Below are 72089 nucleotides of genomic sequence, written 5' to 3' on the forward strand. Positions count from 1 at the left end.
TGTCGAAAAAAAGAAGGAAAAAGGCTAATTGGAAATAAAGTTGTGACAGTATCAATGGTCGAACGGGATCAAGCGCACTTGTATGTTCTGCACAATGAGATTGAGGTTGAGCCGTATGTTGAAATGCACAAGGTTGTTCTCCGAGATTTAAATCCAAATAGAAATGAGAACTGGATAGTACGAGAGCACAATCGAAGTTTCATACCGTGGTTTAGGGATCATATTTATTCAAAGTATCGTTCAGATCCTGCTTCAGTAACAGAAAGGTTGAGATGTTTAGCCTATGGTCCAAGTGTAATTGTACTTTCTTATAGCGCATACACAATTAATGGATACACATTTTATACCCAAGAACAGGATGATAAAAGTACTATGCAAAATAGTGGTGTTACCTTGGTAGCTGAAGCAATGCACATATCAAGTGCGAATGACTTAAATCCAAAATTTGCAAATTTGTCATATTTTGGGGTTATCGAGCGCATTTTGGTGTTTGATTACGCGAAGTTTCAGATTCCTGTATTTGGTTGCAAGTGGGTTGAAAATAATAGTGGCATACGAATGGATAAGTCAGGATTTTTGCAAGTGGATCTCAATAGGGTAGGGTACAAAGATGAGCCTTTCATTCTAGCCTCTCAAGCTAAACAAGTGTTCTATGTCAATGATCCGACAAGTACGAAATGGTCTATAGTGCTTTTATCTAACAAAATAGTTGATGAAAACATTGAAGATCAAGGTGATATTGGTGTTGGCATTGAATCTTGTACAAGAAACGATCAAAATGAGAATGAATCTTGTACTAGAAATGATCATAATGAGGGTATTTGGATCAATCCAACCGTCCGCGTTGTTAAGAGACGCGTAGAACACAATCCTACCAAGAAAAGAAAGAGACGTTAGTGATAAAGATAATAGTATACATATTCCGACTAATTTGCTTTATTCAATTTGTACCGATTGTTTTATTCAATAGTATAGTACTTATTCAATTTTGGTGCATATTCTCGTTTTGTACATAACTTTTGAACCATGTATCCGTTTGTTGACTTCTTTACATGTAACTATACTATTTTGACGATTCCGGAGTTGCTCATGCACTTATATTTACATTTTGGGACTGTTTTTTATCGGTTTTGCTTCTGCCCGTAATCAAAAGTCGGGCTTAGGGTCTGAATTTCGGAAAACCGACTTTGTTTTTGAGTCCGTGGGGACGTTTTACCATAGCCATGTAAATTTCGTTCAATTCCGACAACTTTCTTTTTTGACGCTTGTACCGATTTCGTTTCCGATTTACTTGTACATGCATGGTTTGACTTCCATTTGACTTGTATAGATTGTTAGCTTATTAATAGTGTACTAATGTGCTTTAGTTTGTTTGATACAGGTTCAATGGCTCCGGATAGAGATGCTCCACCTGAAAACTCACAAGAAAACTCACAAGAAAGAGATGCTCAAGAAAGAGATGCTCCGGATACAAATGCTCCACCTGATAGTGAAGCAAAAGAAGTTGCACGAGGCATCACCATTATGAAGGGAATCATTCGACATAGAGACCAAGGATTAGTATACCATTTGGATTGGAATTCTGAAAACCAAGCAATTGGTCCTAATTCTGCAAAGTTGACAAGTTATATTGGTACACTTGTTCGTATGCATATTCCGGTCTCCGTAGCTAAATGGAATCTGAAAAGCGAAGAGTTGGATGCGAAAAAAAAAGCAATTTGGGACGAGCTTCAGGTATATATCATATATGGTTAATTGTTGTTATTATCTTGACGATAAATTGTTTAAATTACTTATACTAACACACTATGCGTATGTTTTTTTGCAGAGGACTTTTGAGATACCAGATGATCGTAGACGCTACATACTTAGTTTGGCCGGCAAAAGATATAGAGGGTGGAAAGCTTTTTTGACAAACACCTATCTTAAGGATAAAGATGGAAACTTTCTTGAAGAGGCACCGGGACGGCCAAAAAAGTATGAGATCTTCATTGATGAAAAAGATTGGGCTGAGTTTGTAAAGCAAAGAGATGAAGATTTTCGGAAAAGAAGTGCCACGAATAGTGCGAGAGCATCCAAACCCGCGTATCCATACAAAGAAGGGCGTTTGGGATATGCACGCTTAGAGGATAAAATTGTAAGTAAATAGAAATACGTTTTAATTAATTGTCTAAATGTGCATGTTTTATTTGACGATTTTATCATTTGTGTCAATGCATAGTTAGAGGAGACTAAAAGTGAGGAAACTTCACTTCCTGTACATGTGTTGTGGAAGGAAGCTCGTGTGGGCAAGAATCAAGCTGTCGACCCCGATGTTCAGAGAGTTTATACTGAATGTGTAAGTATAATACTGTGTCTTTAATTAAATCAAATGTTTTTTAATATATAAATGATTTTTTATCTCCACTTATAATTATTGAAATGTAAATGAATTACAGGAGACCTTGTCGCAATCGGTATCCACCGGTGAGGGGAGCGTACTTAGTAGAGCACTAGATGCTCCTGAGTATCCCGGTCGGGTGAGGGGTAAGGGTCATGGTGTGACTCCAACCTCTTTTTACAAGATTCCTAGGAGAAGATCAAATCTTACCAATGAAGAAGTGTTGCAAAAGTTGCAGGAATTGCAAGCACAAGTCTCTGAATTGCAAAGAGATAAAGATATGTATATGAGAGAAAAGTGCAACACTTTATCGGTGAAAGAAACTAGTGATAAGGCTAGTATCAAATGTCAAAGGAAATTTCGTGAGGTAATTATAAATTTTTTTCCTTACAAATTGTTCTATTTTATTAATGATAATGACTTTATATTTACTATTGGTTTAGGGCATTTCATCTTGCCAACTATACTTATCGTCACCGAATTATCGACTAGTTGGCAAGGGAAAAGTGCACAACACTTTGGGAGATTTACTTCACCATAGACCGCTCCCGAATGGACACCTGAAAGTATCGGTGGATGTTGTATTAGATCATGATGCGATTCTACCGGTACCTGACATGGTCTCAGAGACGACATTGCTGCGAGATGCAATAGGATCATTTGTTGCATGGCCCTCGGAGCTCATTACCATTAGTGATGAGGTATATTGAAAGAGATTATGAATCATTTAGTTTTCGAATGTCAATTCTAAACTGTTTATTAATTATTTTTTACATTTTAATTTTAGACTGCTCCTATAAAACCCGCAATTAAGGGTAAAGGGATTTTATAGGAGGAGGAGTCTGTTGCATCACTAAAAGAGGTACATTTAAAGTGTTAATATGTAATCTGAATCTAAATCTGCATGATTTTATATTTTACCTAACTTATATGATTTTTAGGCATCCGTTCGGGAGTCACAACAAGTGACGCAGCAAGTTCGTAGCGTACCACCCACTGGTCCTCCGAAGATAGCGGCAAAAAAAGGCGGTGCTTTTGTGCCTCGATACCGGACGACGCTCGCAACAATGGTTGATATGTCCGATTTGAAGGATGGTGCTTTACGTGAAATCAATATGGATGAAAGTGTCTTCGGTATTGAATTCAAGTCACATATTGCAATTGATGACTTGGAAGAGATTTTTACGCATGAACAACTAGGCGTCGGTAATATGCACTCATACATCCGGTAATATTCACTCATCCGATATATTATTTAATTAGTCCCACAATATAATTTATTTACACATTTCAATAAAAATAATCTAATGTTTATTATGTTTTTATTTAAGGTTGTTGTATGACAGAGTGTTGCGCGGGACTGTATTGTCTAACAGATTCCGTTTCGTGTCTTCCGCCCATTGCAGCGGAATGGCAATTGCTTCGGAACCGGAATCAGTTAGACAGCTCTTAGTCGATAGATTCATGTCCACCGGCAATTCAGAAAGTCTGCATCTTTGGGCGTATAATACCCGACCAGTAGGGTTAGTTTCTCATTCTTGGTTCATCTAATCTCTGTTTCTTTTGTGTATAGAAAAATTTTCATATAACCTATTGTTTTAATTTATAGAGCACACTGGTTGTTGCTTGCTATCAACCCTATAAGAGAAGTTGTGTATTATCTGAATTCGGTAAATGGTGACTGGACCAATTATCCGGCTATGAAGGAAATCGTTGATTTGTAAGTGGGATCGTTCTAAATATTCGTGTATATTTATATATTTACTTATTTGTGGGATTGATCTAAACATATGCTTTTATATATTTGTTAATTAGATCAATACAAGTGTTCCGAAGTCAACGGGACGCACAGGTATCCCAGACTAAATCAAACAACATTACTTGGATCAAAGTGCAGGTACATTTGATAAGTGCCAAAATGTACTTATTTTGTGTATGTAAATAGTGGCACTTATCGATACTTTTGTTAATACCGTTTGAATAATTACCCATTTTGTGTATAAATACGTATACTTTGTGAATAGTTGTATTTTCATATACTTTTATACCATTTGATAGTTTTTCCTTTGTTTTTATAGGTATTCATGCTTATTGGAGCCTTGAGGAATAAAGTGTCAAAGGCACGTCTTCGATTTCGCAGTTTTGGTGCAAGCCCGCTTAGCCACCATCAAGCGGACTTCCAAAGACTCAAAATAAGGATGATCAAAATCTTCAATTTGGTTTCCATTCATTCATTATTGGATAGAGCATTGAATAAGCTTTCCAACGCTTCGAACCGGGCGCAATTCGGAGTTACGGTTCTCGAGTTATGGCGAAAACAAAATCTGATTTTTAGCAGACTCCGCTAAGCGGAGGTGGTCCGCTGAGCGGAGCTCCAGCGGAGAAAATCAGCGTCTAGATGCAATTTTGAGTCCGCTGAGCGGAGGGGGTCTGCTAAGCGGACCTGCTAAGACAGCAGCTCGTTAAAAGGGGCCAAAACACAATTTTTAGGTCATGGGTTGGGTATTTTTGAGTCCCAACACCATCAACTTCATTCTTAGAGTAGAATTGGCTTAGAAAACAACTTCGGAGGTTGCATACGGATGATCGGGGGTGGATTGAGCGTCGAACGGAGCTGACAAACCGGGAGACTTTTGGTTCATTTCTCTTCTTCTTTGTGTATTTCTCTTTAGTTGAGTTTTGTTTGTATATTTACTTGAATCTTATGTATATTTACCGATTATAATGTTATGTTTAACTTGCTTTACAAATCTGTGTTGATATTGTTCTGGATTTTTGCTCTATGCTGGGGATTTGAGTTGCTTTAGAGATAAACTTCTTGAATCCTTATCTAGGATGATAATCTGTTGGTTCTGAACTCTAGAGATAGATTTAGAGCTAGCATTCACTGTTTGTATCTGTACGTAATGCTTTCGTGTTTGAGCGGCGCGCGAGAGATCGCCGACGCGAGAACACGGATGTTCTCGTGACTTTGCGTTAGAGATAACCTTAGTTGTGAGATGATCTCGTTTGTGCTCCAGAGATGGACGCTTATGTGAGAGATACGTGATAACATAGATGAGTATCGTAGGTTGAGTATAACGGGTTGGTAAGTGTATGTTTGTGAAGAGTGAATATATTTACATTCCTGATAGGTTATTTCTCTTCTAAGAATGTGTTTATTCTTTTCCTGTCTATATCTTTGTTTACTTTTTGCTCATTCGATCCCGAGCTCGAAACCGTAGAAACTGTTGAATGGCATCTCTCCATCTCTGAGGACGATAAATCCCGGATCAATATTTCCAAATCTTTTTTCGTTGCTTGCCCTATACTGCATTCAACAACATTATTTTTCACAATTTTGCTTATAATATTTATGCTACTTGATAAAACAAGACAACTATAAAATCTTATTTGTTTTTCTATGTAGTGTCCGCAACAGCGAAACAGTTCAGATTGCAGATACTTTGTTTTGAGGTTTATGAAAGAAATCCTTCAGGCGAATCAATTAGAGATTCCGCTCACGGTATGAATTTATAACTTAAGATAATTTCATATAATTTATTACATTTAACTAAATATATCATTCATATTATGTTTTTGTTTTGTAGTACCTTGACGAATTCCGTGCTGCTGGGTACCCGAGACTTAAGTTGGAAGAAATCAAAGAGGATTTGTGTCACTTTTATATTAAGCAATTTTTCATGTAGGATTTGTGTCGATTTGAACTATAATATTATTGATGTTGTAATGATGTATATATATAATTTTGGATATTATAATGATATTATATTAGTATATATATTGTCTTACTGATGGCTGAAATTATATCGTCGAAAATATATTACAGGTCGAAAATATTACAGGTTGAAAACATATTACAGGTCGAAAATATTACAGGTTGACTGGGAGGATTAAATTACAGGCTGCACATTAAAATACCTCATTTAGCAACGACAGCGCTTTTAAAAAGCGCTCTTAAAGGTCCACCTAGAAAAGCGCTTCTTAGTAAAAGCGCTGCTAAAGATTAATAAAAAAGCATAAAAAATAAAAAAAACGCAACATACGAAAGCGCTTTTGGAAAAGCGCTCTTATAGGGGGTGCTACCAGAGCGCTTTTTCCAGGAAAGCGCTCTTATAGGGGGGCCTACTAGAGCGCTTTTTCCAGAAAAGCGCTCTTATAGGGGGGGCCTACCAGAGCGCTTTCTGAAGCGCTTTTGTTACCTATGCCAGCGCTGGCTTTCACAGCGCTTTTAAGCGCTTTTAAAGCCCATAAAAAGCACTTTTAAAGCCCCAGCGTGTTGTAGTGAAACAATGATTAAAAATAAAATGACACATATTTATACGGAGAAAAACCACACCTAAGATGTATAATAATTAACAAATTGTTCTAGATAAGGTTACACTACTACAGAAAAGTCATACCATAACGGTTGAAAAGAGATATCACAATGGATGATTAACCATTGTGAGGTAAGGGGTGGTTGTATGTATGATGCTTTCAACCACGGGCGTGCGACCGTGATTATATGTCTGGCAGCACGTTAGGTAAGAATTCTTCAGCTCCTTATCTGCATTTTGCTCTTTAATTGTTAGAGCTTGTTGTAATTCTCTTAGTTCTTCAACCCCTTCCTTCAGCCCTAGTTCATTTTGCAACATATTATTTATATTGCAAACTAAATTAGAGGTGAAGGAAGGGGAGGTTGTAAAATAAGAAGCATTAAACTAAGTTCTCACTATTAAAGAGCAAAATGCATATAATAGACTAAAGAATTATTGTCTAGAATTGAACTTGTAACTTTTTTTCAAATATAACCTTATCTATTATATTATAATTTTCTAATGCAATTCGAAAAGTTATATATTCGGTAAGATGTTATAAAAATAAGCAAACCACATAAGATATAATAAACTCATCTAAAACAAATATTAACAGCAACATTTATCAACAACAAACCCTTAAACAACATGGAACATACATGTCCCATAATGGAATCTAAAATGAAAGGAAAGGAGGATGAAGCTGAAGTGAGAGAAGCAAACATGTGTTTGCAACACTCACACAAGTTTGTTGGGCTCACTTTAGCTTCATCCTCGTTAATTTTTTCATCCATCCAACCATACCTACATGTAAAAACAAGCAGAAAGATAAACAGAAAATGAACAAGTCGGACCATTAAATCTTAGGGCTTTAAACAAAAATAATACCTAAGATTTAAACATCATATGTTAGGGTTTGAAACATAAACAATAAGTAGAAATAGAAACATAAACGAAATCAGAGCATAAGTTTAATGAACGAACCTGGAGGTAGTCATTGGTTTAAAGAAGACGATATAGGTGTATTAGTTTGGTGTAGACGAATTTGAATGTTGTTGTAGGTGAGATTACATAGAAGTTAGGGTTATATTTTGAGAAAAAAGAGTGAAATATGTTAGAGTTTTCTTTTGAGAGAAACAGTTGTTATGTATTGAGCGAGAGATAATTTCGCTTATATATAAATAAATATCACCTTTCACCACAGCTGATAAGTCAAACCATGGTGAAAGGATTGAACATTACACCACAATTGACTAAAAGAACCATTGTGAAATACAAGGACAATCCCATTTTTTGACGTTAAGTGGAAAATTGAAGGAGTTGTGATTCGAATCATGTAACTCCTAGTACATTTCACTACGGGTTTTAACAATGACCGGAGTGAAAATGTCTTTTAGTAAATACAAATAAAAGTCAAAAAACAAGATGTTACTACGGTTAACAAGGAGGTTGTGTTAATATTATTTTACAAAAGGTATTTTCCATAGTAGTTTTATGTCATATCCGTCTGGGAGTAGACGACATGAGTCTCGGTAAAAGGAGTAAACTAAAGGAACATGCACATCTTAGAGATGTAGAAGATCTGAACTGACCGACCTCCTAAATGACATGTTAGATGGAGAGAGTTGTAGAATTTTATGACATTATCCTATGAGACAATTCTATTAGAGAAATTTCTTGTGACTATAAACACTAAATAAAATCTTAATAGACGATTGAAACTCAAGTATATACTATTATAAAATCCTAATCCTTTCAGTCACGACCTCTACTAATTTGATGGCCATGATGTTTGCATGTACACTACTCATTGATAGATTAAACAAGTAACAATAGTCTTAATCAGGGAGTTCATACGTCACCACCATCACAACCACTTAAAGATAAAGATCTTTTCAGATCATTTGGTGGGGACTGGAGAAAGTGCTCTCAACATTTCCACTTTTCTTCATATATATCCGTCCCTTGACAAACATAAGGAGTGAACTCTCTTTACAACCGTTATCATGATTTCCTTATTAAATGATTATGAATTATATGAAAAATATATTTTGGCATGTTGTATGTATAATTATAGTTAATATTTTAAAACTTTCATTGTTGATTGATGTTACCACTAGAAATAATATGTACCCCCACTTGGTTTTAAACGCCGTACTTGTTAAAAAAAATTCAACCATTAGTGGCAAATATGCAACGACTACTCTAGTAACAATAGATCGGCTTGGATTTGAACACTTTTATAGTTAGATACCCAAGGACCTTAAGATTATACGTAAACGACCTTCATGACCAGAATTGAAATTTTTTGTTATAAGGTTATGTCTTTCAAACTCAAGAACGCCAATATGAGGTATCAAACGAGATGTCAAAAGATAAAATTGAAGAAATGCTTGAAGTATGCACGGACGATATGATGATTAATTCTAAAAATGAGACGTTCACTCTTCCCACTTAGAGGTTATGTGTTAAGAGGTTTGAAGATATAACATGCGAATGAACCCTTAAAAATGTATGTCTGGCGTATGAACTTGGAAGTCTTTTAGGTATATTACCTCATCTAAAGAAGAATTAAGGTCTACCCTGGAAAATATAAAGTTATTATAAACATGGTGACTCTTAGAACGAAACGACAAATGCAATGGTTTAATGGGATATTGATTTCTCTTTCGAGGTTTATTGTAAAGTCATCCCATCATGCGTTACCATTCTATATTGAATTAGGAATCACTCAAAAATATGTGAAGGACCATTATAATAGTCAAAGTGCAATTCATTTGATTTACCATCAAGTGTATCTTAAGAAGATAAAAACATAGAAACATATGTTTACACTTTATTAGAGGCATGATTGACTCGAAGGAGGTTGTGAAAGTTGCTTCAGAAGGCAATATGGTGAATATGTTCACCATGTCATCACCTTAGGTCAAGATTCAAGTATTGCTTAGGTTTGGTCAATTTTATTGAAGAGTAATTCAGATTTGGAAAGTAGCAAGGTGGTTGATGATTAAATTGACATTGACATCGATTTGAAGGCAATATGGAGATTTGTAGAGTTTTGCCTTAAAATCATCACAAGAGTTGAAGTTTTTGGTTTAGCCAAAAACACTAAACATTTCTGACAAATTGTCTTAAAATCTATGTCATTTTAAAGCTTTTTTTTCAAAGGAAATTGGCTTTCTAGTGAGAGGGATTTAGAGAAAGATAGAAAAAAATCTTAACGATTTGAAATCATAATAATCAGAAGTGTAAGCAAATCAACATACATAAATTGTTAATACAAATCCCATTTTTATTCATTTTTTTTTTAATTTAATACGTTAAAATGTCTATTTGACATATAATAAAAATGGATTTATATAGTACTAATATTTTAATGAAATAAGGGAGTAAGTCACACCTATTCCAAAGATAGTTGTATGACCCAACCTCATTAATTAAAGTCTCTTATTTTATTCCCTAGTCAAACTAACTTCACTCTCACTTCAACACATACACATAATACAAAGATAACAACCACACAAACCACCTATCAAACCCCTTCACACCAATTCCAAACCTTTCTTCAAAACTCTCCCACCCTTTTCCTCATTCTCCACAATGCAATCCCAATCCAACTCACCCATCACACCAAAACCAATGACCTCCCTCACTCAAATCTTCCAAAACATTTTCTCAGATAACAGCAACATCATGCTTGCTGCCATCATTTCTTTACTACTAGTCATCCTCTTTGTCCTCCTTCTCCATCTCTATGCCAAATGGTTCCTTGCTCAAGCACATTCTCAAGCTCAAGCTCGCCGCCGCCGTCGCCGGAGAACAACTGTAACTGTCTCTGATGTCCTTGGCCCTGCCAGGTTCCATCACTTCCATACCTTCAACATTGAAGACTCACCTCTTTCCAGTTCACACACTAAAGGTCTTGACTCTTCCATCATTGCTTCTATTCCTTTGTTTGTTTACACACAAAAGAATGAAAGTGAACAAGAGGAGAAACTCGAGTGTGTGATTTGTTTGAGTGGCTTTGAGAACGGTGAAATGGGAAGGTGTTTGCAGAAATGTGGACATGGTTTTCATGTGGAGTGTATTGATATGTGGTTGAGTTCGCATTCTAATTGTCCTATTTGTAGAGGTTCAATTGTTGTTTTGGAGAAGGATGATTCTTCAGGTGTTGTTGATGATTCTTGTTCTGTTGAAATTGTGATTGAGGGAAGTTCCACCTCTGAGATTAGAGAGAGTGAACAAGGGAATGATAATATTGATAATGGAATTGGAAGGGTAAGTGATTCTGTTTCAGATCAAACTTCTTCTTCGTTGTTTGGTTGTTCTTTGAAGACAGTTTTCAACAAAGTTTTCACATCTTCCAATGTTAATGTTGTTGAATCACAATCTTGAGATATCACATACATGATCTTGTCACTATTCAACATCTATAAATTTTGTGTATATTACTAAGAATATTCCAATGTTATTTGTTTTACTAAGTCTAAATTCAACTATGAAGTACACATAATTAAAAGTTACTTACTTATTTTTGAGCATTTAGTTAGTAAATTGTTTTTTATTTATTTTGATTTCCGACTCAAAATCGACTAATTTAAAAGAATCATTCTTACTGTTTACTAGTAGGCCACTATTGAAATTTAAAATTTGAACATAAAATTAAGGATGACAAATGAGCCGCTTTGTCTGTACTTTTAGCATCCTGGATTAAGATTTTAGACTCGCATCCTTTAAGGTGTTGGCTCTGCCTATTCCAATTTTTTTTAGAGATTTAAACTTTGAACATAAAATTAACGGTGGCAAAATGAGTTGTTTTATCCGTATTTTTTCACAAAGCATAGATTTTAGACCTGTAGTCTTTAAGATATTGCCTCCGTCCTACCCTTTTTTAGTCGGTTCAAACATTAATCTGAGCTTCGTAATTTTTAGGTTGAACATGTGCATTGTCCGATAAGCCATCCCGTCCCGCCTTCATATTTTTTTTAGATCAGGACAAGATTTTTAGACCAAACTCTCAACTATATATGTCTAACCTTATTCTATTTTTTTTTTTTGCGAGACAAATTTAAATATGTCTTGCCTATTCTCATGACTAAAGCCTTCAAATGTTTGTGTTGGGAAAAGGAGTGGGTTGGGAAGGGTGGTACCTGCTCACGCATGATGCAGCAGCTGATTTAACTGTTGAGAAAAAATCTTTTCACAAAAACAGAATCTATAACACAAGTTTCCGAGCAGCAGCACTAGTATAAACCTGATTTGTAATAATTATGATAAGAGCTAGAAAGTGGAAACTGTTACTGTATGAGAAAAGACAAAAGAGAGAGTACTTACTTATTTTGTAGCAGTTGATGTATTGGTCACTGGAATGACATGATACGCTTTTAACGGCAATTGATTGATAGTTTCTGAGATCTGAAACTTCTGAGACGTGTTGTTTTCTGTCATCATCATCAAGATTAGATCGCTATAAACATGTGTTGTCACTGTTCCTGAAATTCAAGGGATTCATCACACATCATTCAACACTAAATAAAATACTAATAAATTGATTAAATTCTATTGTTATTGATTTGATACTACTTTTAAGGTGTTTTAGAATTTTCTTTACCACAACAATAGCCCGTTTTCTAATTCAATCCTGAAATCATCTCACATTTTAATATATAAATTAAATTGAGAACTGCGCAATGTACGACAAGATGAAGATGATTAAAAAAAAAAGTAATTGTATAATAGAAATGCAAATAAAATAACGTTTTAATTTCAAAATGTGAAATAAGTGTAAAATGCTTCTAAAACAATTTTTATAAATTTTTGAGTGACCCATTTTAGTCCCTCACAAAAATCACACAACCCAAATTAGTGCCTCACAAAAAAAGAACTCGATTTAATCCCTTACAAAATTTAACCGGACCATATTAATCCTTCTGTTAATATTTTTATTAATTCGGTTTTTTTATATTTTTAAATCGTGACTGGACTGCCACGTTGACTTTTATTTTTTATTTTCATTTTTTAAATACTAAATTAATTTTTAATTATAATTTCATTTTTAAAACAATTCTGATTTAATAATATCAAAAAGACAAAATTGTTTCTTTATAAGGAATCGAACCCAATAGTATTTAACAATATCTTAAGTCTTTGCTACTAGGCCAATATGCATTCATGAAAAATAATTTCCAATATTTTTAATAATATTAAATAATTATGAATTTAAAACAAAAACTATAAAATTTATATCAATGGGGATTCGAACCTCTTTGATTTACTAATTTCAAATAATACACCAATTTAAAAATAAAATTTATTGAATGTAAAACCTCAATATATTTAATCAATTAGAAATAAATTAAATTATATGTAATTGAAATTAAATAACACGCAAATAAATATTTACTTATTTCAAATTAATCCAAATTAAATAATAAGTAATTAATTTAATAGTAATTCAACTAATTATTAAAATATTTTACAAATTTAAATTAAATAATCAATTAATTTTTAAAATTATTTGGTTAATAAAAACTAAACAGTAATCAATTAATTTAATAGTAATTCAATTAAATATTAATTTATTTACTTTTTATTTGATTAATTTTATTTAAGATTTATATTTTATTAATTTTGTTTTTAAATTTTTTATTATTTAAAATTAGTAAATATTTATTTTTTTGTTATTTGAAATAAGTAAATATTTATTCTGAATTATTAACTTAAGTATTCATTATTGATAATATTATCAATATAAATTGACTTGTCTAGTTGTAAAGTGACTATCATTTAACTTGAACGGATTTGAATTTGAGACCCCGTTGGTACAAATTTTAAATTTTTTTGTTTTAAATTCTATATTATTTAATATTTTTAAAATTTAGAAGAATTAATTGTCATGAATATACATTGGACTAGTGGTAAGGACTTAAGATATTGGTTAAAGGTCATAGATTCAATTCCATTTAAAAAACAATTTTGCCTTTTTTGATATTATTAATTCAGAATTGTTTAAAATGAAATTATAATAAAAAATTAATTTAGTATTTAAAAAATGAAAAAAAAAATAAAAGCCAACGTGGCAGTCCAGTCACAGTTTAAAAGTATGAAAAAAATCGATTTGGTAAAAATATTAACATAAGGACTAATATGGTCAGGTTAAATTTTGTAAGGGATTAAATCGAGTCCTTTTTTTTTATGAGGGACTAATTTGGGTTGTATGATTTTTGTGAGGGACCAAAATGGGTCTTCACTCTAAATTTTTTTCAACTTTTCAAAATATATTGTTCTTCCTTAGGGTGTTTGATTCAAATGAGGGAGAGGGGACGGGAGAAATTTCAATAGGGGAAGGGGAGGGGAAGGAAGAAGATGGATTTTTTAATGAGACAAGTGTTTGGTTCAAAATAAGAGAGGGAGGGTAATACAGGGGTTTTAATTAAAAATATGTTTGGTTCAGGAGAGAAATTATATTTTTATCTTTACAATCTTATAAAAGTCATATGATATTCAAATATGAAAAAAATTCATACATAATATTTTGGTAATAAAAATTTTAATATTGAGGGACTAAAACATTATAATCTACCATAACGTTAATAAATTAAATATACTTATTCAGATTATAATTCTCCGACACAAATGAAACTATATACTAATAACAATTTTTAAATCGTGATGAATCATCTAACCAAACAAATACATAAAATAAGTTATTATTAAAATTAATAATTTAAATTTTTTAATAAACTGAATAAACAAAAAATAAAATAAAGTGAATGATTTAAAATTTGACGTAAAAGATAATATAATAGGATAAATAACAAAAGAAAGCATGAACATAAATAAATATTTAAAAAAATAAAAATAATGAAATGATTATGATTTATATATATTAAGTAAAAAAATTGAAAATAATTTGAAGATAGATAATAGTTATAATAAGTTGATGAAAATAATCGAGAAAAATCGCAAAAAAGAAAAATAGAAACATGAAAGAAAATAATAATTTTAAGATAATAAAATAAAACGGGGATATTTTAGTAAATATTATTAATTTATTAAATATCAAAGTCACTTTTCCTCCCCTTCCCTCCGAATCCCTTGATTCGGAGGACGCAAAAAGTGTGATTTGAAGGGATTTTGCTCATCTCCTCTCCTAAAAATTGAACCAAATACATTTTATTATAAATATTACCTCCTCTCTCTCCTCCCATCCATCTCGAACCAAACACACTCTTACTGTGTGGAGATGGATGACGTTTTATATTAAAACGACTCACATATGTAATTATTATAATAGTTAACACTAAAATCTTAGAAAAAACACTCGGTGAGTCTTTATGAGCAATGTCATCTTAAATGATTTGGACACTTGTTTCAATTTCAAAAATAACCCTTTTAACACATAAAATTTTGGAAAAATTATTTTTAAAATGAGTTTTAAGAATTTAATTTAATTACAATTTTACTCTCTATTTTAATTTATTCATGGAACTAATAATTTAACTTTAATGATGTGTCACTTATTGCGTGCATTTAATGATGTATCACTTAATTTTTAGATGAGTCATTTTAACAACAAACTAGTGTGTATACCCGTGCGAGGCACGGGACAACAGGGGTAAGGGGCGCTCAAATTCTTAAAAATTTGATTATTATTTTATTTTATTTTTTTAAAAGAAAACAAAAGATCAAATTCAAAACTATTATAGTTTATTTATTAATCAATAATTAAAATTAATTAATAAACTTAAATTAAATGAATAACAAATAAATACAATAAAATAAAAACTATCCTGCAAAAGGGAAAGAAACGCTTCATTCCTTCAAAAGAAAGACAGAACGACCTCGCGGCCAATTCTCCATGCCCACTAATTATTTTCTGTTCATTTATTGCCATTATTTATCATTTCTTTTATCAAAATTCAATACAATAAAAGCAAAACACTTTTTCTCTCATACACCGATTCATCTCTCAATCTCTGTTTATTCTCAGAGAAAACCTCTACTCTCTCTTAAACGCTCACGAGACTTTACGCCTCTTTCTCTCTCAAAATCAACATCAAATTACATAAACCAACATAAATAAACGCTCCTCCCCATGAACTCCAAACACATATTTCATTATTGTTAGGGACGATTACACGTTACAAGGGAACTCAAATCAAATAGAAACACAAATCAAAAGTAGCAAAAAGTTGCAACAAAAAAATGAATATGGTACTTTCTCTTCTTCTGTGTTTTGCTTTTGTTCTTGGGCTCTGAATCTTCTTCTCTTATTATTTGTTATTAATGTCGTGAGTGTGGAGTTGTTGCAGTTGTGGTTTTGAATGTGAATATTGAGGGTGAGAATAGGCTACGGTTTTCAGGAGGTTGTGAGTGAGTTATGTAGCAAGGTTGAGGGCTGCAGATTTAAAGGTTTTGAGAAAGAAATTTGGCAGAGTTTTAATGGTATTTTGATGGTGATTTTCGGTGTTTGTAATGAAGAGAAAATGGAGATTGTTATATAGTGTGTTTGAAGGAGAAAGATAAAGGGAATTTAAATATTTTAAGCTTCCCCAAAGAACTATTGGATTCCCAATTGATACAAATAATTTTACTTCTCTCTTCTCCCAAAGAACTATTGGATATCAATAATTTTCCTTCTGTCAATGTGATTTTGAAATATTTTACGCTTCTCCCAAAGAATTAATTTAGAGTCATCATAATATATTATTTTTCCAATGGCTCAACCAAACATGATTTCACGTATCCCATAACAAACAAATTTTGTACATTTATATTTATTTAATTTTTAAAAATAGAATAATAATAATTAAAACTTTCCTCTTATAGAAACATGTAAATATGATAGAAAGGTTGAGAAATTGCGAAGTGTCAAACTTGCCAAAATACTAATCTTGCTTTATTATATTGTATGATGCAAATTTTTATTATCAATACATAAAAGGAGACGATAAATTCATACTGTGAATAGAAAAATCATTAAATTTGTGATTTTCCATAACTAAAATAATGTTTTCATAAAAGAATGGAAACACTGATAGAATTGGAAAAAAAATTAAAACAAGAAGTGAGAGGAAGAAGAAATGTTGAATTTGGGGATTCATATAACTTGTAGACTTATCAATAAATATGAGAATCTTTAAATGAAGAACAATGAGAAGGTACTAGATTATATCTCTAGAGTGATTGTGGTCACCAATGAGATGAAAGCTTGTGGAGAAACACTTTATGAACAAGTTATTATTGAGAACGTACTCAGTTTAATTACATTATTGTAGCAATCAAACATTCTAAGAACCTGAGCACCATGAGAATTAAAGAGCTGCAAAGTAGTCTAGTGGCACAAGAGTTGTGTCTAATTGAGAGAAACTCTGAAAGAGAGGTAGAGCAGGCTCTAAAGCGTATTCTAATAAGAAGAATCAGAAGCAATATTGGCTAGAAACCAAGAAGAGGCATGGTGGTTCTCAGAAGTCAGAAGCGTCCAACTCTGATGAGAAGAAACATCAGAAGAGAAATGATGAGCTTGACAAGAGAAAGGTTCAGTGTTATAATTGTGATAGGCCTGGTCATTTTGCTAGGGACTGTTGGTCAAACAAAGAAAGGAAGTCAGAAGAAGCAAACATAGCCAAAGGATATTCTGATGATGAACATGTGTTATTAATAGCTTCTAAATCTGATGATGGATATTTTTTAGACTGGTGGTATATGGACGCTGCTCAAATCAGTTAACTAGAAACAAACAATAGCTGATTGATTTTGACTTTAGAAAGAGAAAAAAGATCAGTTGTGCTGATGATAAGCGCCTTAATGCTGGAGAATGGAAAAACTGTTCTAATCAAGGATGTTTGATATGTTCCTAGTATGAAGAGAATTTTATGAGTGTAGGTTAGCTAATTGAGAACGTTTTCTCAATAACTATGAAGAAAAATATCTTGAAGTTGTATGATCCTGACCAGAAGTTGATTATGAAATTTGAGCAAGGAAGCAACAGAGACTTCAAGGTGAATGTGGAGACATCTGAAACTAAATACCTTAGTGCAGAAAATGCTTAAGGTAACTATGAGTTGTGGCACAAGAGATTGGGACATCTAAACTTCAGAAGCTTAGGGCATTTGAGTTCTAAGAAGCTAGTATATGGTATTCCTAAGATTATAAAGCCCGAGAAGACTTGTGAGATATGTGTATCGCGCGGCGGCGACACCCCTCTTCTTATACAGAGAGAAGTTATTAGCACCCTAAGTATCCGTAATATTCCACGGGATGCCTTTTTCTTGCTTATTGCTTATGCTATTGGGCTGTGTTACTTGTTGTTTATTGGGAAAATTTCTCCTTTGTGTAAGGTAGAGAGTGAAGATTGTTTGAGAAGACAGGGTACCTAAATAGGTTTTTGGTTTCGTTTGCTCGCAAAGATTCTTGGTGAACTAATGGGCAATAATTGAATTTTTGGTGTCTTGTTCAAAGCTCATAATTGAAGCTAAAATTGATTTCTGGTAAGAGAAAGAGACAAATTGTCATCTTAACGGAGATATATCTCGCCTATTTCGCCACAAAAATTTTTGAAAGTAGCAGAACGAATTCTTTTCATAATAAAAAAGGGACATTACTTGGGTGTTCAAGTATGCCAGTTACGTCATCTTATATGAAAAGAAATTTTCAGCCATAAAGGAGGGACTACAGCCTGGATTTTGAATCAACAGAGTGTGCCGCTTACATCACATAAACGGGAAATGTTTGATAATATTTGTATTTTTCTATTGTGGTGTAATAGAAGAAATATTTCTTCCATATAGATGACTCATGTCTCACCTCTGGGGAAGAAATGGAATTTTTTAGTGTCTTGTACAAGGCCCAAGATTGAGACTTTAAAGAGAGTTGAAATCTAACTCTATTGAGGATTACTCCACTGGAATTTATTTGACTGGGGAGTTTTAAATGTTCTGTACTAAGCCCAGAATTTTTTTATGATGGAAAAACTTGCGATGATGCGATTCGTGTCTTTATGAAGGCTCCCCTTGAATATGTGCATCCCAAACTTCGTCTTGCAGTGCTTCTCCCCATTCGACAACATCAAAAAGATACAAAGCAATCCATGAGAAGTATCATATATCACATATAAGCCAATATATCACACAAAGGCGTTTGCAAAGAAAGAACGTGCACTCATCTACGTGAAATAACGTAAAATTGAAATGCTTAAACATAAATAAGAAGGCAATTCAAACAACATTGAAATATTGTTTCCACAAATCACCCCAATAACAAATACAAAAGCATGAAAGATGATAAATACAATGCAATCACAAAGTATTGAGTTGCTTCAAAAACATCACGTTTATGCAACTCTTCATAAAGATGCTCTCAATGTTGCATACGCATGTGCCTAGCTTGGTGAAAATGGAAGATACCAATCACCACTAAAACCAAAACAAAGATGTTTTCATAAAATGTGACATGACTTTATCAAGAATTCTATGTACACTATAACATGCTCAATCTCATTCATGCAAGAATTGATAGATAGCAAACTTACATATATCATGCAAGGAATAATGATAAATATCATGCTCAATAATTAATGACATCAAAAATACTTCAAATGTGAATAATTTATGCGATGATGAAATGCAAATAATTAAAACATGAAGTCACTATAAGCATATGGATTGAAAACACAGCTCATAGGTTAATCAACAATTTTTTTGGAAGTGAACATTCATGGTATTGCATCATACCTAAATTTTATCAAGCATTTGGAACATAAATAACATGCAATAGTAAAAAGACTTACTTACAAAGAGAAAATGGAACGATAATACCTCATAAAAGGATTGGTGAAGGATGTACTCCATAAGAAGGTACTTTCAAAGAAAGTTTGGAGCAAGTATATATGTATATAGAGTGCATGCAAGCAAAATTATGTTTAGGCGAGATTTGAGATATCAAGTATCCCCAATTCCTTTGAAATATTGAAAAATGGTTCGGTTGCAGGAGGTTCTGTGAAAATATCATAAAGTTGATTTTTGCTATCAACATGCTCAAATACAACATCTTCTTTTTCAACATGGTCACGTAGGAAGGCGTATCTCAATGTGTTTAGTGCGAGAATGTATCACCAAACTTTTGGTTAGATTAATCGCACTAGTGTTGCCGCACAAAATAGGAATACAAGAAAGTTTACTATCGAAATCAAGTAATTGTTGTTTAAGCCACAAAATTTGAGCATAACAACTACCGGCTGTGACATATTCCACCTCGACAGTTGACAAAATAACGAAAATTTGTTTCTTATTATACCAACTAACTAAGAAATTTGAAAACATGTGACAAGTTCTATTAATACTTCTCCTATTCAATTTGCAACAACAAAATTGAAATTAGAATAACAAACCAAATTACAATCGCTTCTTTTAAAAACCAAAGCCTATACTTAGATGTACCCTGTAGGTTTCTAAGGATGAATCCTTATTATACTTATGATTCATAATAAGATATTTAGCAAGCCAATAAGTAAGAAGACACATAAGCCAATTCAATTGATATATGTCAATTCCACTACTCAACGAGTCTAGTTAGAACAGGTCAAAGTTCAAACAAATTCCTACATATGAGGCTATTAACAATGATGTATTCTTCACAGTATTTATTGCAAACCTTAGCCTGACCCATAGAAACTTTGATGTGTCCATGCTGAATGCAGAAAACTGTATATAAATTGACCATTGAATTTTAATGCCCATACTCCATTAGACAATAATTGGGTCCTTCTTTAAATAGTATAATGATACGAATCTTGACCTTTATACTCATTACTCACGGGCCATATTTAGTAGATGCTCGTTTTAATTATGCAACCATTGCTTTTGTTTTTTTTGGTATTTCTATAATCAATTGAAGAATCTAATTACACGAAATAACTACTATTATTTATTTTAGAGGTTATTGCATCTATCAATCTATATTATTTATACACACCGATCATGACTTATCATATACTACAAATACTTCAAAGAATGAGACACTAGTATCATACCATGTGAACCTTTTTTTGGTGTGCTCCAAACCACATCACGTGAACTTAATTGTATATTGTTAACTCTAAATTATTTATTTCTCTTTTATTATTAAATAGAAATAAAAATACAATTTTTTTTATGTAATTTAGTGGCTAAAATTCGACCTTTAAATATTAAAAACTCGAATGTCGTAGGTTTGAATTTAACAGGACAATAAAATACAACTTTCACTACGCCAAAAAGAGTTTTAGACAGCACAATTTAGACAGCGCTTTTATACAAAAGCGCTGCTATAAGTAAAATAAAAAATAAAACACGGAAACTGTATACAAAAAAGAAGAAAAGCGCTGCTAAAAGGCCTACCTGAGACAGCGCTTCTGAAAAACGCTGCTAAAAGTGTTGCCTTAGAAAGCGCTTTTTATAAAGCGCTGGTATATGACTATATCAGAAAGCGCTTTCTGAAAAGCGCTGCCTTAGGCGGATTAAAATTAAAATTAAAAAATAGATTCTCACAAACTAAAAACCCTATCGTCGTTCTTTCTATTCTCCCAAACAGAAAACCCACTCGTTCTTCTTCTTTTCCCAAACCAAAAATCTACTGAATCCACGAACAAACTCTCTCAATCCACGAAGAAACCTTCTGAATTCGAAGAATCCTAATTGAACCCACAATTACGAATTTCATTTTTCTTCTCTCACGAAAATCCCTTCAGCAAATTCGAAAAGCCCTAATTTAAGCCAAATTTGCGATTTTCTTCTTCTGTAAAACAAAATCGCTTTCATCTGGGTTTATATCATTCTTCTTCGGCATTAGAGGTATGAATTTACTCTGGCATTGTTTATAGAATTTCAATACGAAAATCCCTTCAAACGCTTTCTCTGAATTTGTGTTGAAGTGTTAAATGAACCATGTTTTTGATGTTGGTTCTGTACAGGGCTGTATGTTAAAACTTGTTAGGGGTGTTGAATTGTTTTGATTCTATTTCTTTTTCTGTTGTTTGTATGCGACAGCTTCTGAACAAAATTCCTGTAACAGCACACCGTGTCTCGTATGATGAATGAATGTCATTGTTTTGGATATGGTATGGTTCTACTAAGTTTGCTTTAAGTGTTTAATGTGAATGAGCAAATTTGTCGCAGGTTTGTATCTTGAATTTGGCCTGGTACCTGGCTTAACTGCTAGTGTTTCAAAACTGTTAGTATCTTAGTTAGTTGGAGTTGTTTAAGAGTTAGTTAGGACTAAAAAATTCTGTTTTTGAAATTTGTTAGCAGTTAATCATTGTTAGACATTAAGTTGGAGGTTAAGTTTGAAAACAATTTGGTTACAAAACTGTTAATGAGACTTGGTTTCATGTCAACTTCGCTTCGAATGGCTTTTGAATTGATTTTGAATGAAATATGAATGTATGTATTGTATGGTTTTTATATATGATTTAGGTATTCTATTTGTATGAGTATGTTTTATAAATGGTTTTATAAGTTCGGTTGTCTCATGAGTGGGGACTGTGTACTAATATGTTCATATTCTGGATTGGTCGAAAGCAATTGTAACAAGGGCGCACAGTGCCTTTGTGCACCTATTGAACCTCTTGTACATGGTTTAATGAATGTATCAAGCTATATCTTAGGAAAAGTGGATGTTTAATATGAGCTAATGTCACTGAAATAGTGGTCACCACTCAGCATTATGCTGCATAGAGTTGATTACTTTAAATTTGAAGCTTCATATAAGGGATTAATGGGCCTTTTCATTTAGTTCTATTTGGTTTTCTACCCTTAGGGCGTGGATCACACCTTTTCATACGTATCTCTAATAAGGGAAACATCTTTTCCACCCTTAGGGCGTGGATCACACCACGAAAAATCTAAAATTACTATCAGGTATGCTTAGAGATGCATCTTCGGATGCACTTTAAATCACTACATTCTTCGTAAATCAAACAGTTACTCCATTTTTAGCAAAAATTGGTTTAGAGATGCATCTCCGTAATTTTTTGGAGTGTTTTTGGAGATGCATCTCTAAAAACACCACTGAACCCATTTACTACGTGTTATTCAATGACATGGCGCTTTACGGATGTTCATATCCGTAAACGCCCTTTTTTCGTAAAAAAATAGGGTGTATCCGGATATGTATATCTGAAAAGCTCCATGATGACAGGATAAGGATTCTAAGGCCCAAAGTGATCTAAAAAGTTGTATAAATAGGATGTCTCTCATCCCATTTTTTCTACAAAACACACCACAATCAGAGAATGAATACATATCCCAACTTGCAGTTTTGTATTTAAATGGTAAGGAACCGCCACTTCAACTTAGGGTCACCGAGGATACACCTCCCACCAGTCTGATATCCAAACCGAATACTTGCCTGCGACATCCATAAAATCGAAGAGTTGTTAAGCTCGAGCAACGTTCACCCCCTCGTTTGACAGGGAATGGAAGACATAATTTACCAAATTTGAACTTAAGGAGGGTGAATATTTAGAAGTTATGTGGAGTACGTTTCGCTGTTAAGCATCAAATGGTCCGATTGAAGTGGATGTGAAGATTGCAAGATCAGTAAAAGATATTATCAATATGTTGCAACATCCTAAACTGCCCGTCTACAACGATATGCAAAATTAAATTTATGTTTGCAACTATCTATTTAATGTTGAGTATTTTAATTTAATGTCAAGTTGTTGTGATTTCTAGATCTTGCTCACATTGTCTCTGTTTCTGTTTTGAAGTATCAACGCCAATTTCAGATATACATCTCCAAAATATACCTAATACTCTTTCAGAGATGCAACTCTTGAATAAAATTAAGTATAATAGGGGTTGTTGACTCGTTCATATTCAATTTTATGAGAAATGGGTGCGTATGGAGATGCATCTCCAAACTCTAGGAACATTGTTGGGTTTTCACCAAGGGTTTGTGAGAAGGTATATAGGTGGGAAAAGAAATTCCTCTCTAATAAACGAAACTAGGCCCGACCCAAGGGCAAGGCAAACAAGATTGTTGCCTTCAACCTCAATATTTTGGGATATAAATTAGGCCTCTAAATAAGTTAATGGGAAATGCTCTTTTCACTCTTACATGAGCATACCATGCCGTTGAAAATCCAAAATTGTCCTTGATACATCCGGAGATGCATTTCTGGATGCACCTAGAATCATGCTAGTATTCTTTTTTCTGAGTTTCACCTCAGTTTTAAAAAATTATGGTCCGAATATGCATCTCCATATGCTATTTATGTGAGATGCATCTCTAAAATAACCCTTGCATTTTTTATCGGATTTTATTATTCACGCAACTGATTTAAATAATAACTCAGTGATATTTTTAGAGATGCATCTTCGGGAATGCCCAGCGAGAAAGTTGATAAAACACCACCTTACACGGTCTTCTTTTTCATGCTAAAAGAAGAAACCATTGGAAAACCCTTGAAAAAAACTCTCTCATTCTCAATCAACTTTTTAATATCAAAACATCAGTCTTGTATTTCTTCACTTCAAAGGGAGCAAAACAAGAATGAGTTACAGGTAAAAATCATTCATTCCATCCATCATTCTTTGCATTAATAATAGTTTTAGCTGAAAAATAAACGTTGAGTCTGCAGATGCATCTTCAGACAGAGTTTAGTATGGTCCAAATGTGCATCTATGAAGTGTCCTGATAGTTTGAATTTTTACATTGTTTTTCTGTTATTGGCGGTAATAGATATGGCGCACCCAGATAAGTTTCTCAAAGCTATTGTGAATGTGGATGTTAAAATGGTCAAAGTGAAGCATGATGTAAAACTGGATGAAGTCATTAATGTTGTTCAACCGGATGAAGTGAATGATGATGTTAAATCGGGTGCTCGACCGACCATTGTAGAGGTAGATGTTCGTGCTTATTTTACAAATAAAGAAGTGTTTTTTGTTCGTGAACATATGCTATAGTGAGTCCGTAGAGAGGCCTGGAAATTGGGGTTTGGCGTTATAATTGGAATGTCCGACAATGATTTGGATAGAAGACAAACATTTGTAACAATGGTATGCAAAAGAAGTGGCACATACCAACCAAAGATTAGGAGGTTGAAACGAGATGACACGAGATCAAGTAAATGTGAGTGTTCATTTAAATTGTGTGGATATCGTATGGCGGATGAGACTTGGAAATTTAATGTGATTTCCTGTATGCATAATCATGCCTTGATTGACAAGCTAGTCGGTCATCCCATTGTATGTCGCCTTGTTCTGGGGGAGAGAGAACTTGTTTCAAACATGACATTAAACATGGTGGCGCCGAAAAATATACTCACGTCTTTGAAACGGAAAATAAATCTAAATATTATAAATATCAATCAAATATAAAAGGGTTAAATATACAAAATTCCCCTGTAATGTTAGTGAGATTCAGTTTACCCCCTATAATATTTTTTTGGATTCCACCCTTGTAATGTTAAGATTCCATGTCTTTAGCCGATCAGTTTACCAACTGGCATGAAATCTTCAATTTTGCTTACGTGGCATGTCCATGTGGATTTTCTTTTAAATTTTATTTACTTATTAAAATCCACGTGGAATCTTGTATTTTTTTAAAAACAAATTCTAAAAGAATTTCTAAAATAATTTTATTTTATTTTTTATTATGAGGGGAGTAAATCAAAATTCACTAACATTGCAGGGGTAAAATGCATTTTTTTTTGTTTTGGATATAAAACAAATTATCAAAAAAATAAATCATGTCTATGAGAGAATAATCATCCTATGCTTACAATGAAAGTAATCTCATCCTTAGATTTAATTGAATATTGTCTGGATTGAAATCATCCCACTTCTGATCATTTGTCCATGAGAAAAGCATATGCTTTCAAATCTATCAACTTTCAATCTCACACTTGGAGCAAACACTTTCGAAATTTAATCATTCCTCTCTCTAAGACCTTTCTTGTTTGGAGACTTTGTCATAATAAAATACCTAATGATGATAACCTAAGATTGAGAGGCTTCAATATTTCTTCTATGTGCAGTTTGTGCATGTTCCATCAGAAAACCACAAAACACTTGTTAAGGGTGCATAATGCTTATAAGATCTTCGACATATTAAATCTATGTAACATGAATTAGAGCCCTCAATGTAAGGTGCTTATTGAAGCTGCAATTGTCTTCATTACCAACATTATCTGGTACTATCGTAATCAAGCCAAATTAAATAAGCACTTGTTTCATTGGAAGAAAACTTTAAATTTGGTTTATGTTAAGATCTTAGCGTCCTAATTCTCTCTAAATTATACTGATTTTTTGGGAACCTCCTTCACATGTTTGGCTTAAATACAATATTGACGACTCTTTCTCCTCACAGTTGGCTTCTTCTATGGATTAATCATAGAATTCAAAGGATATTTTTTCTATGGTTTAGCTGAGTTAGTGGACTACAATTCCTCTTTTCTATCCTTATTGTTTGAGAAACTCTCTTTTCTTTTCTTTCCCTTTTACTCATTTTCAACAAGCTAGGAATGTCAAGCTTTATATTTGTTAACCATTGAGAGGGTCACGTTGGATTCTGTCGTTTCTTTTGTTATTCTCTTTCTTGAATTATAAGGTTCTTGGCTTAAAAAATGACAATTAGTTACATTGTAACTTAATTACAGACTACTCCCTCTGTCATAAAATAAATGTCACATTTATAAAAATTATTTGTCTCAAAATAAGTGTCACTTTTAGTTCCCAATACAATTTTAGTTTGAAAATTTCTTTATCCACCTCCCTATGAGGCTGACCCTCAGCGAAAACCGCAATTTGCCCCTGCTTTGGAGATGTATCTCTGAAGTATTTTATTTTTGATTTTTTCAGACTTCGTAAATGCATCTCCGAAAACACCAAAAAATTGGTGTTTTCGGAGATGCATCTTCGAAATGCATGAAAATTCAAAAAATACGTTGTTTTTTACATTTAGGTATTATTTCGGAAGTTCATTTCCGAAATAAAGTGTTCATATACCATTTTCCATCCTTCACTATTTCATCATTTTTCTCCAAAACAAACCCAAACCCTCTCCAAAAATTCCATCAAAATCAAACCATTTTCCGTCTCAAAATCAAGTTTCAAACCGTTGATCACGTTAGAGGGAGCATAGAAAGCTACAATTTGAGGTAAACATCACTCATTTCATTCCCTATTTCACTACATTGATTGATGAAATATGTTGTTATGTATTATTCTTTTAACCTATTAATAACAATATGACAATCACTACAAATTGGAGGGTATCCAATTGATTATTCATATTCATCTTTCTTTCTACAATATGAATATAACATGCATCATGCTAGGAGTATTTTTATTTTTCAAATGAAAATAAACTGCGTGCAACTTAGGGCAGATAAACAATTTGATTTAGAAATATTTGATAATTTAATGACATTGCTACATTCTTCCTTATTTACGTATAGAATACACCTTCCATCTATGACTTGAGCTCTATAGGTTCCATCACAAGCAATTAAACACCGTTGGAAAAAGATCTATACAAAAAAAACTCACATTCACCGGTATTAGAAACAAAACATTAAATGATGAATTATGTAACAATGCACCAAACAAAATGTACAATAATAATCTAGGAAACTCCATGAGAAGTTTATGCTACTGTCATGAAAATAATCATAACTAAAAAGAACTACACACACAATTTCTAATACACGATATTATGTTAACATGAATCTATGTATTTACTTGTATCCAGAAAAAGAATCCTCGCAAGAGAAACAACATACGATTTTCCTTGGACTCCATGGCAATAGCTTTGGCTACATCTGCACAATTAAGAAACAAATATTTGATAGAGGCCTGAAATCAGATTCAGCATAGAAAGAGTTGAGGATTTGTTTATAATCATAACAGAATCATACATAAAATCACCATCAACAATCCTCCCAGAAATAAGGATTTGTTTATAATCTTCATCAACAACACGTTGCATTTTAGGGGTATCAAATTCTTGATTAGAAAGTAATTTTCAACATCAGGATCATATGTAGCTAAAAACGATATGTATTCCGCATCTGTTTCATCATTGCCAATATTTGAACCACCACTTTGATTACCAACACTGTCATTTTCAACATCAGGATCATATGTAGTTAAAAGGATCTTTAATCTGAATCTGTTTCATCACTGTCTTTGTAGCACTGCTACTCATACAGTATCCTACAAGATATTTTACAACATGTTTAAATGATAACAGCTATGTTAACAAAAGGGCAACAATTTCTACAACCCTTGGAAAAAACATTGGATGAATAATCGAAACAAACCCTAAATTAGGTGTATTTTTCCATTAGGGTTTCATGATCATGAGAGTAATGTGAGTGGAATGTAAGAACAGAAAAACAGTAAAAGTAAAGAAAGTGTAATTACCGGGAATATAAAAAGGAGGAGGTAGGTGAACAAGGGTTGGGTTTGGTTCAGTGATGTTGAGTTCACCCCGTTCGAGGTCAAGAACGACGAAGATTTAGCGGTTTTGTGGACAACTTTCGACCGATTTTCTTCGAAGGGTCCGATCGAGTTGGATGCAAAACTTCAAAGATCGGGGGCCGACATTATCAAAATGTTGACTCATCCTAACCTACCCGTGTTTAACAATATGTAACTTTAATCTTATGTAATGTGATCTATGTAATCTTTATCATTTAAATAAATCGAATCATTGTTGTTTGTTATTTTTCTTCTGTCCCAGACCTTATTTCGGAAGTTCATTTCCGAATTCTTCAAAGGAGGGTGAATTCGGAGATGCACTTCTGAATTCACCTATTTTCTGGAAAAAACAATATTTCAGATGTACATTTCCGAAGTCAGTGTTTTTCATAATAAAAAACATGTTTTCGGAAGTACATTTCCGAAACCACCTTTTTTTTCATAAAATAAATGACTTCGGAAATGCATTTCCGAAACATGGGGCATTTTAGGGATTTCGCCAGGGGTGACCAAGAAAGTAAGGAGGTGGGTAAAGAAATTTCCTTTTAGTTTTTATCTTCCAATTGTACTCTCTAATTAATACTCATAATTTTGTATTTCTCTCACATTGCATTAATGATAATATGAATACACCAATAATAAATAATGATAATTTGGTAAAGTTGTCATTCTCTCTTTTTCATTTATTACATTTTCTTAATGTTTATGAAAGTGTCAACTATGACACTTATTTTGGAATGGAAGGAGTAATAAGTAAGAAATGACTTAAACTCATTTTTATTATTTTTTTAATTGCATATTTATTTTTTGATTATTTATATTAATATTCATTGTTTATTATCAGACTTCTCATGTTCCTATTATCTATTAAATGTTATTATACACGATATTAACATTTGAGTTGTTATATTTGTCTGTTAATTATTAAATTAATTATTTTTAAGTTACAATATTCATATGTAAAAGAAATATAATTAAAATAGAAATCGTAAAAAGTTATAATTATATAAAGGGAAGCACTATTAGCATGACACTTCAGTTAAATGGAAGCATCCTTTTTAATGTTCAAATTATAAATGATGTTATTATTTATTTAACATTAAAATTTTCAAATAGATAAATGAGATTATATTAAGAAAATTAGTAAAAAAAAACTCATTTATAACGCTTTTACATAATCAACCCAAACAACCTTCAACAACACTTAGAGCTTTTACATAAGATCATCCTACGAACCTTCTAACAACAAATAGAGGTTTTACATATGCTTAGCTCAAGAACCTTCACCAAGGATGTTTGCAGGTTTAGCTTGCAATCTTGAAATCTATATCACAATAAATCCACACTCTTGAGTAAAACAAATTATGCGCACACCATTACAACAAACTTTCAAAAGGAATTTCCATTCTTTTGGCACTACGACAACTCTGATGAAAAAAATAGAAAGAAAGTAGAAAGCAGTAGCGAGGTTTCTTATTTTGAAATATGGTGTATAATGAAATGAGGAGAAGTCTCCTTTATATAGGAAAATATTTGGCTCTAAAGAAAACAATCTATAAGCCTAACTAGTTAAGTTAATCGATTAAAACATGCTTTAATTGATTAAGTCACCTTAAAAATGGAAACCCTAATCCATATATGGAAACCCCGAAACAACTTTATACTTTAATATATTAACGGTCTTTCCAATCGATTAGAAGGAATTTCTCTTTGCTTTAATATATTTGACCAAAGCCTTATTCGATTAGATAGTCAGTTAGCTTTCTTAAGTGATAAGAAATACTTCTTAATCGATTCCATACATGTCTAGATTGATTTTAATAAGCTTCACAAAATTAGAAGATTTTTGAAAAAAAAAATTGTGTGTGTGTGTGTGATTGTATTAGTACCTTAAGGCTTTGTTTGCGAGTTTAAAGGGGAAGGGAGGGGGGGACTTTGAAAAATATGAAGGATTGTGTGAAAATAATAGAAAGATTTTGAATAGAAGGGTTTTGGAGGATTTGATTTTATTTATAACACCAAAAACCCCATAAAATGGGGGAACTCAAAAATTGTATTGAAGGAGGGTTTTGAAGGGCTTACATAAATTTTCAAAATATCTTTTAGGTTGTTATAGTATTTTGAAAATTAAAAATTTAGTAATGATAATGACTTTTTTTTATCATTCTAAACAAAATCATTTTTTAAAAAAATGTCAAATATTTTTCTATATTTTTCTAAATTTTCGTTTTCGGAAGCCTTCCCCTCTCCTCCCCTCCAAACTTGCAAACAAAGCCTGAGACTTACTATTGTTCTCTTTTACAATATACTAAAGCACTAAGTGTAGAACCAGAAGAACTTTCACACTTTATCACTTTCTTAACTTTAAGACTTCAAGATCCTCTTCTTGATTCAACATTTGATTATCACTTCATTTAAAACATGAATCATCTGACTAATGAGACTTGAGATATCTTCTTCTTAATTAAATTCTATCATTAGAAACTATTGGATAATGGAAAGAAAAACCCCCCTTTTTCATTTTTCACAAAGAACTCTTGAAGAGACATTACTAGAAAATTCGTTTTTAGTGACCGAATTAGAGACCGAAAAAGCTTTAAAATCAGTCACTAAAACGTTTTGCGACAGATTTAGAGACCATTAAAGAACTCTTGAAGAGACACTACTAGAAAATTCATTTTTAGTGACCAAATTAGAGACCGAAAAAAATTAAAAATCGGTCACTAAAATGTTTTGTGACCGATTATCCATTAAATTTTCTTTTTCGTAAAATAAAATTAAAAGTTGAGGTACCTAGAAATCAAACTCGTGACCTCTACATATTTTAATTAGATATTGCCACTAGACCACTTAACATCTACTATTATATTTTATATCTAAACATGTATATACATATATTTTTTTATAAATATATTATTTGTTAACACAATAAAAAAATGAAATTTTTAGTAAAAATGAGAATTGAAATCTTTAAAAGAAGGAAATAGTAACATAATAAAAAGGATTAAAAAAATAAAAAATAAAATAAAAAATATGAGTGACCGAAAGTTCGGTCTCTAATTTTCATTTATAAATTAAATTGTATAAAAAAATAAATTTTCATGACCGAATATGCGATCACAAAATTTTAGTCTCTAAATCAGTGGTTGATTTATTTTAGTGACCGATTTAGTCACATCTTAAAATTAGCTCATGAATATCAAATTTTGGTGGCTAATTCAGTTACTACCGAAATTTTTCAGTTACTAAAAGCGAATTTTTTAGTAGTGAGAGTATCAACACCTAAAAACTGTTTTACTTAGAGTTGTCATCTTTTAACTAACTTGAAATTTTTCAGTTGTCATCGTCAAAACCAACTTACGGTTATACCTATACAACACATAGATTGATAGGTAATTCTATGTGCTTCACAAGTACAACATGATTTGATGATGATAAATGAATCAAAGAAAAATATCATAAGCATTATCAAATGAAGAAAAAAGTTTGGAACAAATCGAAAATATAATTTCCATTGAATTGGAATTCATACTCACATAAAGCATAAATATTTTCCACAAAAAATAATTTATTAATCTTATTACAGTACATGTTCACAATGAACACATAGTTAAGGTTGATCAAAATAATAATTTCCAGTGAATTGGAAACTTCAGTAATCTAGAATGGAAATTTAAGTAATCGATTAATGCTAATATCTTAGTGAATGAACCTTTAGTGTTAACCTAACCCCTAATGCTTGTAGTGAATTGAGAATAAGACTAATTTTGTTGATTAAGATAAATATATCAACTTTAAGGTTCCACCCCTATGTTTAGGAGACGGAGGAATAAAATAAAAATCTCACAATATTCAAAAGATGAACTTTTTCTGTAAGGAAAGTGTCACGGCCCATTAGAGAAAGGAGGGAGTCCATTTTACTAAAAGACTTGTATTATTAACTAAGGGTGTATTTAGCTTTTATTTTACAATTTAGTATTGTTGTTTTCAATTAAGAGGCTTTAAGCCCATTTAGTAATAGCTAAACCCTAGCTATAAATATTGTAAGAGTTAATTGTAATGAATATGAAGAAAAGTTGTCTTACCATTTATTTCTTATGCAACATTAGATCTATGTTATCTTAGTGTAGTCTATCATTGATGCTTTCATTCTTCACCCTAAACCCTTCCATGACTATTCTTCTAAAGAAATGGTAGAAGAAGCTGTCCACTTAGCTCAACTCCTTCTAAATAATGATATGCAAGAAACTCAAATGCAAATAGATGACAGATTTCACATGGTTGCTGATGATCTTGCAAATCAGATTGGGGAGATTCACACCAGATTTGATAGTGAGAAACAAATTGCTGACACTAGGCATGAGTCTATCATGGCATATCTCTACAAACTGCTTACTCATAAGGAACCATAACACCATGTACTGTTCACGATGATACTGTTCACAGCGGTACTATTCACGTCAGTACTGTTCACGGTGGCACTGTTCATGCCGGTACTATTCCCAGCGCTACTATTCACTATGCAGTTTCTTCAGGTATAACTCAAAACCCTAACTCTATTCCTATGGTCATAGTTCCTATAACCCATATTTTACCACCAACACACACCCTATTAGAAACTCAGCAACTTTCTCAAACAACCAACCTCAAGCGGCCCACCACCCAAATTCCTCCCCGACATACTGCAGCTTAACCCCCTCCACCATTTTCCCTACCTTTCTTCCTCCATTCCTCCCCATCCATCACAAGCCCATCATACCTCATTTATGCATCAAATTCCCTACCATACACTTCCTAACATTCCCCATTACCCCCATTTTGAACCCCGAAACTTGAGCTTGCTATGTTTGATGGTTCAAACTCTTTGAAATGGCTATTCCAAGCTGAACAACTTTTTAGTTTTTTTATAATTTACCACCTGAAAACAGATTATCATTAGTATCATTTTACATGAAAGGAGATGCTTTATCTTGGTTTAAGTGGATGCATCAAAATCAATTGTTTACCGATTGGTTTTCTTTTACACACACTTTGGAATTGCGTTTTAGTCCCTCGACTAATGAAAACCATCAGGCTGATTTATTCAAATTAAGACAAGATGGTTCAGTTGTGGATTATCAAACTAAGTTTGAGAAATTAGGAAACCGGGTTTTTGGTTTACCTCAAGATGCAATTTTAAATTGTTTTATTTCTGGTTTGTCAATTGAAATTCGAAATGAAATGGCAATTCATCGTCATACATCAATTTCACAAGCCATAGGACTTGCTAAACTAATCGAATCCAAACTCAAGGATAGCAAGCTCAAATTTTCCAAACCCTTCCAAAGCCAATATTAAAAACCAAACAACACACCTTCCAACCCACAAATCCTCAAACAGTAATTACCAGCCCCAACTCATGGGTCACTTTTACCCAAAGCCCAAACTCCTTCCACATATAAACTACCCATTAGACGCCTTTCCCAAGCCCAATTACAAGAAAGAAGAGCTCAGGGTTTATGTTTCTATTGTGATGAAAATTTTGTGACGAGACACAAATGTTTGACTAGCATATTTTTAATTCTTTTGGCTGAGGATGAAATCGTTGAGGATCCTAAAGAGGTCATTGATACCGTGGAATAGGAAACTTAACCAACTATTGAAGATACTTATTTTCAACTTTCCACACAAGCTTTGACGGGTCAATTTTCTCCTTAAACCCTTAAATTTAAAGGAATCATTGGTGGACTAACAAATATGGTGTTAGTGGATACCGGCTACACACATAATATTATGCAACCACGCATAGCACATCACCTAAATCTAAAAGCTACCCCTACAACTCAGTTTTCTGTTATGGTTGGAAATGGTTCACATTTACAATGTGAAGGGATTTTCCAAAATGTTCAACTTGTCCTCCAAAACAAACCTTTCACATTCCCCTTTTACTTACTACCAATAGAAGATGCTGATGTGGTTCTTGGCATGCAGTGGTTATGCACCTTAGGACCTATCCACGCTGATTTCTCAATCCCCTCCATCACCTTTAACCACCAAGATGTTTCTATCACCTTGAAAGGTGATTCCTCATCCCCCTCTTTAGAGTTCTTTTCACCAGCTTCGCCACTTAATCCATACTGATTCCATTTCCACCTTACACTTAATGATAATGCAACCAGTAGACAATTTGCCCATTTCCAACAAGCATATTGTTTCTCCACTCCATACCTTACCTTCTAGCATTCATACTGAAATTTCTAACCTCCTTACCACCTACCAAACCATTTTCCAAAAGCCAACTGGCCTCCCCCTCCAATACATCATGACCATCACATTTCTCGTCTACCTAATACCTCACCCATCAATGTTAAGCCTTACAGATACCCCCACTATCAAAAAGAAGTTATGACCTCCATCATCAAGGAAATGTTGCAGGGTGGCACTATCATTCCTAGCAATAGCCCTTTCTCAACCCCAGTGTTATTAGTAAAAAAGAAAGATGGAACATGGCGTTTTTGTGTCAATTATAGGGCACTAAACGCATTTACAATAAAAAAACCGATTCCCCATACCTACCATAGACGAATTACTTGCTGAGCTATGCTCCGCAACCATTTTCACTAAGATAAACTTGTGCTCTGGATACCACCAGATCCGTGTTGCATCGGAAGATACGCATAAGACTGCTTTTTGCACTTTTGACGCACATAATATGTTCCTAGTTATGCCTTTCGCCTTAACAAATGCACCTTCTACATTTCAATCTGCTATAAACGATTTATTGCGCCCTTATTTACGCAGATTTGTGTTGGTATTTTTTGATGACATTTTAATTTACAACACTAATGTTAATGACCACATAATTCATTTGCAAGTTGTGTTTGAGTTATTAAAGTCCAATTCTTTCTTTTCCAAACTGTCTAAGTGCGTGTTTACAATGGACAAAACCGATTATTTGGGACATGTAATTTCTGGGGGTTGTGTTGCACCCGATCCCGAAAAAGTAAAATCCATTTTGGAATAGACATCACCTCAATCTCTCACGACTCTCCACGGGTTTTTAGGACTCACCAGATTTTATAGACACTTTGTGTGTTGTTACGCCACACTCGCCGCTCCCTTCACCGATTTGTTGCATTCTACTCAATTTCAATGGAGTACAGAGGCTGAGATTGCCTTTATAGAGCTAAAGAAAAAATGATCGACATGCTAGTCCTGGCTGTACCAGATTTTACAAAGCAATTTATCATCAAAACAGATGCTTCAGGTGTCGCGATTGGGGCAGTCTTGTCTCAGGAGGGACATCCGATTTGTTTCTTAAACAAAAATATGTGTCCAAGGATGCATGCCGCTTTTGTCTATGTGCGCAAGATGTTTGCCATCATGGAAGCTGTAAAGAAATGACATCAGTATCTCATCGGTAAAAAATTCCATATTTACATAGATCAGAAGAGTCTCAGAAATTTACTAATGCAGAAGATACATACTCTAGAACAAAAAAAATGGGCTTCAAAGTTGCAAGGTTTTAATTTTGAAATTTCTTACAAACCTGGAAAATCAAATATGGTTGCTAATGCACTCAGTTGAAAATTTTCTCCTGATGAGCCCTGCTACTATCCTTGTCTTCTCCCGTCCCAGATCTTTTAACAACACTCCACCAGTTTTATGCTACTGACAAAGTAGGATAACACTTAGTAAAACAAACAACACAAGGACCAGGAAACAAAGGGTTATACAGATTTTCAAATGGATTGCTGTATTACAAAGAAAAATTCTATATATCTGACATTCCCCAACTATGTCATAACATTCTCCATAAGTACCATCACACTCCAACAGTTGTACACTCTAGTGTGAAAGCCACTCTAGCTCGGCTGTCTTCTTCCTTCAGTTGGCCAGGGGTTCACCTCGCAGTCAAAGAAATGGTTCAACACTGTGATATTTTCTAGCATAACAAGTACATTACTCATAAAATGAAATGACTATTACAACCTCTCCCTATTCCTAACAAAGTTTGGGATGAACTTACCATGGACTTTATCACTCACTTGCCAAGCTCCTTCAGACATACAGTTATTTGGGTCATCTGTGATCGTTTAACCAAGTTTTCACATTTCATTGCTTTATCAACCAAATTTTCTCCTAAAGATCTTGCATCCCGCTTTGCTGTTGAAGTTTTCCGCCTTCATGGCCTCCCTAAACCGACCGTCTCTAATCGTGATCCATTATTTTTTAGTACTTTCTGGAAAGAGTTCTTCAAGACCAGGGCACTGCACTAAAATACAACACATCTTATCATCCGGAAACGGATGGGAAAACTGAAGTAGTAAATAGATTGGTGGAAACTTACTTAAGATGTTTGGCTGGCGACAATCCCCGCACATGGTACAAATTTCTGCATCTTGTTGAGTTTTGGTATAACACGTCTTTCCACACGGCAATCCAAATGACCCCCTTTCACGCCTTACATGGTCGAGAACCACCTAACATCACTGATTATCTAGCCGGAACATCAACAACGGACTCTTTGGAAATTTCTCTGCAACAACGTCAACAGATCCTCACACAATTAAAATCAAATCTAACAAAAAGTAGAATGCATATGGAAAAGCAAGCAAAAAAAAACCGTTTGGATTTTACCTTTCATGAGGTTCATCTCGTGTTGTTGAAGCTTCAACCATACAGACAAACCACTGTCAGTCGACGCACTTCATAGAAGCTCGCAAAATGCTTTTTTGGTCCGTTCAGAGTTATCAAACGCATCAGAGCTGTCGCTTACATGCTAGATCTTCCGTCTTCTTCAAAAATACACCTCGTGGTTCATGTTTCCCTTCTCAGACCATACCATGGCGATAACCTAAATGCAGATTTCCATCCTCTTCCTTTAAACAGTGGCTTGAGTTTCGGTGAGGCTGATTGTTCGCATGACAAAGCTGTTTCGGTGGAGTGTGATTTACAATCGGTAAAATAAAAGGGTGAGGCTTTGCAATCGGTGAACGAGAAAGGTGAAGAACAAAGGCTGAAAAAAAAGGGTTTCATAACTCTAAGAGTAAGCATGCAGAGGAGAGGAGTAAGGAAGTGGGAAAGAAAAACGAAAGTACACTAGTTTCAACTTCCACCCTAGCTATAAAGATTGTAAGAGTTATTTGGTATGAATATGAAAAAAAGTTGTCTTATCATTTATCTCTTATGCAACATTAGATCTAGGTTATCTTAGTGTAGTCTATGAACTAAGATTCATACATCAATTTAAAGGTGATGAAACGATGAAAACATTTACGTGCAAATATTAGTTAAACAACAAATAATTATTATTCAATTGGAAATTTCAGTCAAGGGTACAAGTTTATCCCTAAAATCATTTACTATATTACTTATCTCTAATAAAGGGAGTTTAGCTATACTCATTTTCACAAATTATAGACACAGAGAACAATAGAGAAATTACACATAAAGAAATGTTAGGAGAAGCTCTATTTTTGGAACTCTAAGTTGAACGATGACCTCCTTGAATCTTCAATATGCTCTTCTATCTCAAAGATTTTGTTTTTCTTTTTACTCCTAAATACTATTTCCCAAATAATCCTATTTTTTTAACCATAATTTGACATGTAGTGCATTCTAAGTGGCTGGTGGAATGCCTAGAATTTTAGGTGAAATGCCTCACATTACAGATGAAACGCCTCACATTTTCACCAAAATCAAAATTAATTTATATTCTTCAAAAAAATTCCTCGTGTTCCCTCTAGAAGCAACTAAGGAAAGATTATTATTAAATATGTGTTGTAAATAAAGTTTAACTAAAAACTACTAACATGAAAACATTATTTCTATGAAACATACATAATAAGTGGTAGAACAATGAGTAAACTTACATAGTTATTCAATTAGAAGTACCTAAGGAGAGATTATTATTAAATATGTGTTATAAGTAAAGATTAGCTAAAAACTACTAACATGAAAACATTATTTCTATGAAACATACATAATAAGTGGTAGAACAATGAGTAAACTTACATAGTTATTCAATTAGAAGTAACTAAGAAAAGATTATTATTAAATATGTGTTATAACTAAAGTTTAACTAAAAACTACTAACATGAAAACATTATTTCTATGAAACATACATAATAAGTGGTAGAGCAATGAGTAAACTTCCATAGTTATTCAATTAGAAGTAACTAAGGAAAGATTATTATTAAATATGTGTTAAAACTAAATTTTAACTAAAAACTACTAACATGAAAACATTATTTCTATGAAACATACATAATAAGTGGTAGAACAATGTGTAAACTTACATAGTTATTCAATTAGAAGTAACTAAGGAAAGATTATTATTAAATATGTGTTATAACTAGAGATTAGCTAAAAACTACTAACATGAAAACATTATTTCTATGAAACATACATAATAAGTGGTAGAACAATGAGTAAACTTACATAGTTATTCAATTAGAAGTAACTAAGGAAAGATTATTATTAAATATGTGTTATAACTAAAGATTAGCTAAAAACTACTAACATGAAAACATTATTTCTATGAAACATACATAATAAGTGGTTGAACAATGACTAAACTTACATAATTATTCAATTAGAAGTAACTAAGGAAAGATTATTATTAAATATGTGTTATAACTAAAGTTTAACTAAAAACTACTAACATGAAAACATTATTTCTATGAAACATACATAATAAGTGATAGAACAATGAGTAAACTTACATAGTTATTCAATTAGAAGTAACTAAGGAAAGATTATTATTAAATATGTGTTATAACTAAATTTTAACTAAAAACTACTAACATGAAAACATTATTTCTATAAAACATACATAATAATCGGTAGAACAATGAGTAAACTAACATAGATATTCAATTAGAAGTAACTAAGAAAAGATTATTATTAAATATGTGTTATAACTAAAGTTTAACTAAAAACTACTAACATAAAAACATTATTTCTATGAAACATACATAATAAGTGGTAGAACAATGAGTAAACTTACATAGTTATTCAATTAGAAGTAACTAAGGAAACTTACATACCAAATACCCATTATAACTGGAGTCATCCAATGATGATCTTTTTGGTTCACACTTCTTCTCTTTTAAAAATTAGATGCATTATATTAGTAAACACTAATGGAACCTTCTTTTTCAGATTTTAACCATTTCCTATTTCCTTCTTCTTTCTTTTTTAGCCTTGTAGCCAATTTTTTTCTTCATATTATAAATGAACAAATATTGTAAACTAATATATAACTTTTTTAATCTAAAAAATCATTTATATTTTAAATATGAGTGAAAACGACAAAACAACATATAATAAAAAAATTATACGATAACATTTACTCAAACAACAAATTTGTAATTTATGAAATATTTGAAATAGATTTTCTAATTAAGAAATAATATGTTTAAATTTTTTTAATAGCAAAGTAAATCAAATAATAATTAAAAAAAAAAGTAAAAGATATAACCAAGAGCACCAACGGTGCACTAGATCAACAAAAGACGAATAAACAAATGCCAAGAAAAGGGATGACCAACCACACGAAAACCACATAAAAGAAAAATCCAACCCACCCATTTAGGGATGGAAATGGATACCCATGAGTACATATACTAGTCTTCCGCTACCCATCCGTTTAATAAAAATGATATCCTTATCCGATCCATATCTGTGTGAATATATGCCGGGTGGGTATCTGTTGTTGATTTTAGTATCATCAATGTATTTTGGTAGTAATGTGATTTACTATAGGCCAATGCAATTATGCGTTAAGTTTGAAAGGAGTTAGGGTAGTGCGGAGTGCACGCTCGTCGAGTCAAACGTGTAATTGAATACGACTAATAGAAACGGGGTTCCAAGGGGCGTAGCCCCTGGCGGGGTGCGGGGCAGCGCCCCGTTTGAAAAATTTGTTTGAATAGTTGTACCCTTTCCCAACCGACATAACTGTTTTTCTGAAAAGTTGTACCTTTTCGGTTTCTGTTATTAATCTCCTATATAAGGAGTCATTTGGCCTCAATTTTGGGACACGAAATATACTTCCTCTCTACATTCTGATCTGTTCTCTATTGTCAGAAAACAGATTGCTCTTCGAGAATTATCCCCGCAAAGATTTTGTGAACGCAGACAAGAATAGGGTCGAAATACTTTGTTCGGAAAGTGAACGAACACGATTCTTCGAAGATATCCAGGATTATCATACCGAATTTCTAACAAACAAACAAAGTTTTTTTCTGATAATCATGGCTGGAGGAGGAAGCACCGTCAAGGAGATGACTAAAAGTTTCGGAAAATTGGACAAGTTTCAAGGACAAGACTTCAGGTGTTGGCAGAAGAAGATGCATTTCATGTTGACAACATTGAAGGTGGTGCACGTCCTATCTACACCAATTCCAGAACTTGAGGAGGATGACACAGTTGAAAATCTGAGACGCCGATCAAAGTGGGAGAACGACGACTACATATGCAGAGGGCACATTCTTAACGGTATGTCTGATCCCTTATTTGATATTTACCAAAACGTGGAATCTGCAAAGGAATTGTGGGATTGTCTCGAAGCCAAGTACATGGCAGAGGACTCATCCAGTAAAAAGTTCCTGGTGACCGATTTCAACAATTACAAAATGGTTGAATCGTGGTCTGTCATGGAACAATTCAATGAACTCCTCCGAATCCTTTGACAGTTCACACAACATGAACTGAAGATGGATGAAACAATATATGTCTCAAGCATCATAGACAAGTTGCCTCCTTCATGGAAGGATTTCAAACACAATCTGAAACATGGAAAAGACGAACTGTCTTTGATCCAACTTGGAAGTCACTTGCGCATAGAGGAATCTCTACGAGCGCATGAGGATAACAAAGGAAAAGGCAAAGAAATTGCTGGACCCTCGGTTAATATGATCGAAGAGGGTGGTAAGAACGATAACAACAAAAACAAAGGAAAGAAGCGTGCTTTCAATAACAAAAAGGGCAATTTCGGTGTTAACAAGAAACCGAAACTAGAATGTTGGAAGTGTGGCAGAACAGGCCACTTCAAGAAGGATTGCCGTTTCGGCAAAAAGCACGACAACACGAACGCAAGTGGTTCAGGAAAGGGGTCTAAGGACCAATCCAAAAACCAAGGTCAGAAATCAATTTGTGATTTGAATAGTTTGATTAAACATTCGGTTTCACTAACTTTTGAGGCATTTTATGTGCAGCATGATGCTATCGCGTGGTGGATTGATTCTGGCACCACAACACATGTTTGCAAGGATCATTTCTGGTTCAAGACTTTTGTTCCAGTGGAAGATGGTCCTGTTCTATACATGGGAGATGATCACTTCGCTCCCGTTGAAGGCAATGGAAACGTGGTGCTAGAATTCAGTTCTGGAAAGACTATTACTTTGTTTAATGTATTGTATGTTCCTAAGTTACGTAAGAATTTAATTTCTGGTCCTGTATTGAATAAGCTTGGATACAAGCAAGTGTGTGAATCCGATAAATATATTTTATCGAAGTCTGGTGTGTTTGTAGGATTTGGATATTATAATAATGGAATATTTACGATGAATTTGAATGGAGTTCCTAAAGATTCTGGTTCTATATTTATGTCTTCTTCGAATGTTATCAATTTTTCGTTATCGCATGCTCATTTAGGACATGTACATTATAAAAGAATGCATGAAATGTCTAAAGACGATTTAATTCCTGTTTTTAATGAAAATAACGAAAAGTGTAAAACTTGCATGTTAACAAAGATCACTAGGCAACCTTTTAAAAGTATAACAAGGAAATCTGTCATTCTTGAGTTAATACATAGTGATTTATGTGATTTGCATGCTACTCCATCATTAAGGAATAAAAAATATTTTGTCACTTTCATTGATGATGCATCTAGATTCTGCTATGTTTATTTGTTGCACGCTAAGGACGAAGCCTTAGATAAATTCAAAATTTATAAAACTGAAGTTGAAGTGCAACTGAATGTGCTGATTAAAACATTACGTACCGATAGAGGTGGTGAATATTATGATCCTGTATTTTTCCAATCCGTAGGAATCATTCATGAGACTACGACACCTTATACACCTCAACAAAATGGTGTGGCTGAAAGGAAAAATAGAATTCTTAAAGAAATGGTAAATGCCTTCTTATCTTACTCTGGTTTGAGTGAAGGGTTTTGGGGAGAAGCTATGTTAACAGCTTGTTATTTGTTAAATAGGGTTCCTAATAAAAGGAACAAGACTACCCCATATGAACTTTGGTATAAGAAACAACCCAACTTAACATTTCTACGTGTTTGGGGTTGTAGGGCCGTGGTTAGACTCCCGGACCCAAAAAGGAAAACTTTGGGCGAAAAGGGTGTAGCTTGCATCTTTGTTGGATATGCTGAACACTCCAAGGCTTATAGGTTTTATGTTATAGAACCTAATGACTCGGTTTCTATTAACACAATTATAGAATCAAGAGATGCCATATTTGATGAGAATTGTTTCTCTTCTATACCTAGACCAAAGATATCTATACCTAATTCAGACGAATCTCTAAGGGATGATCATTCATATGATGTGCCAAGTGAGACACTTGAACCCCGTAGGAGCAAAAGAGCTAGAAAATCTAGATCTTATGGATCTGATTTTCAACTATATTTAGTTGAGGGATCAAAGGATCAGATTGAAACTCAATACTATTATTGCTATAGTATAGAGGAGGATCCAAGAACGTATGATGAAGCTATGAAATCTCAAGATTCTATTTTTTGGAAAGAAGCCATTGATGAAGAGATTGGTTCTATCATGGAAAATAATACTTGGGTATTATCTGATTTACCACTAGGCTGCAAACCATTGGATTGCAAATGGATCTTCAAAAAGAAGATGAAAGTCGATGGTACAATTGACAAGTTTAAAGCTAGATTAGTTATCCAAGGCTTCAGACAAAAAGAAGGGATTGATTATTTTGATACCTATGCTCCAGTTGCCTGTATCACTACTATTAGATTGTTGATTGCCTTGGCGGCTATTCATAATCTAGTGATTCATCAAATGGATGTCAAAACAGCATTTCTGAATGGTGATTTGGAAGAAGAAGTGTATATGAAGCAACCTGAAGGATTTGTAATGCCTGGCAATGAGCATAAAGTGTGTAAGCTAGTTAAGTCGTTGTATGAGCTGAAACAAGCTCTGAAGCAGTGGCATCAAAAGTTTGATGAGGTTGTTTTTTCTAATAGTTTCATTCTAAACCAAGCTGACAAATGTGTATATAGCAAATTTGATACATCCGGCAAAGGAGTTTTCATTTGTCTATATGTTGATGACCTGTTGATTTTTGGCACCGACCAAAATCAAGTTGATAAAACAAAGAATTTCTTGTCATCAAAGTTCTCCATGAAGGATATGGGAGAAGCGGACATTATTCTTGGTATTAAGATTAAACGGGAGAATAAGGGGATTGTAATTACGCAATCTCACTACATTGAGAAAATACTCAAGAAGTTCAATTATGAAAATTGTTCTCCAGTAAGTACTCCCATGGATCCAAGAGAAAAGCTTATGCCAAATACAGGTAAACCTGTGGATCAACTCGAATACTCAAGAGCTATAGGCTCTTTGATGTATGCTATGATTAGCACTAGACCGGATATTGCTTATGCAGTTGGAAAGTTGAGCAGATTTACTAGTAATCTTAGTAGACATCATTGGCATGCGATAACTAGGGTATTCAAGTACTTAAAGGGTACTATGATTTATGGATTGTCATATATGGGATTTCCTTCGGTGTTAGAGGGTTGTTCGGATGCTAGTTGGATAAATAATGTTGAAGATTCATCCTCTACAAGTGGATGGGTGTTCTTGCTTGGGGGAGGTGCCATCTCATGGGTTTCCAAGAAGCAAACATGTATAACTAGTTCCACAATGGAATCTGAGTTTGTAGCATTAGCTGCTGATGGTAAAGAAGCAGAATGGCTAAGGAACTTGGTATATGAAATTCCGATATGGCCTAAACCGATATCACCAATTTCTATCCGTTGTGATTGATCGGTCACCATTTTACACTCAATTTCATCATAAATTCGACACACGATCATCATGTTTGGTAACACTTTGTGTTTATTTCCCAATGTTTTCTTTAATTTATCTAATTTTAAGTTTATTTGTGTGAAGTTTGTTTTTGTGTCATTCTCATTGTAAATTAGGTGCTTTTTATCTCGTTTGGTAATGGTTTCAGTTTAGCTTGGGATTGATGGAAGATCGCATGGCCAAGAGGTGTGAAAAAGGAAGCAAAAAGCCAAGAAGGAACATATGGGCAGAGGCGGACACGGTCTGACCGTGTCACCTGACACGGCCGTGTCCGACCTCCTGAAGAATATAAACCCTCAGACCAGAAGCTGACACGGTCTGCCCGTGTCAAGTGACACGGCCGTGTCAGCTGTGCGGACCAATTTTCTGAATTTTGGTTTTTCCAATCTTTTTAAAGTCCAGGGGCAGTTTAGGTATTGCGGCTGAGATCTGAAAACCTAGGGAGATTAAAAGAGACTGAAAGACAAGGTGAAGGCACTTTTTGATCGTACGAAAGAATTCCAGAAGAGAGCAAGATAGCGTATTCAAGGTTGTGGAAGACGAAGAGATTCAACGATGGAAGCCATTGAAGATCAGAGTTCTCCTAATCTTTTGTAAATGTCTAAACTTTCTGATTTTGGTTTCTTGAATATTATGAGAGGCTAAACCCCCCAATGCCAGGGGGGTGTCCCTGATTTGAATTGTAATGACTTTTGAATTCCGTATTTCTTTAATCAAGTATTAGTTTTATGCAATTTGATTGTTTAATGTTTTTATGCCTTCTTTGTCAGAAAAACAAAGATTGATCTACGGTTAACAATTTGTAGGACTACGGTTGTTAAGGTTTTTAAACAATTTGATCTAGTAGTTATCACCTAGGACTAGGGATACCGAAAGGTTATTTGAACATTCTTGATTACTTACATCTTTGGTTTACAAACCTTTGTTTCTAAGGACTTAGGCAATAGGATTGCAAACCAAAAGGTTTTCCACTAAGGACTTAGGGAAACACCCTTAAGAACAAATAGTTGCATTCTATGAACTTGTTGAAGAGATCTTTTTACAGAGTCATTATAAGGAAGATCAAACACCTACCCTGGCATTACCTCAAATTACATCTAAAAAGTCAAACTTTAATTTCAGCTTATTTTTATTATTTCTGTTATTTAAATTTACTTATTGCATTATAACAAAACACCTATTTGCTCTTTTGTTTAATTGACTTAAATAACTTGTGTTTCCTACGCAATCCTCGTGATCGATACTTGGGGTAAAACCCATTATTACTACATCGGTGAAAATAGTACACTTGCTATTTTTCCGATCAAGTTTTTGGCGCCGTTGCCGGGGATTGCCAAAATATAAGTTTTATTTTAGTCAATTAAAATTTTATTGCTCTGCAATTAAAATTCTTTTTGCTGAAATTTTTATTTGCTTATTTTAACTTTATTTTTTTTATCTACTAATCGATTTCTAATCTTGTATGCGAGGTAAGGCCTTAGCTGAACTTCTTTTTAACGCAGAACCAGAAAGACTATTGAGAGCACGACTCCGAGAAGTCAAGCGAAAAAGACTGGCATCGAAAGAAGACTCCCCTGTAGTTTCAGAATCAGAAGACGAAGAAGTAATATCTATTCAGTCCGAGCAATCAGATTCTGAGCCTGAAACTATGGCAGCTGATCCACCTCCTCCAGAGAGACTTTTGGGTGATTATGGAAGAGCCAATGCACCGCTTGGAAGAATGACCATTGTAAACCAACCGGTCAATGTTGCACACTTCCAACTTCATCCTTCAACTATCCGACAGTTGGAGAGCAAGCCGTTTGCAGGACGAATCAATGAAGATGCGAATAAGCATCTACAAAGATTCCTCACCACAACAACGTCATTAAAGATTGAAGGTCATTCTGAAGAAGCTAAGAGACTTGTAATGTTTCCTTTTACCTTATCTGAAGATGCGGAAGAGTGGTTTTACTCACTTCCAGCGGGAAGCATCACAACATGGCAACAGATGGAAACCGCTTTCTTGAACGAATACTTCCCCGCATCAGTTTTCATCCGAAAAAGATATGATATTGTAAACTTCAAGCAGAAAGAAGGGGAATCGTTGGGGGATGCATACAAAAGGTTCAAGAGATGTTTGGTTGCATGTCCTACTCATAATATGGACCCAACCGAGCAAATGCAGACTTTTGTTAATGGTCTCCGACTTAAGACAAAACAGCTTATCGACACGGCTGCCGGTGGCTCAACTAACTTTGCAACAGCCACTGGTATCAAGAGAATCATAGAAGCGATTGCCGCCAATGAGCACATTGAGTTATATGACCGCGCTATGAGCCAACCAGAAGGAAAAATTGATTTGAAGCTTGCTGATCAGGTGGTCAAAATGGAAGAACAGATTGCAGCTGAAGTAGAAAGAAGATTGAAAAAAATGAATCTCGGTGAACAGAAGGTAGCACAGGTTGAGCCAACCACCTCAATTATATGTGAAATATGTAGTGGACCGCATTTTGCCATGCATTGTGTGGCAACGCAGGAACAGGTGGAACAGATTCATATGTTGAGGCAAAACAATCCTTATGCCAATACATATAATCCGGGTTGGAAAAATCATCCAAATTTTGCATGGAAGGACCAACAAGGAAACTTTCAAAAGCAGGGACCAATCCAATATCAATCTCCAGCTCAGTCATAACAATACAGACCTCCTCAACAACAAGTTCCCTATCAGCAACAATTTCAACATCACCCGCAACAGTTCCAATCTCAAGCACCTCAACAATTGCAGCAACAGGTACCGAAGAAGGCAGAATGGGAGATAGCTATTGAAAAGATGGCAGCTCAAAACTCTCAATTTCAGGAAGAAACTAGGAGCAACTTGAGAAACACAGGGGCATCAATCAAAAACTTAGAGATTCAAGTGAGTCAGATTGCCCAACAAATGACCAACACTCAACCACAAGGCGCTCTCCCAAGTGCCACGGTTACAAATCCCAGAGACAACAATCATGTGAACGCTGTAATTACCAGAAGCAATAAATCCAATGACAAACCGGAGAGAAATTTCGAGGATGAGGATATGTTGATTGAAGTAGATGTCGAGATTAAAGAGAATGAGGGTGTAAGTCAAGAAGTCAAGAGGGACGAAAGGGTAGTAAAAGAAAAATTAGTTACACCAAAACCGGCAGTTAAACTCCCTTTTCCCACGAGAAATAGAAAGAAAGAACAGCATGAGAAGAATTTCGAGAAGTTCTTAGAGATGTTCAAGAAACTTGAGCTGAACATTCCTTTCTTAGAGGCACTTGAGCAAATGCCCACTTATGCGAAATTTATGAAGGATATCATTTCAAAAAGGCGAACCATCGAGAATGATCCGATTATTCTAACCGAGACTTGTAGTGCTATTTTGCAGGGAATGAAGATTCCGGTTAAAAAGAAAGACAGAGGTTCGGTAACTATACCATGCACAATTGGTGATAGGTCTTTCAAGAAAGCACTGATAGACTTAGGAGCAAGTGTGAGTCTTATGCCATTATCCATTTACAAAAGATTGGGAATAGGTAAAGTACAACACACACGAATGACACTCCAGTTCGCTGACCAATCAATTAAAAGACCTTACGGAGTGGTAGAAGACGTGTTGGTGAAAATCGATAAGTTCGTATTCCCGGTAGACTTTGTTATTTTAGAGATGCCCGAAGATGAAGAGATACCAATCATTTTAGGGAGACCATTTCTAGAGACCGGGAGGTGTTTGATCGACATAGAGGAAGGTACAATGACCTTGAAAGTTTATGATGAAGAATTGAAGATTGATGTGCGAAACACTATGAAGTACAAGGATGATGTTGCCACAAGTCAATACATTGAGGTAATTGAGCGAATTTGTGATGAAGAAAATTCTTTGACAAAACATAAATTACCCTTGGAAAGAGTTTTGAGTCTATCAATTTTCGAAGAAGAGGAGGTAATTGATGAAAAAGATAGTGAAGTTTTAGCCATGATGGAAATATCATTTGCCAAAGATTCTCGCCACAACAGATGGGAGGATCTAAGGCAACCGTTAGTGGAAGTAAGTAAAGATGAACCAAAGAAGGGGGCTGAACTCAAACAATTACCGGAGAACCTCAAATACGTCTTTTTAGACACTGAAAGTAAGTGCCCGACTATAATAAGTTCTCACCTTGAATTCCTCCAAGAAGATAAACTTGTCAAAGTTCTGAAAAAGCATAAAAGTGCCCTTGGATGGTCAATTGAAGACTTGAAAGGAATAAGTCCAACACTTTGCATGCACAAGATTTTAATGGAAGAGAATCACAAACCGGTTGTCCAACCTCAACGACGACTGAATCCAGCAATGAAGGAGGTGGTTAGAAAGGAGGTGGTAAAACTTTTGGACGCCGGGATGATCTACCCAATATCTGACAGTTCATGGGTGAGTCCAGTTCATGTGGTGCCAAAGAAAGGTGGAACTACCGTTGTTAAGAACGAAAAAAATGAGTTGATTCCCACAAGGACAGTTACAGGGTGGAGAGTCTGTATTGACTACCGAAGACTAAATCAAGCAACAAGAAAAGATCACTTCCCGTTTCCTTTCATCGACCAGATGTTAGAAAGGTTGGCGGGTCATGACTACTGAAGGATAGAAAAACACTTAGAAAGGGGGGGATTGAATAAGTGTGACTTAAAATCTTGAGCGATAAAAATAAAATGCACAATTATTTTTATCCTGGTTCGCTGTTAACGAAGCTACTCCAGTCCACCCCCGCAGAGATGATTTACCTCAACTGAGGATTTAATCCACTAATCGCACGGATTACAATGGTTTTCCACTTAGCCGCAACTAAGTCTTCCAGAGTCTTCTGATCACAACCTGATCACTCCAGGAACAACTGCTTAGTTCACTCCTAAGACTTTTCTAGAGTCTACTGATCAACACGATCACTCTAGGCTTAGTTCACTCCTAAGACTTTCTGCTCAGCCAACTGCCAAGACTTCCTGCTCAGCCAACTTCCAAGACTTCCTGCTCAGCTAACTGCTAAGACTTCCTAGAGTATACTGATCAACTGATCACTCTAGTTCCTTACAACTTAATGTAATCTATTCAAGAGTTTACAAATGCTTCTTAAAAGCGATAATCACAACTGTGATATTTCTCTTACAATTTAAGCTTAATCTCACTAAGATATTACAACAGCAATGTAGTGAGCTTTGATGAAGATGAAGATTCTGAGTTTTGATTTGAACAGAGTTTCAGCAAGTGAATTTGAATTGTATTGGTGCGAAATCGTTAACCTTGCTTCTCATCAGAACTTCATATTTATAGGCGTTGAGAAGATGACCGTTGAATGCATTTAATGCTTTGCGTGTTCCGTACAGCTTTGCATTTAATGTTATACGCTTTTGTCAACTACCTCGAGCCTTGTTCACGCTGTGTCTACTGACGTAGCCTTTAGTAGCTTTAACGTTCCTTTTGTCAGTCAGCGTAGTCTGCCACGTGTACTTCCTTCTGATCTGATGTTTGTGAATACGACGTTTGAATATCATCAGAGTCAAACAGCTTGGTGCACAGCATCTTCTGATCTTCTGACCTTGAAGTGCTTCTGAGCGTGATACCATCTTCTGATCTTCAGTGCTTCTGATCTCATGTTCTTCTGATGCTTCCATAGACCCATGTTCTGATTCTGCTTCGACCATCTTCTGATGTCTTGCCAGACCATGTTCTGATGTTGCATGCTGAACCATTTGAGACACATCTTCTGAGCGCTGAATTATGCGTACTCTTTATATATATTTCCTGAAAGGGAAATTGCATTGGATTAGAGTACCATATTATCTTAAGCAAAATTCATATTATTGTTATCATCAAAACTAAGATAATTGATAAGAACAAATCTTGTTCTAACAATCTCCCCCTTTTTGATGATGACAAAAACATATATAAATGATATGAATTTGCGATCAGAAAGAGTAGACGGCAAAAGACAAATTACACAGCTATAGCATAAGCATATGAATATGTCTCCCCCTGAGATTAACAATCTCCCCCTGAGATAAATAATCTCCCCCTGAAATAAATACTCGAAGAACTTTAATAAAAGACTTCCCTGATTATTTCGGTAGAGACGATCATATGAGCTTCTGCCTTCAGAGAATCCATAGCTTCTGACTTCTGCTTCCATTGGACAGCTTCAGAACTTGAATTTCTTTGATCTTCAGAACATTCACAGCTTCTGACTTCTGCTTCCATTCAGGACAGCTTCAGAACTTGAATTTCTTTGATCTTCAGAACATTCACAGCTTCTGACTTCTGCTTCCATTCAGGACAGCTTCAGAACTTGAATTTCTGGATCTTTTAGAACATTCACATCTTCTGATTTCTGCTTCCCTCGGATAGCTTCAGAACTTTGAATGTCTACTAACATCACTTCATGCTAGATTTGTATCAGAACATTGTTGAATGTACCAGAGCATCATCTGAGCATCTCTACATCCTGAAATGTTACAGAACAAAAACTAAACGACAAAAGTCAGCATGAACGAGTTAGAACATAAAATGTATATTCAAATACATGATATGTATCAGAGCCAAATGTATCAGAGCATTTTAGGCTGAAAACATGTATCAGAGCAAATAATGTATCAGAGCCATAACATTATGTGTATCAGGGCAAATAGAATTTTGTCAGAACATGAATGTTCAAATTCTATTATCAGTGCTTCTGATTCATTCTTCTTTCTTGCTTCTGATCTCTGAAGCTTGACAGCACTCAGCTTGCTTCAGTTTCAATGGTTTTGCTTCTAGTGTTTGCTTTGAAGATTCACTTCACTTCTTTGTACCTGCAAAACACTTAAACCATATAGAACTTGCAGTTCTTGTTAGTGAATGTGTGGGAGCCTTTACCCAGCAACTGATAGATTTAATCAAATCATTTATCATTTATCTTTCTCCCCCTTTTTGTCATAACATCAAAAAGTATATATAAAAAGATTCAGATGTATAAAACAGAACACATGGAGGAAGAAAATGATTTCATTGAGGTTCAACCAATGGGTACAGAAGTACAAGATGAAAAAATCAGATGCACAGAAACAAAACAGATGCAAAGAAAAGAAAGAAACAACATAGACTCAATCTAAGATGGCCCTAGTCTTGACAAGATCTTGGCCAGCATCTGTTTGACATCATTGTTGTGTTCTTCTTGCCTCTCAATGAAAGCATCATACTTTTCATTGAGTGAACTTTGCTCATCCTGTCTCCTCTGAATCGCTTCTAGAGTCCTTGCAAGACGAGAAGGTTCATCAAGAGAAGTTTCACCGCTTTCAACCACAGGAATGACATGTTGATCTGCAGCTTCCATAGAAGTATCATTTGCTGGGATATCCTCAACAGGGTCTGATTTAGCAACATGATCTTCAGCATCTGTTTCTTGCATAGAAGCATCTCCATACTCTGCAGCAGGAATTTCAGAGTCTCCATTCTCTAGAGCCTGAAGAATGGCAGCTAAATTCCTTGGAGCAGAGGGACCTTCCACTTCTGGTGGGTCAACAACTTCTGGAATGACCAAGCTAGGGTCTTTCTTAGAAGGGTTTTCCCTCAGAAAGTCAAATAAGGTCTTGAAGTCTCCAAGCAGAACAGGATACTCAGGAATCCAGATAACCATGTCCCTGCATGGGTTTGCTTCCATTGCAGCAGCCAGTCTCAATACTTCCAATTCATCCACAAAGGGCTTCTCCTCAGCAGCAACACAATTTCTGAGAGGATGGTAGTAGATACCATTATCTTCCTCCAGAAGGTAACCAGGGTAACCAGGGGCAGCAGCCACTAGTCTTTTCTGAACACCCATTGCTTCTTCTTGAAAATCCTTGCGAAATCTTCTCCAGAGATTTCTTGTAGAAACATCATCCAGACCATTTAGGAATGCATCCTTCAGAAGGTCTAGACTGCTAATCACCTCATGTCTGAAGAGTTCCAGGTATGTAGAAGGTTCAGGTTCAGGCGGATTGAAGGTAAATTTGTAGTCTGGATAGAGAAGGCAGTAGGGTTGGGATTTTCTGGTAGGTAATGGATGAGATATAGAAGGTGGAGGTACGGTGGTTGAGGAGGAGGGAATATCTGAGAGAATGATTGATGAGGTTGGAGTGTCAGATGGAATGACTTGAGGAGAGGGTGGAGTATTTGTAAAGGAAATTGGTGAGGGGAAATTATCAGAAGGAGTTGGTGGAAGAATGCTCAACGGTGTGGGGTTTAGAATGGGAGAGGAGGAGGATGATGGAGAAGGATTTGGTAGAGTGAAGTTTACTTTTGGTTCAGATGGAGATGGTTGGAAAGATGGTTTAGGGACAGAAGGAGGTGGAGTAAGGACATTTCTGAAGATTTGTACAGAAGAAGAGGAAGAAGATCTGGTTCTGCGAAAGGAATCTCTGATCCTTTTATCTCTTCGTTCTTTAGATTCCACCTTGTCAGGATCATAGGTGACCCTCAACTTCTTGGCTCTTTCAGCCTCATCTTCTTCAGCCTTTCTTTTTAACCTTGCCTGTCGTTCCTTCTTATCCTTCTTCAGAATATCCTCTTTAGACGGAAGTACTCTGCCACGGATCCAAGCAGGATCAACATCTGATTGCTTCCTCACGCAATCTTCCAAGTAAAACTTGACAACTTGATCAAGTTCTTTATGAAACAGAGAGATGAACCCTTTAACAGCAATTCTTCTGGACAGAATGTCAGGAAAGCTTGTGCACATAACAGGTACATTCTTAATGACTTCCAGTCCGAACAGATCAACACCATTGAAGATGGGACCTTGAGTTACTCCAAGAAAATGCGAGGCATTACGATCTCTGATGGAGTCCACCACTTTGCTTTCAATCAGAATGTCTGAAATCATCCTTCCGAAAGGAATGGTTGTTCTTGGAATATGAGGGTACTTCGCCCTTTCATCTTCTCTTGACTCAAAGATAGAGGTTTTCAGATTTTCAAATAGAATATGAGAGATGTTGATCTCTATCTTTTTGCCAATGCAGAAAAGAGTATACTTGTGAGTCGGGCTGATGTAGGAGGAGCAGCGCATCTTTTTTCTATGGTGAAGAGAACCCAGGATAATCTCAGCCCATACTTTATAAAAAGGCTTTAAGTTGCCCGTAAAAGCAGAGTCAGTTCCAGCAACCGTAGAGATTTGTTTTGCAACTAAAGTCCAGTCAACTGTATGGGGTTGAAACTCAGACCAACCTTCTTCATCATTAAGATTGTACAGCTTTCTGATGAGTTTCTCAGTGATAGTCACTTCATGCCCTAGCACGAAAGAAATGATGGCAGTTGGGGTCACTGTTGCATGTACCCAAAAATCCTTTACAAGTTCTGGATAAATTGGACCAACCAATCTATCAAGATATTTAGACCATCCTTGCTCAAGGATTCTTGCATCACACTGAAAGCCATTTGCTTTAAGGTTGTTGATATCCACAGCCGATTCACATAAAACTTCCAGTTCTTTCGTGGGTATTAAGCAAGTTTTCAACGGAGCATCATTTTTGTTTAAACGGTTTTGTGTGGAAGTGATGCTATCTTTAGAGATTGAAGAACGAGAAGATGAATTCATTGTGATAATGCTTTGAGATCAAATCAAGAACTAGGGTTTGAAGAGAGATGTAACGAGATGAATGCACAAAGGAGAAGAAAAAAAAAATTGGGAATGAAGATGAAGCGGGTTAAATAAAAGATTTAAAAAAAAAATCATTATGCATTTAATGAGAAATGACATTAGGAGAGAGAACACAGTAAATGGAATGATTTAATACAGTTACCTAGGTCGGCGTCTTTTCAACTGCACGCTTTGTACAAACCGTACAGACACGTGTTCATCATTAGATAATAGATGACAGCTGTATTAAGAACAGACTTTACGCCTTCAGATTCTGATCACTGCTTCTGAGTTGATCAAGCTTCACTTCTGGAAATACTCCTTCTGAAGTGTGCAGATATAAGACTGAATGATCTTCTGATCCATTACTTCTGATATACACAGCTTCTGGAGGTTTACTTCTTTGTTCTGCAGCTTCTGATAGGACACAACTGTATCTGCAGAAATTCTTAAACTCTTTGTTTCATCAGAAACAAGTTTATCATCAAAACAGATGTTTACTGATTTGTCCACAATTAATGTTTCAAAGTTTTGTATATTCTGTAGAATCAAGAATGAAATATCAATGCTTCAGAGACAGACAAAAACAGATGGTTCCAAGACTAATATACTTTCTTTTCTGAATTCCTACAAACAAAGTTTCTTCAACAGATTTAAGAACCAGAACTTGAAAGACAATCTTTCTTCCTTTCAAGTGTTGAGACCAACTTGAATCCAGGTGTCAAGTCATGTTGAATGTTGTCTTCTTTGTTATCAAGAGAATCTGCAAAAGAAATAATCTTTTTCTTTGGTACCCACATCTTCTTGGGTCCTTTCTTGTTAGATTTTCTCAAGTTCTGATTGAACTTGGGTTTAACATTGTAAGCAATAGGAGGAACAGCATGATAATTCTTAATGTGAGTTTCATGATATTTCCTAGGTTGTGTCACATGCTTCTTAGTGTGTGTAATGTGAAAACTTTGTGCATGTGAGGTGTGCCTAATATCATGTGAGTGGCCATACTTGAACTGATCATACAATGGCTTGTATGTAATTTTCATTTCATCAACAGGTTCAAGTTTGTATGGGGTTTCACCCTCATAACCAATGCCAACTCTTTTGTTTCCAGACACAGCATATATCATAGAAGCTAGCTGACTTCTGCCAATACTTCTAGATAAGAACTTTCTGAAACTTAAATCATATTCTTTCAGAATATGGTTCAGACTAGGAGTGGATTTTTCTGAATCAGAAGGAAATCCAACATTATTGGATAGTTTTAAAAGTTTTTCTTTTAATTCAGAATTCTCCAATTCAAGCCTCTTTGTTTCAAATTCAAATTGCTTTTTCAGCTTTTTGTATTTGAGACTGATCTGAGACTTGAGTTCCAGAAGTTCAGTTAGACCGGAAACTAACTCATCTCTAGTAAGTTCAGAAAATACCTCTTCAGAATCTGATTCTGATGTAGATTCTGATCCGTCATCTTCTGTCGCCATCAGCGCACAGTTGGCCTGCTCATCTTCTGAATCATCTTCTGACTCATCCCAGGTTGCCATAAGACCTTTCTTCTTATGAAACTTTTTCTTGGGACTTTCCTTCTGAAGATTTGGACATTCATTCTTGTAGTGTCCAGGCTCATTGCATTCATAGCACATGACCTTCTTCTTGTCAAATCTTCTTTCATCAGAAGATTCTCCACGTTCAAATTTCCTTGAACTTCTGAAGCCTCTGAACTTCCTTTGCTTGGTCTTCCAGAGTTGGTTTAGCCTTCTGGAAATCATGGACAGTTCATCTTCTTCTTCAGATTCTGATTCTTCAGGATCTTCTTCTCTAGCCTGAAAAGCGTTAGTGCATTTCTTGATATTAGATTTTAATGCAATAGACTTACCTTTCTTTTGAGGCTCATTTGCGTCCAGCTCAATCTCATGGCTTCTTAAGGCACTGATAAGCTCTTCCAGAGAAACTTCATTCAGATTCTTCGCAATCTTGAATGCAGTCACCATCGGACCCCATCTTCTGGGTAAGCTTCTGATGATCTTCTTTACATGATCAGCCTTGGTGTATCCTTTGTCAAGAACTCTCAATCCAGCAGTCAGAGTTTGAAATCTCGAAAACATCTTTTCAATGTCTTCATCATCCTCCATCTTGAAGGCTTCATACTTCTGGATTAAGGCAAGAGCTTTTGTCTCCTTGACTTGAGCATTTCCTTCATGAGTCATTTTCAAGGACTCATATATGTCATAGGCCGTTTCCCTGTTAGATATCTTCTCATACTCAGCATGAGAGATAGCATTCAGCAAAACAGTTCTACATTTATGATGATTCCTGAAAAGCTTCTTTTGGTCATCATTCATTTCTTGCCTTGACAGCTTCACGCCTCTGGCATTTACTGGATGTTTGTAACCATCCATCAGAAGATCCCATAGATCACCATCTAGACCCAGAAAGTAACTCTCCAGTTTATCTTTCCAGTATTCAAAGTTTTCACCATCAAATACCGGCGGTCTAGTATAACCATTGTTACCGTTGTATTGCTCAGCAGAGCCAGATGTAGATGCAGGTGTAGGTATAGTCCTTTCACTTTCATCAACCATCTTTTAAATGAAACGTTTTTCTCTTCCTGAATCTTTTCTAAACACGGTTAAGTGCTTGCACCTTAGAACCGGCGCTCTGATGCCAATTGAAGGATAGAAAAACACTTAGAAAGGGGGGGATTGAATAAGTGTGACTTAAAATCTTGAGCGATAAAAATAAAATGCACAATTATTTTTATCCTGGTTCGCTGTTAACGAAGCTACTCCAGTCCACCCCCGCAGAGATGATTTACCTCAACTGAGGATTTAATCCACTAATCGCACGGATTACAATGGTTTTCCACTTAGCCGCAACTAAGTCTTCCAGAGTCTTCTGATCACAACCTGATCACTCCAGGAACAACTGCTTAGTTCACTCCTAAGACTTTTCTAGAGTCTACTGATCAACACGATCACTCTAGGCTTAGTTCACTCCTAAGACTTTCTGCTCAGCCAACTGCCAAGACTTCCTGCTCAGCCAACTGCCAAGACTTCCTGCTCAGCTAACTGCTAAGACTTCCTAGAGTATACTGATCAACTGATCACTCTAGTTCCTTACAACTTAATGTAATCTATTCAAGAGTTTACAAATGCTTCTTAAAAGCGATAATCACAACTGTGATATTTCTCTTACAATTTAAGCTTAATCTCACTAAGATATTACAACAGCAATGTAGTGAGCTTTGATGAAGATGAAGATTCTGAGTTTTGATTTGAACAGAGTTTCAGCAAGTGAATTTGAATTGTATTGGTGCGAAATCGTTAACCTTGCTTCTCATCAGAACTTCATATTTATAGGCGTTGAGAAGATGACCGTTGAATGCATTTAATGCTTTGCGTGTTCCGTACAGCTTTGCATTTAATGTTATACGCTTTTGTCAACTACCTCGAGCCTTGTTCACGCTGTGTCTACTGACGTAGCCTTTAGTAGCTTTAACGTTCCTTTTGTCAGTCAGCGTAGTCTGCCACGTGTACTTCCTTCTGATCTGATGTTTGTGAATACGACGTTTGAATATCATCAGAGTCAAACAGCTTGGTGCACAGCATCTTCTGATCTTCTGACCTTGAAGTGCTTCTGAGCGTGATACCATCTTCTGATCTTCAGTGCTTCTGATCTCATGTTCTTCTGATGCTTCCATAGACCCATGTTCTGATTCTGCTTCGACCATCTTCTGATGTCTTGCCAGACCATGTTCTGATGTTGCATGCTGAACCATTTGAGACACATCTTCTGAGCGCTGAATTATGCGTACTCTTTATATATATTTCCTGAAAGGGAAATTGCATTGGATTAGAGTACCATATTATCTTAAGCAAAATTCATATTATTGTTATCATCAAAACTAAGATAATTGATAAGAACAAATCTTGTTCTAACAACTACTATTGTTTCCTTGATGGTTACTCAGGGTATAATCAGATAGCTGTGGCACCAGAGGATCAAGAGAAGACCACGTTTACATGCCCTTTTGGTATTTTTGCCTACAGAAGAATGCCATTTGGGTTATGTAATGCACCGGCCACATTTCAACGATGCATGCAATCCATTTTCTCCGATATGCTTGAGAAGCATATGGAAGTGTTCATGGATGACTTCTCGGTTTTTGGTAAGTCTTTTGATAACTGCTTAACTAACCTTGCTATTGTTTTAGAAAGATGCCAACAAACCAACTTAATCCTAAATTGGGAGAAGTGCCACTTCATGGTGCGTGAAGGTATAGTCTTGGGCCACAAAATTTCTCATAAGGGAATAGAAGTTGATCAAGCCAAGATAGAAGTCATTGCAAAATTACCTCCTCCCCTGAATGAAAAAGGTATCCGAAGTTTCTTAGGGCATGCGGGTTTTTACCGTAGGTTCATAAGAGATTTCTCAAAAATAGCAAAACCTTTAACTACACTTTTAGTTAAGGACAAAGCTTTTGATTTTGACAAAGAATGTGCCGCAGCATTTGATACATTAAAGAAAAAATTAGTATCGGCACCAATTGTTGTAGCACCAGATTGGTCTCTACCTTTTGAGATCATGTGTGATGCAAGTGATATTGCAGTAGGGGCGGTGTTGGGACAACGTAGAGAAAAATTGTTACATGTTATTTACTACGCTAGTCATGTGTTGAACCCTGCACAGATGAACTATGCAACTACTGAAAAGGAGTTGTTAGCAGTTGTTTATGCCTTTGATAAATTCAGGCAATATCTGTTGGGTTCTAGAGTCATTGTTTATACTGACCATGCTGCTTTGAAGTATCTTTTTGCTAAACAGGACTCTAAGCCAAGACTGCTAAGATGGATCTTACTACTTCAAGAGTTTGATGTAGAAATTCGTGACAAGAAAGGATCTGAGAACACTGTAGCAGATCATTTGTCTCGAATGTCACCAATTGAAGAGACAGAAACCACACGCCCAATAAAGGATGAGTTCGCAGATGAACATATCCTCGCTGTTATTGGTATACCTTGGTTCGCCGATTATGCGAATTATTTGGTAGGTGGTATTATACCTGATGATTTTGACTATAACCGTAGAAAAAAGTTTTTACATGATTGCAGGTTCTACTTGTGGGATGATCCTTACTTATACAAGAAAGGTCTCGATGGGTTGATTAGAAGATGTGTACCTGAAGAGGAACAACGAGATGTACTGAAAGCATGCCATGACTCAGAATACGGAGGACATTTCAGTGGTGATAGAACAGCTGCAAAAGTCCTACAATCTGGTCTATATTGGCCCACCATATTCAAAGACGCCCAAAGCATTGTGAAAAAATGCGACAGGTGTCAGAGAACAGGGAATATCTCAAAAAGAAATCAGATGCCTCAGAAGGGTATTCTTGAAGTGGAGTTGTTTGATGTGTGGGGTATTGATTTCATGGGACCCTTTCCACCCTCATGTGGAAAAAATTACATCCTGGTAGCGGTGGACTACGTCTCTAAATGGGTGGAAGCAGTTGCTCTGCCTACAAATGATGCCAAAGTGGTGGTAACTTTCCTCAAGAACAACATATTCTCCAGATTCGGTGTCCCCCGAACACTCATAAGCGATGAAGGTACGCATTTCTTGAATAAGTTGATGGAGAATCTGCTGAAAAAGTATAATGTGAAGCACAAGATTGCAACAGCTTACCACCCTCAGACTAGTGGTCAAGTAGAGGTATCGAACAGGCAAATTAAACAGATTCTCGAAAAGACAGTCAGTACCTCAAGAAAAGATTGGGCTGTGAAGCTCGACGATGCATTATGGGCCTACAGGACGGCTTTCAAAACACCCATAGGCATGTCACCCTACCAGTTGGTTTATGGTAAAGCTTGCCATTTACCACTCGAGCTTGAACACAAGGCATTTTGGGCATCTAAATTCCTTAATTATGATATCGTAAAAGCCGGTGAGTCCCGTATCCTTCAACTACACGAGTTAGAGGAATTTCGAGATCAAGCTTATGAAAATGCCAAGATGTACAAAGAACAAACAAAGAAGTGGCACGACCAGAGGATCATCAAGAAGGATTTTTGGGAAGGACAACTCGTGTTATTGTTTAACTCGAGGCTGAAGCTGTTTCCTGGAAAATTGAAATCCAGATGGTCAGGGCCTTTTGTTGTACACAAAGTTTTCCCACATGGCGCGATTGAAGTTAAAAACCAAGTCACTGGGGATATATTCAAAGTAAATGGACAGAGGTTGAAACCCTACTATGCTGGGCAGGAAGTTAGATCAATTGAACATGTGCGTCTCACTTAATGAGGGAGGCATACGTCGAGCCATGCGACGTTAAACGAAGCGCTGAGTGGGAGGCAACCCACTATTTTTGTTTTTTTGTTTCTGACAGTTTGCTTTGTTTGTTTAGTTTTAGTTGTAGGTTGTTGTTGGAACACAGCCATCAGGGAGTGAAAAGAGCAGAAAATTCAAAACGGAGAAAATTTTGTGAAGGCAGTAGCTGACACGGTCTGGCCGTGTTGACAGACACGGCCGTGTCACCTTACTCCAGAATTTTGGAAAGAAAAGTTGGAATTCCAGACTCGGACACGGTCTGACCGTGTTGCTTGACACGCCCGTGTCACCTGGATTGTTTTTTAAAGAAAAAATAAGGAACTTCCAGACTCGGACACGGTCTGGCCGTGTCACCTGACACGGCCGTGTCAGCGAGTCAGATTTGAAATTTTTTATGATTTTCTGTGGGTCCCGCGCGCCCCACTTTTCAAAACCCTACTTTTTCCTCCCTTTTCCCCACTTTACCTCTTTCTTTCTCTTTCTTTCTTCTTCTTCCCCAACAACACCTTCCCTCCTCCATTACTCTTCCATAAAAAACCTTCATCCACCTCTCCAAATATTCAATTTTTCCTCACACCCACTTCACAAAAAGTGCTCCATTCACCGTGCTCCATCCACCTACGGTGGCCGTTTTCACTAATTCCACTTTTGAGTTTTTGTTTTTTTTCAGGTACCCAAAATGCCCCCGAAGAATGCTTCTAGAAGAAGACCAACCGAGGATGGACCTTCAAGACCTTCTACTCGACCACGGAGGAATGTGGAACAGGCGGATGAACCGAGCAACGAGAATGCTCATGGATTCACTTTCTCCATACCCGCCTATGAAGTCCGGTATGCAAAACTTAAGGATAGACGGTTAATTCCAAACAGGTATTTGTGTCCCTCGACTTTAGCTGAATTGGGTTTGTCTGAGGATGTTCATAGGTTGCTGAATAAAATAGGGCTGTTAGACTTTATGTTGCGTACAACACCGACTTATGAACGGATAACACTAGAGTTCTTAAGTACAGTGGAGTACGAGGTGCATACGGATTGGGAAAGAAACCTCCCTATGTGTACCGGGGCCATCACTTTTCAGTTGTTTCAAATGCAGCACCGGTTAACGCTCGAGGAATTAGGTGCTATACTTGGTATACCCGTTGATGGTCCCGGAAAATTGCCTAGTGATTTTAATCCAGGTCGGTTTTGGTCTAAGATCACAGGAACTGAGTATATCGCGAAGGACGCGAAAGCCTCCCGAATTCATAATCCTTGTTTTCGTTATGTGCAAAAATGCTTGGCTTATTCTAAGTTTGGCAGGGGTGATAGCCAAGGCGTTATTTCGCAAACTGAACTGTTTTTTATGTCCTCAATGATTTCGGAAACTCCGGTCAATGTAGCTGCTTTTGTAGCTGCCCATTTAAGTAAAGTGGGAAAAGCAGTTTCTGGCGACATTTGTGTTGGAGGCATCATCACTCAAATAGCTACATTCCTCGGCTATGACCCGGTGGAGCAACAGCATGCACCAGTGGCAGGTATGACTAAATTAGATATACTTGCATTGATTAACCAACTTGTGATACAGATGAATGGTACCAATTACGAGTACAAAGTTGGGAAAACAGTGATCATGAACCTTCCAAACCCCGAAAGAACCTCCACCATTGACGAAGCAAACTGGAGGTATCGGGAGGTTTTTCGGAGCAATTATCAGTTTCAGCGGAATAAAGAGAATGAACACCTACAAGGAGAGACGGGTCAATCCTCACAAGGAGGTCACCAATCTTCATCTTTCACAAGCGAAGAATGGAAGTGGATTCACGGCGAATTCGCCGATCTCAGAGGTGAGCAAGCGCGTCAAAGTTTAGAGCTACACCGTCAAGGAGATGAACAAACCCGTCAAGGCGTGATGATGACGGAGATGCACAGCATGATGCAACAATTGATGTTGCATTTCCCTCCTCCTCCTCAGTAGGATGTTCGGTAAGTCCTCTCCGGCGAGTACGAAAACATTGGGGACAATGTTTAGTGCAAGTGGGGGAGGGATTTTATCAGTATTGTTTTCGTATTTTAGTATTTCATGTTAATTTGTTTTGTCTGAAATTTTCTTTTTAGTTGAATCAAAAGTGTAACAGGATGAAGGTTGGTGTCGAAGGCATGAAGTGATGAGTGATAAATGGGAGGACGACTCGACCAAAAGCTAATATCTCAAGGCACCTTGGAAGTAGATGTAGCCAAAAAGAAGATGTCGGACGCAATATGGCGAACGGAATTGAGCAGTTGAGGGACGAAATCAAGCCGGAAAGAGAAGTCACACGACATGAGGGTGTGCGGAAGCTGCAAACTTAACTTACCTGGTGAGGATTATAAAAAGCCAAACACTTAAAGAGATCACCATGAGAGTGAAATCAGGTATGTCTTTATCTCCCTAATTTTGCGTCTATTCTATCAACATAACACAATTGAGAAATCACACAAGAGGCAGTTGCTTGTTATTAATTGTTTCATCATCCTATCATTGTTGTCCACCATTGTTGTTTTGTCTTGTATGGTCATATCCCTCGTATAACCCGTTGAGCCATTCCTCCTTGTTTTGTTTGGTCTTTTCTCCATCTTTTATTATTATCACTTCCGGGTAGCACTTATCGTTTTCTCTTAAGTACAACTGTGTGAAAATTGTAAGTTTGGGGTGGCCGATATATGTGTATGAACGTAAAAGGAAAAAAAAGAAAGAAAAAAAAAGAGAGAAAAAGAGAACAACCAAAAAGAAAAAAAAGAAGAAAGGGGATTGAACACACATGGGCCCAAAGAAAAGTAAAAACCCGTAAAAACGGGGAATATAAGAAGAACACCCCATATGAAAAAAAAATGATAAGAGTAACGTAAGTGCAGAAGAACCAGTTGTGTACCCATTCACTGTTTATCCACCCTTCACCTCAGCCCCGTTACAACCCATAAAGACCTCAAATTGTGTGATTCCTTTTTATTGTGTAGTGAAAGTAGGATACTCGCAAAGTCAAGGGTTGATATCGCATATTTTGATCTGAGCGAAAAATACTTTAACCAAGAGAGAAATGGGGAGAAGTGTGACAAGTTTGCAGGTGAAACACATTTTGAATTGAAGTGTGACGGACAACAAGGGGCGATGAGTTTCAAAAGCTGACTCAAGGAAGGGATTCAAGTTGCGAATGACATCGGCTATGTTTGGGGTTGTGATCGGTCACCATTTTACACTCAATTTCATCATAAATTCGACACACGATCATCAGGTTTGGTAACACTTTGTGTTTATTTCCCAATGTTTTCTTTAATTTATCTAATTTTAAGTTTATTTGTGTGAAGTTTGTTTTTGTGTCATTCTCATTGTAAATTAGGTGCTTTTTATCTCGTTTGGTAATGGTTTCAGTTTAGCTTGGGATTGATGGAAGATCGCATGGCCAAGAGGTGTGAAAAAGGAAGCAAAAAGCCAAGAAGGAACATATGGGCAGAGGCGGACACGGTCTGACCGTGTCACCTGACACGGTCGTGTCCGACCTCCTGAAGAATATAAACCCTCAGACCAGAAGCTGACACGGTCTGCCCGTGTCAGCTGTGCGGACCACTTTTCTGAATTTTGGTTTTTCCAATCTTTTTAAAGTCCAGGGGCAGTTTAGGTATTGCGGCTGAGATCTGAAAACCTAGGGAGATTAAAAGAGACTGAAAGACAAGGTGAAGGCACTTTTTGATCGTACGAAAGAATTCCAGAAGAGAGCAAGATAGCGTATTCAAGGTTGTGGAAGACGAAGAGATTCAACGGTGGAAGCCATTGAAGATCAGAGTTCTCCTAATCTTTTGTAAATGTCTAAACTTTCTGATTTTGGTTTCTTGAATATTATGAGAGGCTAAACCCCCCAATGCCAGGGGGGTGTCCCTGATTTGAATTGTAATGACTTTTGAATTCCGTATTTCTTTAATCAAGTATTAGTTTTATGCAATTTGATTGTTTAATGTTTTTATGCCTTCTTTGTCGGAAAAACAAAGATTGATCTACGGTTAACAATTTGTAGGACTACGGTTGTTAAGGTTTTTAAACAATTTGATCTAGTAGTTATCACCTAGGACTAGGGATACCGAAAGGTTATTTGAACATTCTTGATTATTTACATCTTTGGTTTACAAACCTTTGTTTCTAAGGACTTAGGCAATAGGATTGCAAACCAAAAGGTTTTCCACTAAGGACTTAGGGAAACACCCTTAAGAACAAATAGTTGCATTCTATGAACTTGTTGAAGAGATCTTTTTACAGAGTCATTATAAGGAAGATCAAACACCTACCCTGGCATTACCTCAAATTACATCTAAAAAGTCAAACTTTAATTTCAGCTTATTTTTATTATTTCTGTTATTTAAATTTACTAATTGCATTATAACAAAACACCTATTTGCTCTTTTGTTTAATTGACTTAAATAACTTGTGTTTCCTACGCAATCCTCGTGATCGATACTTGGGGTAAAACCCATTATTACTACATCGGTGAAAATAGTACACTTGCTATTTTTCCGATCAGTGATAGTAGTGCCACACTGGCTAAAGCATATAGTCAAATATACAATGGAAAGTCTAGACATTTGGGTAATAGACATAGTATGATTAGGGAATTAATCATGAATGGGGTAATATCTATTGATTTTATTCGGTCGCAACAAAACTTAGCTGACCACTTGACGAAGGGGTTAGCTAGAGACTTAGTGAAGAAGTCGGTAATTGGGATGGGATTAAAGTCCATTTAAATCTATTAACTATGGTATACCCAATTCCCTTCTAATACAACGTTAGAAGCAGAATTCAATGTGGAAAGATCATAATTAAAGATTGAAGCAGTTGTGTTTATCTTCCCAAGGTATGTGCTCAGACCTGCAAGTGATGGCTAGGTTGAAGTATATCTTCTTAATGGTTCTTTTGAAAAATTGCAAATGCAGGTGCAAGATTAAAAGGATCACCTATGTGAGCATGAAGTTTTGCCGCTTCAAGAAGCTTGGACTTGGCTTCCTATATGCTTATTAATGGATAAGGACACATGGCTTGTAAAGTGTCAAGTATGAATAGTAGAGTATTGTAAGAAACATATGTGTACTATATCTTCAGATATTCAAATGGATTGACGGGTTCAATCATTGTGACACCCCAATTTTCAAATATTTGGAATGTGTATTTGTACTAAGATGAAAATTCAATCGCAAGACATTTTCGTCTATGCATTTGTTTGATCGTTATTGTAACACCCCACTTTCCCATACGAATATATATAATTATAAATATGTAAATAATCAGAGTAATATAGGTAGCATGTCATATCTTCTGGAACACTTCACAAAACATCTCTTTGTTCAATAAATTTCATTAAAACAAAATTTAATAACACAGCGGAATTTAAAACAGTTTATTAGAACTCATGGCACTAAGCCCTCAACAAATAATTCGTCTCCACTAAACAGGAGGTCCGACAATAAAGTCAAAATCAAGATACGTAACAATTTGACAATTAATTGAAAGGAAAACAAAACATAGCACATCCCAACATTCCCGTGTTACGTATCAGAGCGACTCCTAAGACTCGATCATGTAACACTCGAAAAACCAAGCACTACTCTGGTACCTGGTTATCTGTACTCCCGAAGAAGCACAGACACAACAACAGAAAAGGGGTGAGAATTACATTCAATAAATATACGGTGAAATATCACATGTTTAATGAGTAGTATATACACCACACACAAACCACAATCACAAACAGATTCTCACACCGTCAAACACAAAACAACATCAATACATGACATTACAATCAATTAAATAAAATGAAATGCAATTATCAACACTACATGCATGTGGTACCAACAGAGCATAAGCTCCCAACAGTTGCCATTTTATTAGAGGCAATAAAAAGGCATAAGCCTTCAACAATGCCAATTCAGGCCAACAACAGGGCATAAGCCCTCAACGACATATGTATGCAATATGGACATCCAATCAACACAAACCAACAACACCAGGCATCCGCCTTCAACTCATTGCCATTAGGCTATCAACTTGTTCAACAACACGCAATTATAATTTCATCTCTTATAGTTAATAATCACAATAGTCAACATAATCTTATCACAACATTTTATGTCCAAATTATAAATTTTATAATCTTCCTATATCGGCTTAAGTCCTACTAATCAAGATATTTCAGAAAAGGTATTCTCATTACTCAAGAATCGGGAGAAAACGTCACAAAACGGGAAATTCTGCGCACTAACGTAACCATACGCGTACAGCTAGGCCATACGCGTATACCCCCTTACCCATACGCGTATCATACGCGTATCACCAGAATCAAATTTGCACTAAAACTCTCCCATACGCGTATCACGTCCTCATACGCGTATGACCTCTCTTCCATACGCGTACCATACGCATTCCACCAGAAGGTTGCACTATGCTGGGACAGGGCTGCGTATCATACGCGTATAGCCCCCTGGGTTTGTCCCTCATACGCGTATGGCTCCTACTCATACGCGTATCATACGCAAACTGACAGAAAACTGTCTTTCCAAGTCTGCACTCGCACCAGTTCGTTCTCACTCGTTTTCATCACTTCCAGTCTGCGATTTCAGATCCAAAACATCATATTTTCACCTATTAACTCACACATTTATCTAGATTCACTAACCTGTTATGCTACATCAATTTTACATGATAATAACTCAATTCCTACTCATCAAATTGGACAGTTATACATTCAGATTCAGTTCCTCTTATGAACATAACAACAACTCATCCAACATCCAAATCTATATCATAATTCATCAATTCAAACCAGAATTTTCGTCCAAAAATCACACAACATTATCAGTCCAGAAGAATTACATACAATGCAAGCCAGTTCATACATCAAGGAAGAAATCAAGCTCATCAATCATAAAACTTAAAGAGGGGAAGGAATCCTCACTACCCTCTCATGTTGTAATCACCATTTAAAGAACCCATTCTCCCCCTTACCTTAGAATTTAGCTTTGATCCTTTAACAATGGTGGAAGTCTTCCTTCTCTCTAGCCCTAGTCTCTTTCTCTGTTTCTACGTTCTTCACAACTTTGCCAAAAGAATTATTCCTTCTAATTTTTCTTTATTTTATTAATCTCTTACTAATCCTTAATTCTGCTAATGGGCTTACTACACACCCTCCCAATTACTAATCACCTACTTGGCCCAAATAATTAATTAACCATTTTACTACACTATAGTTAATTAATAAACTAATATAATAATAATTAAAATAACAGTTTAAGCACCAAATACACCAAATAACTGCGTAATAAAATAAATATCGAAAACGGGGCGTTACAACTCTCCCCCACTTACGATATTTTCGTCCTCGAAAATCTTACCTCGCTTAAACAACCCGGGGTAAGATTCTCTCATCTTGCCCTCCATTTCCCACGTCATGCTTTCTCCGGTAGTCCCTGTCCAGACTACTTTCACCAACGGGATATCTTTACCTCTTAGGGACTTTATCCCACGATCTATGATCCGAATCGGCATCGTCTCTACTGTAATATTCTCTCTCACTTGCACATCATCCATATGAATCACGTGAGATGGGTCTGAAACATACTTCCGAAGTTGTGACACATGCAACACATCGTGTAGATTTGACAGGTTAGGCGGTAATGCCACCCTATAAGCAACGGTCCCAACTCTCTCCGTAATTTGATAAGGAACAATAAATCATGGAGTCAACTTCTTAGACTTCAGGGAACGACCAACACCAGTCACAGGCGTGACTCTTAGAAACACATGGTCACCCGATTCAAATTCTAACTCCTTCCTTCGCTTATCATGATAGCTTTTCTGTCTACTCTGTGAAGCCCTCATCTTTTCCCGGATTAACTTTACCTTATCTGTAGTTTCTCGTACAATTTCCGGTCCAAGTACTACGCCTTCGCCGGATTCGTGCCAACATAGCGGAGTTCTACACCTCTGACCGTACAACGCTTCAAAAGGTGCCATTCCGATACTAGAATGATGACGGTTATTATAAGTAAACTTGATCAACGGAAGATGAGTGCTCCACGAACCTCCTTGTTCGAGAACACATGCTCTCAACAAGTCCTCTAGAGACTGAATAGTTCTTTCAGTTTGACCATCCGTCTGAGGATGATACGCCGAGCTCAACCTCAACTTAGAACCCAAACTTTCTTGCAAGCTCTTCCAAAAATCAGAAGTGAGTCTCGGATCTCTATCCGACACAATGCACAACGGAATACCATGCAACTTCACAATCACCCTGACGTAGATCTTGGCTAACTTTGCTACTGGATACGTGATGGTAATAGGTATGAAATGAGCTGATTTTGTAAGCCTATCAACAATCACCCAAATTGAATCGTGTCCACTCGCGGTATTAGGCAATCCCGTTACGAAATCCATCTAAATGCTATCCCACTTCCATTCTGGAATTTCTAACGGTTGCATCAACCCCGCAGGCTTCTGGTGTTCAATTCTTGATTTCTGACAAGTTAAAAAAGCATACACAAACCGTGCCACGTATTCTTTCATTCTTGGCCACCAAAATATCTTCTTCAAGTCTTGATACATTTTAGTAGCCCCATGATGAATACTCAAGTTACTCCGATGAGCCTCTTCTAAGATCATCCTCTTCATGTTATCGTCATCAGGGATACAGATTCGATCCTGTAATCTCAACACTCCTTGCGTCTCCACCTTAAAATCACTCCTTTCGGATTTGCCACCACCAACAATAATGTCTACTAGTTTCACATCCAATTTCTGAGCCTCTTTGATATTGTTCAGGAAGTCGTTATCAATTTTAAGCATTCTCAACTTAACACTCTACGGTGTCACTTCACAAATCAAGCTCATATCTCGGAATTGCTAGATCAATTCTAACTCTTTAACCATTATAGCTGACATGTGCAAGGTCTTTCGGCTTAAAGCATCAGCCACAACATTTGCCTTACCGGGATGATAGTTCAACCCGAAATCATAATCCTTCAGCAATTCTAACCATCTCCGTTGTCTCATGTTCAGCTCCTTTTGGTCAAACAGGTACTTCAAACTCTTATGGTCATTATAAACTTTAAATCTAGAACCATAGAGATGATGCCTCCAAATCTTTAGTACGAAAACAACAGCAGCGAGTTCCAAATCATGTGTAGGGTAGTTCTTTTCATGAATTCTCAGTTGCCTCGACGCATAAGCAATCACCTTACCGTTCTGCATAAGTACACCACCTAAGCCATCAGAGAAGCATCGCAATAAACCACAAAAGGTTCTCCTGGGTTTGGTACTGTCAAAACCGAAGTTGTCGTCAATCTCTTCTTCAATTCTACAAAACTTTCTTCACATTGTGCATCCCATATAAACACTTTACCCTTACACGTCAACTTAGTTAACGGAAGTGCCAACTTAGAAAACCCTTCAATAAATCGCCTGTAGTAACCGGCTAAACCCAAGAAACTTCTGATCTCAGTAGCTGACTTTGGAGTATCCCATTGTAACACAACATCTACCTTAGATGGATCTACAACAATGCCACTACTAGATATGACATGTCCCAGAAAATTGACTTCTCGCAACCAAAATTCACACTTGGACAACTTCGCATACACCTTCCTTTCTTTCAACACTTTCAATACCGTCCTCAAATGATCTGAATGCTCTTGCTCTGATTTAGAATATATTAAGATGTCGTCTATGAACACCACGACAAACTGATCTAAATACTCATGGAAAATACGGTTCATATACTCCATGAATACTCCTGGCGCGTTCGTAACGCCAAAGGGCATCACTGAATATTCATAATGTCCATATCTTGTTCTGAACGCTGTCTTCTGAACATCTTCATCTTTAACTTTAATCTGATGGTAACCCGACCTCAGATCAATCTTGCTAAAAACACTCGCACCCACCAATTGGTCCATCAAATCATCTATTCTCGGTAGCGGGTATTTATTCTTAATGGTTACTTTATTCAGCTGTCTATAATCTACACAAAGTCTCATGCTTCCATCCTTTTTCTTTACTAACAACACTGGAGCTCCCCACGGTGATACACTTGGTCTGACAAACTTCTTCTCAAGTAAGTCTTCTAATTGCTTCTTCAGTTCCGTCAATTCAGATGCAGACATCCTGTACGGTGCCATAGAGACAGGTCTGGTACCCGGTACAAGATCAATCGTAAACTCAATTCCTCTTTCTGGAGGCACGTCAGGAATTACATCAGGAAAAACCTCAGGAAATTCACGTACTACCGGTAACTCATCGATGATATTCTGATTTTTGATTGACAATGTTGCCATTAACGAGAACATCTCTACTTCTTCTTTCAACAACTGTTGTACCTGCTTAGACGACACTAAACCAGCTTCTTCCTCTTCGGCAGTTGAAAATCTCACAGTCTTGTTATAACAATTTATGTGAGCATAGTTATATTCTAACCAGTTCATTCCCAAAACTAGGTCTAGCCCAGCTAATGGTAGACACACTAAATCAACAGCAAAGTCCCTATCGAAGATCGACAATGGACACTTTAAACAAACAAGAGATGTAGTCACGGACCCTTTAGCTAGAACCTCAACTACCATCTTGCCATTCATCGAAGATAGCACAAGACCCAATCTTTCAACACATTCAGCAGCAATAAAACAATGAGTAGCACCAGTATCGATAATAGTAATTAAAGGCACACTATTGATGAAACAAGTACCTCTAATGAGTCTGTCTTTGGTGCTTGTCTGAGTACCAGCTAACGCGAACACCTTACCACCAGCTTGTGCTTTCTTTGGTTTTTGACATTGACTTCCAATGTGTCCTTCTTCGCCGCAATTAAAACAAACCACTTCTTTATGTCTACATTCAGACATCATATGACCAGTCTTGCCACAACGGAAACACTTCTTAACTTCATCAGTGCAGTAAGTACTCTTATGACCAGCCTTTCCACACGTAAAACACACAATCGGAGCAGGAGCACCTCCCCTACTTGCTCCATGGCCCGGAGCAGCTCTATGTTTTCCCTTGCCAGCTGGAGCGTCATATGTGTCCCATAGCGAACTTTCTGTTCCTGAGTACAATCCATTACACGGAAGATCCTCTCGATCTCCTTCAACCACTCTAATGCTCCATCGGGGTCATTCTTGCCCTTAAAGACCGGCGGGTTCTCCCTCTGGAAGGTAGCCAAACTGCGAGACCCAGCATTCTCACCAGCATTAGGTTGATGTTCCAGAGCTTGAGCCATAGCCTCCAAAGCAGCAGCAATCGCAACATCGTTCCTTCCAGCCATTTCAATTAAACACTGCAAAAGAAACACAGTTAGATAACGAGATTAACAATACTCGATTTGTTAGCGACTCAACTACTTGGTCGGACAGACCGACCTGCTCTGATACCAATTGTAACACCCCACTTTCCCATACGAATATATATAATTATAAATACGTAAATAATCAGAGTAATACAAGTAGGATGTCACATCTTCTGGAACAATTCACAAAACATCTCTTTGTTCAATAAATTTCATTAAAAAAAAATTTAATAACACAGCGGAATTTAAAACAGTTTATTAGAACTCATGGCACTAAGCCCTCAACAAATAATTCGTCATCACTAAACAGAAGGTCCAACAATAAAGTCAAAATCAAGATACATAACAATTTGAAAATTAATTGAAAGGAAAACAAAACATAGCGCATCCCAACATTCTCGTGTTACGTATCAGAGCGACTCCTAAGACTCGATCAGGTAACACTCGAAAATCCAAGCACTACTCTGGTACCTGGTTATCTTTACTCCCGAAAAAGCACAGACACAACAACAGAAAAGGGGTGAGAATTAGATTCAATAAATATACGGTGAAATATCACATGTTTAAGGAGTAGTATCTACACCATACACAAACCACAATCACAAACGGATTCTC

At 35.8% G+C, this 72089-nt stretch overlaps 2 protein-coding genes across 2 annotated transcripts; one reads left to right on the forward strand and one right to left on the reverse strand.

Moving 5' to 3' along the window:
- The first annotated feature begins 10116 nt into the window (after window positions 1-10116).
- On the forward strand, window positions 10117-11205 carry LOC131624082 (RING-H2 finger protein ATL63-like). The gene has a single exon (XM_058895069.1). It carries the CDS (start codon window positions 10279-10281, stop codon window positions 11071-11073), a length of 795 nt encoding a protein of 264 aa, XP_058751052.1. The 5' UTR covers window positions 10117-10278; the 3' UTR covers window positions 11074-11205.
- A 56668-nt stretch (window positions 11206-67873) lies between these two features.
- Window positions 67874-68983, reverse strand: LOC131624068 (uncharacterized). The gene is made up of 2 exons (XM_058895057.1): window positions 68685-68983; window positions 67874-68162 (listed from the first exon to the last, which is right to left on the reverse strand). The coding sequence occupies exons 1-2, from the start codon at window positions 68981-68983 to the stop codon at window positions 67874-67876; spliced, it is 588 nt and encodes a 195-aa protein (XP_058751040.1).
- Between the last annotated feature and the right edge of the window lie 3106 nt (window positions 68984-72089).

This window comes from Vicia villosa, unplaced genomic scaffold, assembly GCF_029867415.1.
Source record: "Vicia villosa cultivar HV-30 ecotype Madison, WI unplaced genomic scaffold, Vvil1.0 ctg.000101F_1_1_3, whole genome shotgun sequence".
NCBI classification, from domain to species: Eukaryota; Viridiplantae; Streptophyta; class Magnoliopsida; order Fabales; family Fabaceae; genus Vicia; species Vicia villosa.

Bases quoted from the DNA above. Each gene is read 5' to 3' on its own strand.
- LOC131624068 (XM_058895057.1), bottom strand. From the start codon at position 68,983: ATGCTTAAAATTGATAACGACTTCCTGAACAATATCAAAGAGGCTCAG. The intron at 68,163-68,684 runs GTTTGTGTATGC...TCATCATTCTAG, and splicing joins ATGAAAGAATACGTGGCACG to TATCGGAATGGCACCTTTTG.
- LOC131624082 (XM_058895069.1), top strand. From the start codon at position 10,279: ATGCAATCCCAATCCAACTCACCCATCACACCAAAACCAATGACCTCC.